This window comes from Lissotriton vulgaris, chromosome 4_1, assembly GCF_964263255.1.
Source record: "Lissotriton vulgaris chromosome 4_1, aLisVul1.2, whole genome shotgun sequence".
NCBI classification, from domain to species: Eukaryota; Metazoa; Chordata; class Amphibia; order Caudata; family Salamandridae; genus Lissotriton; species Lissotriton vulgaris.
Window position 1 is genome coordinate 1124535097 of NC_141691.1, and position 72089 is coordinate 1124607185.

Genomic DNA, 72089 nt, shown 5'->3' on the forward strand with positions numbered 1-72089 from the left:
TGACCCGTTCCAAGTTCCGCTGATACGACAGGTGTCGGCTAGAGGTGACAAACACTCCGAGATATTGAAATCCCTCTACAGTCGTCAACAGTCACCCTGGGAGTACCGGCCATTTTCCCTGCCCCTTGGGGTCATATAGAACGGATTTGTGCCAGTTGATCTGGTAACCCGCGTATCTTCCATATTGCTCCAATTCGAGGAACACTTCCGGTATCATTGTTTCTGGGTATGTGATATATATTAGGATGTCATCTGCATATAACGAAATTTTCTCTTCCGCAGAGTCCAGCTCGCTCCTACCAAACCCTCTAATGGCTACATTTTGACGAATTCTAGCCGCCAGAACCTCAATAGTTAGCGCAAAAAGGAGGGGAGACAATGGGCAGCCTTGTCGGGTCCCCCTTTGGACCCAGAACTCCCTTGACAGGACCCCATTCACTCTTACCCTGGCCCTGGGTTCAGTGTATAGTAGTTGGACCCATTTCCGGTATTTGGGGCCAAAGCCGAACTTCTGCAGGACCCCCTCTAGGAACGGCCAGTGAACAGCGTTGAAGGCCTTCTCTGCATCAAGGGAGAGAAACCAATGTGGACCCTCCCTATCTCGTACCTCCTGTAGCCAATTGTGGGTACGTCAGAGATTCAATATGGTGGCCCTGTCCGGTAGGAACCCCGTTTGATCCAAGTGTACCAGGTCCGGTATCACAGCTCGGAGCCGCAGCGCGGGGATTGTTGCCAACAGCTTCGCCTCAGTATTCAGCAGAGAGATGGGGCGATAGGACCCACAGTCCTCTTGCGGTTTACCCTCCTTATATAGAGGAATTATTGTTGCCATGGCCAGATCTGGGGGAAGTCTCCCTTCCTGCAGCGCCCCTTCGAAGAGTCCTTTCAGGTGTCGTGTTAGGAGGTCCGCGGTACGCTTAAAAAATTCTGCCGGGAAGCCGTTAGGACCTGGAGTTTTACCTGGTCTTAGTCTGGCCAGTGCCCCGGAGATTGTAGTGTGGTTCCTATTTTCCCAATAGGCTCTACGCATTGGAATAACATAAACAATAGTTTAGACGTAGGACTGAGGTCGACTAGGTCTCTATTGAATATGTTAGACTTAATTTATGTTTGCCAGGTAGCTCAGAGGTCACTAGAAACTTTCTCGAATGAACAGGGAGGAGTGAACTTCCCTGATTAGACAAGAAGGGATTCAGCTTCTGACAACCGCATTAACATGACAACTTTGCTCCCCCAGAATAAGGAGTATATCTCCAGAGTCGTGTGAAAACAATAGATAGCTATTTCACTCAGTCAGTTGTGCATACTTAGTTTCACCAGAGTGCAGAGAAATAGAGAGACAGGCGTTTTCAATAAAAAAGTGTTATTTATTGAACAGTCTTCTTTCTCATGCAAGAGAAATGAATTGCTATGATTGCAATACTTGTTATAAAGTAAAGTGCATACAGTAAAAGTAGTATTACGAAATAATACTGTAAAAGCATTGATATGGTTTCTGAGCCATATGATACTTAAAAGGTATAAAATAGATACAGTTACATACAAAGATAAAAGCTTGACTAAACGTACTCAACTGGTGCTTCTAAATACGCCTACCCAGATGTACCTAACCTAGGCCTAGTACGTGGGAAGGAGTAGATGGGCTGCAGTTTAATTTAAGTTAGTTTTTGCCAAGTATCGGACCCAAAAATTCTCTAAGGATCTAATCAGCTCCGTATCTTGGTTTTTAGAATGGAGGAGGTCTTGTATCTCGCTCTCAGGACTCGATCTCCCAGTATCCCGCGAGGGTGACTGGAAACACCGGAGCTGGATTTTCTCGGCAGGAGAAAAAGACAGAGTCTTTCTCAGTGCGTCAAATGGAAGGGACGGCTTCCTTCGGCACTCGCATCAGCTGGGCTTTGGATAAGTAGATAGCCGCTCTGCTCCACACCATTGTGTGTTGCTTAAGGCAAACACTGGTATATTTATACCTGGAAGGTGCCGTGTTTGACGTAAGGTTGGACATAAGACGTCAATTAAAGATGTCACTAAGAACTGACCGTTCTTTCAGTGCTTGCAGGAGTTCTAAGACAAATCAAAACAAAAGCACGGGGCATTCCCAGGTTGCTGGAGGTTTGGTATGTTGTAAGAACTCGTTGTGCTTTCTAGGAGTCTAAGGAAGTAGCCTTGCCGCATTTGGTTTGCATTGGCTATTACTAAATATGAAATATTTAATTAGGGTCCTAGATAAAACACAACAAGATGTCATCTAAGGTGATATCAGACTCTAGGGTCCCAAGGGCCTCAGGTGACAGGGACGGTAGTTCCGTTTGGTCCATGTATTGTAGGGCCTCCCCACATGATCCCAGCTTCCTAGCCCTGTAGAAGAGTTCATAGTGGGTAGCAAATGTCTCTGCTATTTTAATGTCTGATTCGATGAGCGACCCCTGAGAGTCCCTAAGATGTTCCACCCATCTATCTGCGCGCTCCTTTTTACTGAGCCACGCCAGGAGTTTGCCTGACTTATCCCCACATCGTAGAGGCGGTGTAGGGTAGCCAGCGCTTGGGTTTTGGCCTCTCCTGTCACTTGTTCCCGATAGTGTTTCTGTCGGTCCGTCAGCCTCCTGAGAGTCTCAGTTGCCTTCGAGGACTGGAATTCCCTTTCCAGGTCTAGGATATCCCCTTCTAGCGCTGTCGATATACACATTCTTTACATCAACATGGTTTTTTTTGTACAGTCCCCCATATCTAAAACCACTCACTCCATTTCAAGTATCATACAGACACGTTCACACTACAGTCTCACATTCGTACCCCAGCCTGATGTCACATACACCTTAGATTATGTTAGGGAAAGGACTCCAATTTATTTTATTGTTGGGAGCTCGGGTTTTCCAAACATACGTTTCGGTGGTAGCAGATTTTTTTTACAAAACCACCTTCATTAGGACCACACGAAATGCCCCATATCCTAAGGCGAAACAATATGGGGTAATCTGTTAAATAACATGAACAATAACTGCTGTGGTCAAGATTTATCACAATACAACTTTTCTTTTGAATTAACCTGCAAGATTATATGGGTTTACCATTGTCAAATTTACTTTACACACCCGCAGCAACATGGGGTGTGTTTGCTCATATTTAAATTAGCGTCAAGAAATAGACCCTCATTCAAGTGTACACCTTATAACCCATATTCCTATTTCACTGGTCCCCAATGAGTGCAAAGTACCTCAGGGTTGCAACAAGGTCAAATCATATGTGCAGTGGTGAGCGAAGGCAGAAGGTACAAACATCAAAGAGGTAGCCCTAGCCCAATGGCATGCAACGGTCCATTGGCTAGATGTAGGTAAATTGGATTTACCGATTCTAAAACACCGAATTTTACTGATTCGGTATTTTAGAATCGGTAAATCCTATGTAGGTAAAAAATCGGTAAAAAATACTGAATCGGTAAGATTCGGTATTTACAGAATCGGTATTTACCGATTCGGTATTTGCTATTGATTTCTATGGGCCTGGAGGCCCATAGGAATGAATGTCAATTACCGAATCGGTAATTACCATTTCGGTAAAACTGGGAAAAAGTCAAGGGTGGCAGGGTGTCACTTTGACACCCTATTGCACCCCGGATTAGTGTTGGTGTGCACATGTGGCATACATACATGCCCTAAGGGCATGTATGTCTGTCACATGGCACAGGTGTAAGTGCACATTGATGCATTTGCATAGGGATTCCTTATTTACCACCAACTAATAATTGGTGGTAAATAACAAATTCTTAAAGCACAGAAGCACTCTTTTAAGTGTTTCCTACATCTCATTTACCGATTCGGTAAATTCCGAATCGGTAAATGTTGATTCGGTAAAATACCAATTATGTAAATACCGAATCAACATTTACCGATTCGGAATTTACTGAATCGGTAAAAAAGCCTCCTACATAGGAAAATGCTTTTACCGGTCGGTAACGGACGATTTTGGTCGTTACCGACCGGTAAAAGCCTACCTACATTAGGCATGGGCGGAAAATCCGTTCCGCTCGCGGATTTTGCGGATTTTCGGGAAATCCGCAATCCGCGAGATTTGCGAATCTCCCGCAAAATCCGCAAATCCGCGAGCAGCGGATTTTGCTCGCACTGCTCGCACTGTTCGCGTGAGTTCGCGTGAGTTCGCGCCCCGCGAATAAGTGCAAAATTGCAGAAATACGATCTTAGCAAAACTGAAAGTAACTACTTACCAGGTTCAAAAGTTCAGGCTCATCATTAGTAGCCATTTCCTGTAGTGCTTCCTGAGGGGCCCCTCCAGAGTTCAGTTGCCAGTTGAAACTATTATGTGACCCTGCTCTGAACCTCAGAATAGTTACACATATGCCACAAAGGTCCTGAATTACAGCTAAGGGAGACAAGCAGGAGCCAGGCTGGAAGTTAAAATCCATTAATCAGCCCCTAATTCATTATTGTCAGTTGGGGCAGGGCAGGTGTTGTAACTAATTTTGCAACAATGAAAGCACTTAGCAAGTGCAAAAGATCACTAATCAGGGCGCACTAAGGAAGCAGGTGCCAGCTAAAAAAAATATTCTGTGACACATTAATCAGCCCCAAATTAATTCAGGTCACTTGAGGCAGGGAAGGTGTGCTTTGCTTTGCCGAAAATAATGTACACTGGACAACCAGAGGGTGTGGTGATGAAACAGAGGGTGGCATGGGTGGGCCAGAGGGTGGCATGAGTAGTCAGAGAGTGGCAGTGGTGACAGAGAGTGGCAGTGATGAAGAAGAGTGTCCCAAACAGGCTGGACACGTAGAAACAACAAGTTCGCGAAACTTGCGACCCGACAGGTAAGTTCGCAATTTGCGAAAGTGTACAAAACCCTCGCGAACTGGCAGAAACACGGGCGAACACAAAAAAAAAAAATCCGCAAATTCGCGGGAATTCGCGGATTTTGCGGATTGCGAATCCGCAAATCCGCAAAATTCGCGAACGCGAGATCCGCAAAATTCGCCCATGCTTAACCTACATCTGGCCCTAAATTCTTATACCGATTTCTGTAGATGAAACATACCAGACTTTCTAATCTAGTGTTGTCTGGTGCTGGGTGGGTTTCCTCCTTATCTCCTTCGACCAAATGGCTACCAGAACAATTATTTCCTTATACCCACTGTTATACCAATCCTGGGTTAGATCGTATTTTAAAGAAATATGGGCCATATGTATCAAGCCTTTTTTGATTCGCAAAGGCCGAAATTCGCCGAATTTCGGCTTTTGCGAATCGCAAAAGGCTAATTAGCATGAATTGAAATGTATCAAACATCGCATCTTAAGGAATCGCAAATACTTGCGATTCCTTAATTTGTCATAGCATTTAAGGAATCACAATTTTGCAATTCCTTAAATGCTATGTATGAAGCATTTTACTGTTGCAAATTCAGCTTAAGGAATCGCAATTTACCACCAACTTCCAGTTGGTGGTTAATTGCGATTTCTGTTCAAAATACACTAATTTGTATTTTTGATTGTGGCATGTGGCGCACATAGATGCCCATAGGGCATGTATGTGCGCCATATGCACACACATGTAATTTACAGGGGTGCAGCAGGGTGTCCTTGAGACACCCCTGCACCCTTGCAATAATTCTCAAATTGCGATTAGCAAATTGCGAATTCGAAATTTGAGAATTATTTGGAAATCATTCCTATGGGCCTCCTGGCCTATAGGAATGCATTGGAAATTATTCCTTAATTGCGAATTCGCAAAATGCGAATTCGAAATTAAGGAAGATTAAGGAATCGCTAATTAAAAGCGATTTTCTTCATACATACCATTTTGCGATTCCTAAATAGCGATTCCTTAAAAATTGCTATTTCGGAATCGCAAAACGGAACTATGATACATATGGCCCAATGTGAGAAGGAGAATCGCAAACTCCCAAATTTCGGATTATGCTATGTGCGGCATGGAGGCATTACCTGTAATAAATGTATTGCATCATGCACAGTTACAAAGAATCTGTCACATGTCTAGTGTGGTAATTCATGGGTTTTGAAAAACTGAGTATGTCACCAAATGTCCACCTGTATGAAAATCAATGAAGAAACAATAATCATCCCTTCTTAGTTTGGGAAATAGCTATCCTCAACACATTCTTCATGTGCTACCATATTGGTAATTTTAGAATATTCGTGCATATTTAGCTTCTGCAGTAACATGTTATGTATTTGGGTATGGCTGTCTTTGGAAACTACGAAGAGAGTTTTTTTATCTAGCACCTCTTGTGGCTTTTATATACTTTCTACCATTTTTTCATTATGCATTTTGGCGTGAAAACTATGAGGATAAAGATTGTAGGGGCCCTACAGGTAAATTCGGCTCTGGGGTGTTTAGCTCTTGTGTTACATGCATTTCTCCTTTGTGGCATGGCCGAATTCAACCTTCAGCCGGGAGCGGGGGTGGGTCCCGGGTCACAATTATCCTTTAATTCCGTTCGTGCCAACCCCCTGCTGACCATGACAATTACACTGAAAGGAGAACGGGGTCTGTGGGTGCTTGCATAATAGTTCCCGAAGCCACATGAGGTCTCAGAGATAACTGCCCGGGATAATGGTCGTCACAACGAGGCGCGTGCAGGCTTAAAGCAAACAGCCCCAGTCAGCTCTCGTTTATGCTAGTCTTGCCCAAACAATACATCACGCTTTCTAGCTTGTGCCTGTCTCGTGCGTGAAAACGCAAGAACATCTGGGGATGGGCTGTCTTAGCTCATGAGTTTAAGCAAATTGCATTTATTTTATTTCGTAAAAAGAAAAAAAAACAAGCGTACAGGCGGCCCAAAATTGTTCTTAGAAGCCCGCCTCCCGGGCTGACGGACGCCGGAATCACGAATGCCAAGGCTGCCTAGTCCTAATTATACACATTTCTTTCACCCCATGTAGTTTCCATTTCATTGTCGTATTCTTTATTGTGACTGAGTTCTTTATCATCCTTGCCTTCACTTTTTATTATCACTGTTTTCCTAGCGATCTCTTGTTCACCTCCCACCCCCTTTAACTTTTCCCTCAATTGCACTGGGTTTAAACTCAGATATTGAAAAACAAATGTGTAACCAACGAGTGCCGGTGGCTGCCATCTGCACCCACCCCCTACAAATTAAGCACTGATATAATGCTGTCGACACGCTCGCTGCCTTCATCTCAAGCGGGCATACTTGCTTGGAAGAGGTAATAATCACTCGACGGCGCTCCTAAAAAGTATTGCAAAGTGGATACTTCATTTTTTAAAACGCGCTAACGAGAAGAATTGCCCTGTGATTGTTGCTCTCTACCACCCGTAGCTCCGTACATATGCAAATATCGCTCATTCCCCGATGCTCGTGGGACGTGCTCGATCTCTGATCTCCAACCGTTGACCTGTCATTCGCACCTTAGCAGCAGCTCCTGAGGGGAGAGGCTGTGAAATATCAAGGGAGACACTTCCACGCTGGCCACAAAAGCTGCTGGTGAGTTGAAAGGAAATGCAAAACAGAAACAAGGAGGTGGTAAAGGCAGGTTTTTCTAAAGATGAATGGGCATCATATAGGCAGAGGGTACATTTTTAGGCACTTCCGTTTAAAACCGGCTCGTTCCTTAAGCAAATGTCAAGCTCTTTCATAAATGTACGTTTAAATCAAAAGTCACTCCTTTTAGCAGGTAAACGCTGGTGTCGAAACAGTACAGTGGGTGTACACCAAGGTATAAGGCTGAGCCGAGCGCCGGTTTTGTATTTGCGTGTGTGGTGTCTAAAAGTCGAAACATGAATATGAACTTTAGACATAACGCGTCGGGATAGGAGCGAGGCAATCCTCGTTCCCGGTTTCCAACTTGTTCTGTTTAAAATTCTTGCATTAACTCGAGGAAATTCCGAGCTACTATGGTACAGCTTTAGACATCTTGCATACAAAAAACACGTGCCTAGGCCACCGTGGTGCACTCCCAAAAAGGTGAGAGCATGTACGCCTGCTTGAATCATGATGATGATTCCCCAGGGCCGTAATCTATCAATAGTGCAGCAGGTGCAGTGGCACCGGGGACCCAGGGTTGTGAGGTGCCGTTGTCATCAATATTATGGATATTAGCGCCAAACTGCGGCCAAAGGGCCCGTTTCCTAGGGTGACCACCTTACTCCAGGCCATTACGGACATTTTCCACTCCTGAAGTTTGTATGATAGATACCCTAATGCATTCTGGGTGATAACGTTGTGTTTCCTGCATAGAACTAATCAAATGGCAAGCCTGAAAGAAAATAATTGTAGGTAAAACGTTCAGTACTAGAGATAGTATCCACAATAACCTGGAGTGAGTGTAAAACCTTGCCATCCTACTTGCCTTCATTAGCTCAGAAATAGACATCTCAATGCTCCCATGACCGTACGTTATTAGCTTTTCCCAATCGGGCTTTGGCTTTGCATTCTGGAGTTTGTAGTCCTGATTCCAGAACGGGCAAATAAAATCCTACAAGTCCCAGAATGCAAATCAGAAACTCGGACTGAGTGCAGTAGTTTCACAAGAACCAGCGAATTTGGGAGCCCTGCATACCAGTACACACCACCCACTTCTTCCCAACCAAACCCAATTAAGTTTTGTATAAATTTCAGACACTTCTCGTACCTTCTAACGCCATTCCACATTTAGAGGCAGCTTCACATGATGCAGGAGAATCACTCCTAGTCTGGACATCATTCCCACCTAATACCAAAACACATCCCATATGGGCATACCATCATTGCCCTAATTTTGCATGTGCTGCTATTTGTTATCCAGCTCAACCCATAATAAAATCTGCACTACAAATCTCGGAATTCATAGAAAAATTGAGCACTGACTGGGCAGGGCTACGCACATTTGGAATTGGGACACTGGAGAGCTGTGCGCACAGCATCCTTGCTACGCCACTGTATCATCACATATTGCAATTCTTAAGACCTCTTCTTGAGAGCACACTGACACTGAGCAGTGAGCAGCGTCTATGAGTTCATTTGCATTTGCTGAATGGTCTAAATGTACATATATCCTAAATCAGACGAAGATAAAAAGGGCGGTATGGGGAGGAGGGTGGAGACTGAGACCTCCACATAGCACAATAAAGCACTCATGTCCGCTTATGCTGTCTCTGTTTTAAGAGAAATTATAGTGGGTATTTTCCAGTGTTTTCTAAAATTGTAAAAATGAGCGTTTATTGACTTTTCATGCAAAAAAATAGTACATAGGCCATGTTTTCAAGTGTTTACCGAAAAGCTGTATTGGATTACCATTTTATCATACCACTCTTGGATGTATACAGTCTCGTATTAGCAGAGCGCCGCAGCTTAGAGGAGTGGGCCATTTGATCCCGGGACCCAGAGGACCACTCCCCCTCCTGCCGCCTCCAAGACTGTGGGCAAGGGGGGGGGGGGGGGGGGGGGGGGCGATTCCCTCTAGGTCGAGTTGTAGGATCAGCAACAGGAACACAATGAGACTCTAGCGATTTGTGCGTCACATCCGCCCCCAAGGGCGTAGGAGACACTAACATTCTCGGGGGGACAGGGGCAACTTTGTGGACTTTCTAGTGGCCCTATACAAATCACCAGTTGTGTGAGACCGTAAACCTGTCAAACAAATACAATTGTGCAGTTTTGACGTGAAATATTGAGAAAAGCAGGCATGTAGTCACAGTTTGCAAGTATGTTTTATTGTTATAGACCAAATGTGAAAAAAATGCACATGAATGTTGCTTCTTCAAGCAAACAAAGGTCTCTGACTTCAGTTGGGGGCGGGGTGTTTGCAACTGCATTATGGTTTGAAAAGTACCTGCTTCTTTATTCCTGCTGTCCAGCAATTTTCAGGCAAAACAATAAAAATGTCAAGATAACTCCAGTGGTTAATGTTCTTCATTGAGAGAGATCGGAGGTTTGTGTAGGTGAAGTTTTGACTCATGGAAAGGTAGCACAGAGAGTAAGGTGCCTGCTGCAAAGAACGTGTACCATGCAGGTCACAAAGTACATATCATGTAAATAGGTCAGTGGGTTACTGCTTTTGTCTGAGAGATTCTTTTGTTAATAGCAGTTTATAAGTTAAAATCCTTAAAGACAAGAAAAGGTTCCCCCTAATTTGATTTCAGGTCCAAGAGGATGAGGAAAGAAACAAGCAATAACTGTAGGAAGACCTCTACCTGACCTATATTTCTTTTAAGAATAGCCAATGGCTTAAATGCACCCCACAAGAAGGAAAGGTTTACTTTTCTACAATGAAATGCATGTAGAAATAGAAATAGCTTTTGAATAACTGTAATTTATTATTTTTTGTTCATTAGTTTCCTTTTCTAAAGGAATAATTCATTTATAAACATGTAAAATTCACAAATAGCAAAGTTAGATAATGAAATTCATTCACATAACAGAATCAACAAAAATAAAGTCAAAGAAAAATTAATCATTATAACTACTATACCGCAGCACACTCATGCATAACCTCAACATACTCACTCCATGCCATACCACTCATTCCATCTAGCATACACAATGTGAAGTAAAAGTACAATTTATCAAAAAACATGGGGGTCGGGCAGTAAAAGAAAGTAAACAGATTTTTTAACCTGAAGATCATTTCATAAATGCATTTCTTAAATTACAACAATGTGTCAAAATCTCTGTATAGTTTTGTTGTCTCATGTGTTCGTCACAGTTGTCTAATTAGGTCTTCGCTGAGCGGATACCCAGAAGGAAATTGTCGGCGTACGTTTTGGTGGGACATACTTTCTTTTTGCCACCTTCATCAGGACCAATATATAAAATTGTAATGAAATGCAAAATATAGGTGCAGGGGTATCTGTAAACACAAGGGAAATAATTTTGTCATTATATATATATATAAGACCCGCTCCGATAAGCTAAGCATGCCATAACAATCGCTTAAACTCAGGAGTTCGTCTGGCCGGGTGTACTCCTTTTGAATTTGAACTGATTAATAGAAGAACGCAACGCCGGTAAAAATCGGCTAAGCGGACTGTGTTTAGAATTACCACTATAATGTGCTATGGCATCCGCTAACATTGTTTAGTGAGGAGGAAAGACTGGAAGCAGCGGACTCCGTCTTTGCAGTTGGTATTAATGAAGGAGGTAATGAAAGGAATATACAAGGCAGCAAAACGCCCCCTAATACTTTGAAAGGATTATTTCAGGCACTTGAGAGGACCAATGAGAAAGAGGTTCGGAAATGGTGGGAGTCAACGTCTCTGAAGAAATATCTCGAGGCTGATCGCATCCCCCGGGGCCTCAGGATATATATGGTACTATCTTACAAAAACCCAGACCCGAACTTCTTGGTGGCGTGGTCAGAATATACCACCAGATCGGCAAAGGGAATGGTGGAGATTTTAATCAAGTACGCCATCAGTGACAGAGCGAAACTGCTGGAGGAAATAAAAAGATTGGAAGAGCTGTTTGCTGAGGATGCGGCTAAGGAAACAGCGCAAAATCTGAGGCAGCAGATGAAACGCCGTCTGGTGAAATATGAAGAGGTGATTAGGAAACGCAAACATGAGAAGTTTGCAAGGGACCAACGGGATTACGTGTCGGTTCGTATCCTGACTTTTGCTAAAAAGTTTGATTTACCAAGGAAATCCATACAGGAAGCCAAGAAAAATAAGAATAAAAATAATGAAACTCGAGATACCTCTGAATCAGAATTTGATACGGAGCAATCAGAGACAGAAACAGCACCGGATGCAGTGGAAAGGAGTACGAAATCATTCAACAATCATTGCGCCAACTGCCTCAAAGAACGAGACCACCAGAACAAGAAAAAGGAAAACAAGACGAGGCAAAAAAGGCAAACGTGCAAAATACCCCAAGAGTAACGTGGAGCAAGAGGGGTGCCACGAAGCAGTAAACCCAAAGGATCTGACTGTAGTAAACTTGTCAAAACGTGAATTAACAAAGGTGGAACATCAAGTGCTTCGCAAAGGACTATCATTCTGACCCACGAATAAATGGGACTATGCCCAAACGCCTGTAGACCTTTATATTTTTATACGCAAGTTGAAATTTAAGAAGATGTACGAGGGCAAAACACCAAGACCCTCAGGAGATCCTGAACGGACAATTGACCCAACGGACTCCTTAACAGGAAGCGAGTTACCAGCACTCACGGCACTGCATTGCTTAAGATCTGAATTAGAGGGGGGAAATCCAACACAAGGAATGAGTGACGCGGAATTCCTTGAGCTAAGTAATATAGCACAAACAGGCATTGTGAGTCATCTGAAGCAAAAATCACGGTTTATACCAAGAACTGCATTTGATATGATTGACAGTTTTCACGAAATGGTGATTAAGGATCTGGACAATCTAAGAACAAATCCAAAGAATGAAAAGGGCCAACATCAGAATATCTCCCTAGAAGAGCGTAAGGTGATTAAAGCCCTGCAGGAAGATTTAACAATCGTGATAAAGCCTTCAGATGAAGGCGGAAATATTGTTGTTCAGGACAGTATTTCATATGAAACAGAGGCCTTAAACCAACTCAATGATAATGTTTGTTATGAAAGAATTTCCACTAAAGATCATAATCAAAGCATTATTGAATTCCACGGAAAGATTGATTTTTGGAAAAACAAGGGTATTCTGAGTAAAAATGAATATAGGTTTGTTAAAACAGATTATCTGGTGACCCCAACCTTTTACCACGCACGAAACTGCACAAAAATAACAAAAGACCAACAGGGAGACCTATAGTCTCATCGATGGGTGGCCTTTTAGAAAATATGTCAATTTTGGTTAATGAAGCATTTTGTCCTTCTGTCTTGGATCTAGTATCCTATATCAAGGATAGTACTGATTTTATCAACCAAATAGCGAATACAGTCTGGGAGAACACATACCTGCTGGTGACTCTAGATATCACCAGCCTGTACACTAGTATTAATCATGGGCAGGGTGAGGCGGCTGTCAAATCCTTCTTAAAAATAAGACCACTTAGATACACAGAGCATAATGAGATGATTTTACAATTTCTGTCATTCTGTTTGAATAATAATATGTTTTCCTTTGGTGAACAGCTGTACATCCAGAGGCAGGGTACCGCAATGGGCACGTGCTTCGCCCCAGCTACGCAAATTTGTTAGTGGGCTGGTGGGAGAAGCACGTGGCCTGGGCGGTTACCAATGAGGTGTGGTCTCAGAAAATAGGAATCTGGATCCGCTTGATTGACAATATTTTCTTCACCTGGACAGGTGAAAGAAAGGAATTAGAAGATCACATCGAAAATCTAAACAGGAATGGCATGAATCTTCACTTCACTAGCACCATAAGTGATCAAGAAGTTCCATATTTGGACTTATTGGTGTATGTAGATGGTGGAAGTTTAAAAACAAAACTGTTCCGTTAGTCAACAGCGGGGAATGCGACTTTGCATTTTTCTAGTCAGCACCCGCGTTGCTTAGTGAATAGCATTCTGTATGGAGAATGCCTTCGCTTGAAGAGGAATAGGACCATGGATAAAGATTACCAAAAAGCCAGATCAGAATCAATGTCCCGATTTAAACAAAGAGGGTACCCAGAACAGATCTTAAAGACAGCGGTAACAAAGGCAGAAGGACGGAGGAGGGAAGATCTATTAAATAAACCAGCAAAGGGAAACAGTGATGATACAACCAGGGTGATCCTAACCTTCTCTTCAGATTCAGGGGCTATACGTGATATTTTAAACAAACATTGGAAATTACTCCAAACGGATGTGACTATAGGTAAAAAAGTAAGCAAGCTACCAAGTATTACCTATAGAAAGAATGTATCACTCAAAGATTTATTGGTACATAGCCATTTTACTAAACGGGAGGTCACAAAACAAGAGGTAAAAGGCTCTTATTTGTGTTTAAAATGTAAGGCATGTAAGAATAGTGCCACTATGACAACTTATAAGACCCCTGATTACCAAGTTATTACATTGCAATTCAGACTACATGGTCTACTGATTAGTGTGCCCATGTTAATTAAAGTATGTGGGAAGCACGCTACACCAGAAGAGTGTTGGAGCATATGCGTGCCATAACAATGAAAGATAATAGTTACCCTGTGGCGAGGCACTTTGCAGAGATGCATAAGAGCAACTGCAATTTATTGAGATTCTTCTGCCTAGATCAAGTCCCACCATTGAGAAGAGGAGGGGACAGGATAAGAACCCTAAGGCAGTTAGAGTCAAGATATATAATAGAGCTCTGAACTTTGACACCCAATGGCCTGAATTGCGAGGAAGAAATGTGGGTACATGTTGGCTGAAATGAGATCTATTCCCTCATGAGTATGGATAAGGGGAGGGGTCAATAGGGTAATAGAGTGGTGAAAAGAAATCTGATCATGTGTATCTAATTGGAAATCCTTTAGAGTATGAAAATAAAGGAATACTGAGTACCTCCTGCGAAGATTAGATTAGATGTTAAGAAAGAGATTGATGGTAGAATGGGGAGGAATACCATCTATATCCTTGTAAGTAACTGAATTTAGAACTGTAAAAAATCAAGGAAGTAGATATGTAAGAAAGAATAAATGTAAAAAAGTATAAAAAAATAGGAAGAAAAGATCCATCCGCTGCATCTGGGACCAGAATATTGTAGATTGAATAGAAACGCCATGGACAGTTAGTTTTTTAAAGAATTACCTTTTATTTATGAAAGTAAGAAACATTTTTGTATATAAGAACATCATGTGAAACCTCTGTATTTGTGATTAAAACAAATGTAAAGTTGATATGTTGTGAAGTAACCCATTCAGGGCTAAATCCAAAGAGTATAGAGAAGGAGGGATCCAATACATGGCTAGAATGATAATAAGTATTAAAAATGAAATGCTTGACAATTAGTATGATTATAAATATGGTGAATTGTGGAAGTCCATCTGTATGAATTTTGAAAGATGGCCACAGTGGAAAGTAATGGGACATGTGACAAAATAGATTTAGAATAGTCCTCTTTCTATCACAATGAAAGTAGAACTGTAGTGTAGTTCCAATAGGCTCTGCGCATTGGAATAACATAAACGGTAGTTTAGACGTAGGACTGAGGTCGACTAGGTGTCTACTGAATATGTTAGACTTAATTATGAATGCCAGCTAGCTCAGAGGTCACTAGAAACTTTCTCGAGTGAACAGGAAGGAGTTAACTTTCCTGAATAGACAAGAAGGGATTAGCTTCTGACAACCGCATAAACATGACAACTTTGCTCCCTCCAGAATAAGGAGTATATCTCCAGAGTCGTGTGAAAACAATAGATCGCTATTTCACTCAGTCAATCGTGCATGCTTAGTTTCACCAGAGTGCAGAGAAATAGAGAGACAGGCGTTTTCAATAAAAGTTGTTATTTATTGAGCAGTCTTCTTTCTCATGTAAGAGAAATGAATTGCCACAATTGCAATACTTATCATAAAGTAAAGTGCGTACAGTAAAAGGAGTATTATGAAATAATACTGTAAAAGCATTTATATGGTTTCTGAGCCATATGATACTTAAAACGGATAAAATATATACAATACATACAATGATAAAAGTTGACTAAACATACTCAACTGGTGCTTCTAAAATACGCCTATCTCGGTGTACCTAGTCTAAGCCTAGTACTTGGGAAGGAGTAAGTGAGCTGCAGTTAAAGTTAAGTTAGTTTGCCAAGAATCTGAATCAAGAATTCTCTAAGGATCTAATCAGCTCAGTACCTTGGTTTTTAGAATGAAGGAGGTCTTGTATCTCTTTCTCAGGACTCGATCTCCCAGCGACCCGCAAGGGTGACTGGAAACACTGGAGCTGGATTTCTCGGCAGGAGAAAAGAAATCGTTTTCTCAGTGCGTCAAATGGGAGGGTCGGCTTCCTTCGGCACTCGCATCAGCTGGGCTTTGGGTAAGTAGATAGCCGCTCTGCTCCAAACCACTGTTTGTTTGTTTAAGGCAAATGCTGGTATATTTATACCTGGAAGGTGCTGTGTTTGACGTAAGGTTGAACATAAGACGTCACTAAGAACTGTCACTAAGAACTGGCAGTTCTTTCAGGACTCTCAGGAGTTCTAGGACAAATCAAAACAGAAGCAGGGGGAATTCCCGGGCTGCTGGAGGCTTGGTTTGTTTAAAGAACGCGTTGTACTTTCTAGGAGTCTAGGGAAGTAGCCTTGCCGTATTTGGACTGCATTGGCTATGACTAAATATGGATATGATTCTTATGCCTTTATAAGGATATGATTTGTTATAACCACATAAAGGCATGAATCGGGAATATTTAATTAGGGTCCTAGATACATTCAAACACCCACTCCACGTATAATGTCCATCATTACTAAATACTAAGCAATATATAAACATATAAGTATGCATGTGTTTTCCAGCCCACCCCAAAATACATCAAATGCATTTGAAATGGTATAGATACACGAAAGTATTATACTGTAAGTTTTTAAAGCAGTTGTATCATTCAGGTAAAATTTCTGTAGTGCATTATAATCTTCACTGAATGAATCACGAAATTTACATTTATGGAATGGCTTTTAATACAGAAGAAAAGGTCGACACCATTTCATCACATATTTATACAAGATTGTACATGTGCTAGAGGCTGATTCAAAATATTGTCTCTAGAGTCTCTAAAAATAGAAGTTCTGTTCTCTAAGAATAGTTCTACTTTAAGCAGAGTACCCTGTGCCAAAAAAAGGTAAATATTTTGGGAACTTGGGAAAAAATAATTTCGCTTTCATGGGAAAAAAAAAATAGTTCCAAATGTTTTCAGTAGTGTTGTTTATAAAAACTGAAGGACGAATTTAGAGTTTAGGGAACGCTGTGTGCTCGCTATTTCAAATATTATTCCCGTTGTTAGGAGAGAACATTACCTCAGATAGGCCGGCAAACAATTTGTCTACAACAGTAGGTGAAAGTTGGGCCTACTCCGAAAAAGTGGAAATAGTGCATACATGCGATGCATTGCCATCATCGGTGTTTAGATCAGCAATGGTCATAGAAGGTTGTACCTGTGTGGTGCCGCTTTCATCTCGTACTTCACCGTCACCTAATCGTAATGGTAAAGTCTCAACGAATGCCGTCATCAGAATAGGTAGCCGCTGGGGACAACACGTTGCATGAGTCGTTACCGGACCAAGCAAAGCATCGATATCCATTGGTACTGCTGATGGTAGTTTAAGACAGATGTCCAACACGCATTCTTCTCCGCATAGCAGACATCGAAGCACAGGTAAGATGCAATCTTTCCAGATTGGTCTGAATGAAAGAAACCAGGTAGTATTCAGATGTCTTAGCCGGGCCAATCCGAGGACTTTCGTGATCCGTTCTCGGTATCGTATTGCTAGGATCGTTTCTTCCATCGTAGCCTGAGTTTTGTCTGTGACTTGGCTTGCCATATCGGAGCAGAAGGAACAAAAATTAAATTCCTGCTACGAGTCCCAAAATAAAAGGCAGGCCACCGAAAAAAGAATGCATTAAATTCAGGAAGATGCCCAGAACTGTTTCAAAGGGGGCTAAGAGTCCCAAAAAAATTGTCTTAAATACATGTGCGATGCCACTGGTATCTGACATGTTTAAGATTTGGCTTAACATTTCTACGAAATGCACGGGGTAATTTGTCGATAATGGGGTATGTAGCTCTGCCGCTGTCCTTGCAATTTGCAGATCATACGGCTCTTTGGACGAGGTTAAAGGCACAGTTGTCTGTAAAAGAATAGACTTCATTCTGCTTAAAGTATCAATTCGAATAGAAGAGATATTCACAGAAGGCCATATTGCTGCCTCCATGTCTGGATTGTTGTTTGGATACAATACTTGCATACAACAAATGATCCTGGAAGTAATGCTCACAAGATAAACTTTTCCTGGCATCATGCCACAACAGCTGTGGTCACTTATTATAACGTAGCTACAGTTGGAAAGTTGTCCGAAAAAGGGCTCAATCTGTGTAGCAGGTGTGCCGTGCAGATGACATGAAAGGTTTTTTGATGAATCTTCGCAGGCTCCATGCAAGTTAATACCTTGACACAGAAGTGTACTGCTTAGTGATTTTTTACAATTGTTACCACTAAGAAATACCTCTTTTTTCCCTTCACTATAACATCTACGTGTATAAGGTAAATTCCAGGTTGACTTGATGTATCCTTTACCCAACCTTTCATACAGGCCTGCTGGTATATACTTTTGGCAGTATTGAAACTGGAAAGTTGTTATCGGGATTGTAATGGTGCCATGTATTATCCATTCAATGACAGGTCTTTCTGACATTGTCAATGGTAATCTTTCTAGTTTTTCAATGCTCAGCACCGTATAGTCTGCTCCTTTTTGTGCCAATGAGATTTGTCTATCAGTAAGGTTAAAGATAGAAAATAATGACATTGTGTTGATTAGACGCCATGGCACGTAGCCTGAACGAAGGTTTTGAAACGTCCAGCCTAGCTGTACAATAGAACGCAATTGGGATTGACCATGTTGTAACATTAGCATATCCTGTTCTATTATATCAATAGCAGATGATACAATGCTGTCCAGTGAATAAATTCTGGAGGACAGAGTCGTTAACCCATTGTCCACTACAGAAAGTGATTTTTCCAAATTAATACGATCAATTTCTCGTATTTTTTCTGCAGTTTCAATTTGTGTTATTTTCCAAGCTTTATTGTAAGCTGCGTATATTCCGGCGTATATGAAACGTTTTTGACGCTGTTTGCGAAGTCCCATTATGAAATCTCGCAAGTCAGCACCTTCTTTAAGTAAAGTCAAGTGTTGCTTAATTTCGGGTAGTGTGGATTTCTGTAGCCATTCTAGACATAGTTTTCCTACACTGTATGTTGTAATTATCCCCGGATGTTGTCTTTGGGAATATCTTGGGTCTGGCCTTATCTGTTTGAACCCCTGTATTTTGTTCAGGAATCGATCTTGACAGTTATTAGTGTCTGTGGGCCAGATCAACCATTTGATCCATTCAGGAATTGTTCTGTTTTGTTTTAAAATATAGGACACGTATAACCCCTCATCTGTAGTGGTGTTTCTATCAGGCATAGGCTTTGGTATAGACGGGTTGTTTAAATCTTTTATCTTGGCTAGGCCAAGACAGGTTGTTTGTTGTATGGTGTCATTCAGGAACATTATTTGTTCTGGTATCATGCAGGCTCTAAATAATGATTCTAATTTATTCTCTCAAGCAAAGTATTCTCTAATTCAGCTTTCAGTTCAGCCAGTCTTTCTTTCTCTTCAGCTGTTATTGAAGGCGAGGCCATTTTTGACTCTAAAGTTTTCATATCTTGTTCTAATCTGTTTATCTTGTCAAAATATACCTTTCGCCTATAGGAGGCTCTATTAGTAATTTGCCCTCTTAAAAAAACTTTGAATGTCTCCCAAACGACTGTTGGGGTTGCAGAGTTTCTATTTATTTCAAAGAAGGTTATAGATTCTTTTACTAGGAAGTTGACCTCTTCTTCCTCTAGCAGGAGTTTCCTCTCAAAAGACCATGTAGGGTGTTTGACAGTGGTGTCAGACTTAAGAGTAAACTCTAGCGCCGAATTGTCTGATAGATGTGATGGTAAATAATCTATTGATTCAAGAGTGTCTTTTAGACAGTAACTAAAGGCATAGTCTATTCTGGATTTATGTTTAAACCGGCTGTTCCTATAAGACACCCCCATCTTATTACCCACTCTTTCTCTCCAAAGATCTGCCAGACCCACATATGTCATTATTGCTTTAAGTGTTTCTCTAGGTTTAATAGAGCCAGTAGTTTTAGACCTTGTTGATTTATCTAATTTGGGATCAAGAACAATGTTAAAATCTCCCATCCAGATTATTGGCTCCTGCACTGTTATTAGTTGGGTCCTTATTGCGTCTAGGTGTGATGGATCGTCCGAGTTTGGGCTATAATAGCCCACCAAAATACTAATCTGACCATCAAGCAAAACTCCTACTATTAGCCATCTTCCTGTTTGGTCTTCCCTGCAATCTAGTATTTCTGCTTTTGCAGATTTTTTAAAAATGAACACTACCCCTCTTATATTAGCGTTATGATCTGTGGAACAAAATGTATCAATCCACCTATGCTTTTTTAGCATAGTGTTTGCCTCTATTCTGAGAAGGTGTGTTTCCTGCAACGCTATGACCTGCGCCCGTGAGTCTCTCAAGTATTGTAGTATGCGCTCACGTCTTCCTCTCACGCGCAGACCGTTCACGTTCCAGGACAAAAATTTAGTGCATGTCATATTATAGCTTCTATTTCTATCACCCTTCGTCTTTTGCTATTTATGTGGAAATTTCTTAGACCTGGCATGGAAAAAACCTGTTTTTGTAAAGATTGTAAAGATTGGATAGTAAAAACAACAGTATAGGAGCACAGATGAGGATTTTTTTTTTCTAATCTACCACCACCCCCCCTACCCTTACCCCGGGAAACCCCCCCTTATTTACTCTGGCTCGATCTTTAGCAAGGTTAACGCCCATCTACAGCCCATCCATGAGCCACTACTGCTACCTAGTATTGAACAAAGAATATGTTAGTCTATGAGTGAGTAAAGACAAAATGAGGCCACAAGTAGCAGACTTGTTGAGCTGTGTTAAGATAATCGTAGGCAGGAGTTGTGTGTTATTTTTTTTTTTTTTAGGAGCTGCTTCTTCTTTATTCGATTCCCCCCCCCCCTTTTTTTTTTCCTCTGTGCATGGTCTCCCAGTGCATTTCCAATATATATCTATATTTATTTATCTATATTTATTATGTCTGGTTTTTTTTTTCCCTTTTTGTGTTACCGGTTCCACCTATGTGGTCACTTCCTTTTTCTTTTGCTTATATATATCCCTTGTTTTTAGGTTCACAATCTAGTTCTGGAAGTCCTGAGGATCTATGTCTGCACTGATATCTAACTTACTTTGATTTCTAAATCTTGTGAGAGTGAGCCTGGTCCTGGGCTTGAGCTTGAGCATGATCTCGGATGGAATCTAACAGCTCATCTGCATCCTGTATAGTACGGACATTATGCATCTTATTATTATACATAATGCGAAGGAATGCAGGGAATATCATCTGCACCGTAGCCCCGTATGATCTAAATTTATCCATGCGCTGACCCAATTCCCACTGTCTGTCCAATGTGGTTTTTGAGAGTTCAGAGTGAATCTCAAAAGAAAGGTCAGGAACTTTTATTGTACCAGCTTTCAGGGCTAAATTTAGTATTTTCTCTTTAAGAGCATACGTCAGGAAATTAATTAGCACTTTCCTAGGTTTAGTCCTTGCTGGGTTCATGCGAAACGGATCTCTATGTATCCGTTGGATGTCCTTGTTGAGTTCTTCAGCTGTTTCCTCCAAATTGAGTGCCTCTTTTATTAGTTTTATTATATATCCCTTGAGATCTCCACTTTCTTTTCCTTCCGGAATCTTTAGAAGTCGGATGCTATTGCGCCTAGAAAAGTTTTCCAACACTTCTATTCGCTCTATCATATTTTCTCCATCTCTTTGGAGGTTATGTATTTTTGACCTGGCGCACTCCAAATTAGTGGTTAGAAGACCTACAGAGCTTTCTAGAGTCTCAGTCCTTACATAAAGGCCATCGACCTTATGTCCTAGTTCCTCACAAGTTGCTCTTATTTCATTTTGATTTAATTTAGAGACTACAAATTCCTGTCTGATCTCTTCTCGCATTGTTGCGATGGAGGAGACTATAGCCTCGAGCGATTTACCAAAATCTAGAGCTGTATTTTGTTCGGCCTCCCTTCCAACTGATGCATCCAGGGACGCTTCCTCTAGAGATACTGCACTGTGAGTACCCTTCTCTGTAGAGGTTTTAGAGGCCAGAGGTATGAGTAAAGTGACCGGAGCTTCAGTTCCTTCCCCCTCATGTGGTGACACAGCGACTGCAGCGCAAGTTGATAGTGAGTCAGGTTTGCTCTGCATTTGCTTGTTGCTATCCATAGCTGCAGCTGCCATATCCTGCGTAATCTGCAAAACTTGGGGTAGAACTCTGAAATAAGAGTGCAGTGATGGAGTTATGTTACCTGGGGCTTTTGAGCTCTTGCTCTTGGGTTTATTCTTGTTTCTTTGTTGTTTTTTACTCGTGTCTATCACTAGTTCAGATTTTTTTTTTGCTCCTGTGCTTTCCTGTGAACCTCCCCCCAAGTGCACCCTGGGCTCTGTAGTTCGTTTTCTAAAGTTCTAGCCTTGCTCCTTGTTATTCTCACTTGTGACTCCCCGGTTGAATCCTCGTTGCAGTCACTATTTACAGGCCCCCTTGCATCAATTAATCCCACCTTACTTGAACGAGCGTTGATGTCACCTTGATCCTCCAGCTCGGCCGGTTCTCTCTCAACTCTCACAGCTCTCTCAGCTCTCTCAGCGTCTACCGCCTTGTGGCCCGTCTTGTGTGTCCCCTTTCTTTCTATCGCTTCGCTCTGGTACTTCTTCCTGCTCCTCCCGCCACTCTCTGCCACCGTGTGCACTCTCCGCGCCGCGGCCACCCGGCCTCGTCTGATCTCCTCTGCTGCCCGCCACCAACACAAACGAGAAGCGGAGATCGGCAGAGCAATCGCTGCCGGTGGACACATCCACAAACACAAACCCAAAACGGCAAGCCAGGAAAAAATGCCGGGTCAACACACGGCTTCAAGGCTTTCAGAGCAAGCCCTACCGGCAGTCACATCCACAAACGAAAGCCGGCAAACACGAAGGGCTCCGCCCCTCTCCGTGCTCCGACCCCCGAGCCCGACCACAACGTCAGAACTGTCACAGAAAGCTGCCGAAAGCTGCGGGAAAGACGCCGGGTCAATACATGCCGACTCTTTGCTTTCTTCCACTTTCCCCCGCTCACATCACAGTCGTAGCGGTAGCAGTGTAGGTTCAGGATCGGCTGTTCTCAGGAGCGTGCGCGCCGCGTTAGCCTGCGGCCGCCATGTTTCCCCGCTTGCCTGGGCCCTTGTTTGAATTCACTGCTTTCCTAGCATCATAGAAGAAAGTACTAGGTGATACAAAGTCACTTAAAGAGATCTTGAATTGGTGTGGATATTTCAAGAGCTCAAACGGGCCATAGATTTCATAGTCAGTTTTGTCCCATGCTATACCACCAGGTATAGGGATGGCTGTGATGTTCACTGATGATAGTTCTCTTTTTTCGATGTGAGAATATATGTGTGGTGTCAGGACCAAGTTGATGTTCTGACTTGCTGTGTCCATTGTACTATATTTTCCATCAATAAATCTACCCAAACTTAAAACCAAGATGAGTCACAGAAGGAGGAAAAGTACACCTAACACAATCCATAATTCAATCCATGGTGAAATTAGATATGTTTCTCTGAGTTGATGAAAAAGCTCTGTAATTTTCTTTTTGAAAGTTTTTGTTGCTGGCGTTTCTTCATGTTCACTTGGATCATCAGAAAAGTCATCAAAGTTGATAAAGTAGCCAGATGTAGTTCTGTCAATTGGTGGAATTGCTTCCGGATTTCCATTGATCTTTGGATTCGTTTCTTCCTTTATCAAGTTAGTATAGTCCGAGGCTACATCATTGTAGACAGGTGTTTCTTGACGAACTGTTGCAATTTGAGTTTCAAGAGGCACAAGTTCCATGGCTTTGTTGCATAGTCCTTTTTTATTCACTGAAGGTTTATCAAATGTGATAAGTCTCTCAGTTTGAACCTCTTGGATTGTAGCAAGGTTTGGTCTTCTGCTACTTCTTGGGAGTCCACTGGTCCTACTACTTATTATTGGCCACATGGTTGTGCTTTCACCAGGTCGATTGATACAACTCCGTTCTCCTTTTTACCAGCAAGGGGCGGTAGTACTACTGATCTTGTTCCGCTGACAGCTAAGACAGGTACTGCTTTTCTGTAAGAAGGCCCATATTCCTTCCTCACTGCGATATTTTCTCTGACCAGATCCCCAATCTTTGGAATCCAGACAGGTCTTGCTGGGACAGGGAGTTTTTCTTCAGTGGTCGTTGGCTTTAGCTTTTCGTTACTTAGACTTTTTCTTGTTTCATTCAAGTCCTGTAAAACAGCCAAACGAGCTTTGATATCAAAGGTTTTTTGTTTCACCACTGAAGTGTGACAATCGAGATCATGAATGATCATTCTTGTACCAAACAAAAGTTCGTACGGAGTGATACCTCCTAGAGAATTTCTTGGCAGATTATTAAAACTACGTTGGACACTTATCAGATGTTTGACCCACCCATCACCCGAACCTAATACCCTCGCTGTTATAGATTGCTTTATGTCACGGTTTTTTCTCTCCACTATCGCATTTCCCTCGGGATGGAATGGACTAGAGTACCGCAATGCAATGCCCATGCTGGCCATGGCCTCCTTGTAAGCCCGAGAGCTAAACGCAGGACCCTGGTCAGAATGTAGCATGCCAATTGTGTATGTGCCGATAAAGACTCGCAAATCTTTTATAACAGTTCTGGCGTCAGCCGAGCGCTGGGGCCACATCCAAATGAATCTCGTCTTAATAGTTATGGGATCGCATTTGTCCTGTCGGACGGCTGCATGTAGACAGTCTAACGCTGTCTAATAGAGGAATCTGGGCTGGTCTTACTGTGCTAGAGTCTGATATCTGGTCCGGTTCATGACTGCGATCTCTATTGCAGTCCTGACACTCCATTGCAAAGTTATAAACTTGCACGCTCATTCCGAGCCACCAGTATCGTGATTGTAATTCTATTGGAGAATTCAGGATCTCTTGGTGCCTCAGACCCAATCCCATGTGTGCTTCTTCAATCAAGAAGACTCTCCGGTTCGTTTTTAGAATTACTCTATCCCCCACTCCAGGGATTTGAGCAAACGGAATGGAGTTCGCATCAATTATGTATGTATTTCCGAGTGGATAGTTTAGAGGTAACGCCGCATAATTGCCTTCCATTAAAGCTTTCACTGCTAGTAGCGTTTTTCCATCTATTTGTTTTTTAGAACGCTTTTTTGTGGCTACGGAAACCGGTTGAGCAGCTGCCACCGTGGCTCTGTCAGCCAATGAATTCCCTGCAACATGAACGACATCACGTTGAAGACTCTGCATATGTATCACGTGAGTCTTTCATAGTTCTTTCTGCAAAAGAACTACTTGTTCCCATAGTTTTTTATATGTTATTGTGCCACCTGTCTCATCTTTTTAACTGTTTTCTATTCAGGTCTGCATGGAATTATTGTAAGATTCGACGCAGTAATGCGAATCGCACACTATTAGTGTGGGGAATTCGCGATCGGCATTTTCAAGCGCCATCTTCAAAGTTAGTAGTTCAGCTCGCTGAGCTGTACATTTTCTGATTGATTCCGTTTTAGTGACCATCGGTCTGAATTTACCTAACAATCGCGCATGCAGCATTGTAAATTTGTTTTTCCACAATGTAGTGTTGTGCAAATCTGTCCGTGTAGATAACACAGGTGTACTGTTCGAGAGGCAGAATTTCGATTGACAGAGGACATTCTTTTTCATATTCTAGATATTCTAGTTTTTTCATTTTCAGATCAAATGTGTGTTTGGCGTCTTCTGTTGCAAGAGAATTTTCCCATTGTATCCATTTTGGATCTAGAGCTTTAGCATTTAGAATGCCTGGTCTTGTTACTGCCTCAAGGGCTGATACTGCTGTTAGTACAGATATGCTCTTCGCTTGGGCTTGGGCTCTTTCTTTTGCTACAACAGTTTGAACCGCAGTTATAATTTTTTCAGTAGAACATAATTTCATTTCAGCTTGTGTGTACAAGTGTGATTTGTATGCTATTGGTACCGTTTCTCCCTCATTAGAGGTCAGGTATGTGAATCCGCATCTTCCTGGGATGACTCGGATTACAAGGTTGCGTTCGTTTGCGCGTGTTTGTAGTTTTGTTTTAGTTAACATGTCTGTCTGTAATTATCTTAAAATTTCTGTGTGTTTTTGAGTCCAAATAATTGGTTTAAAATCAGGTTTTATTAGGTCGTAGAGAGGTTTAACCCTCTCTGCATAATTTAGAATGTATGTTCTTCCAAAATTCAGGAAACCTAGAATTGATTGTAAGTTTTTCAGAGTTTTTGGAGCTTGGAGTACTGCACACTTCTCTAAGAAGTTGTCTGCTAGGCTTTTGCCTTCACTTGATAATTCATAGCCTAAAAATAGGACAGTTAGATGGGCAATTCGTGATTTTTTAAAGTTAAATTTGTACCCTTCAGATGCGAACCCAAGTATGATGGTGTTCACTCTTTTCAAGTGAGTCTCCAGGTCATCGTCTTCAAGAAAGATGTCATCGACATAAGATAATGCCTCATCATCATATATTTGTAGTAACTCTGTTACCCTGGCTGAAAATAATCCTGGGCTGTTCTTGAATCCCTGTGGGAGACGGCAACATTGTTTTTGTGTCCCCATGCTGGTGAAAGCGGTCAAATATCTGCTTTCAGGTGCTATGTTTTGACAGAAAAAAACATTTGAAATATCTAATGTTGTTTTATATTTCTTACGAACGATATTATTCATTAGTGCTGCACTGTGTGAGTTTTGTACTGCAAAAGTTTTACAGCAGGAGTTTAGGTGTCTGTAGTCCAAAACTAGACGATATGAACCGTCTGGCTTGGAGACAGGAAACAAAGGATTGTTCATTTGTGAGGTGCATGTTTCAATCACCCCCTGATATTCAAGTTGATCTAAGATTTCTCTGACTTGTTTTTTAGCTTCTAGCTTAACAGGATACTGCCTCTGTGCAGTAGGTTGATTTTTTAACTGGATTTTATGGTGAGGAGAATCCTCATCCCACCCTACATTAATTTTATATAATGCAGGGGCTTGGGCCACTGCTCATTTTCTAGCAAATGTGTATTTTTTATGAATTGGAATGTGATTTGAGAAGGCAGGCATAATCATTTCTTCGCCATGTGGGCACTCCCTGACAAACTCTGGTACCCCGTCTTTCTCTGCTAGAAGGATATCATAGCCTTTAGATAGATTCTCCCAAAAGAGACCTTTTATTTTCCTAGTTTTGTCCCCCTCTATACGTGATGTTGTTTCATATAGTTTATGGGGCATGCTGACTCTGGTGTCTGCAGTTTCCACTTGAATATATTCATTCGTGTCCACTGTCTCCAGAAGATTCATCAGGATCTTGCGAGCTATGGTCACTTCTGCTGCGCTGTCTAGCATTGTCTGGGCCCACTCTCTGTTTTTCAGTTGTGTCCTCAGAATTCTCTGCATGTTTTACTTTAATACTGGCTACCTTCTTTCTGGGAAATTGTAATTTTTTACTTTGATGAGCAGGTTCCTTGTCTTTGGACTTGACGTGCTCTTCTTTATGTTCTGACCATCCTCTTCTTTCCGATTTCTGTGAGGAAGTCTGAAAAGATCGAGAGGGACGTGTATCAATATCTTGATATCTGTCAGGTTTTCTCAAATTGACCCTATATCTAAGGTTGTATCTTTTTTCAGAGGGCTCCCATTGTGAAGACTTGCCCCCCCCCCCGTTCTGGAGATCTATCTCTTCGTTGGGGAGACCTTCCTCTGGTCTGAAACTGTTTTTCTCTGGGAGAGGTTTGTTTATTACCCTCCCACTTCTTCTTTTGAGTAATTAAATTATTCTTAATGAAAGTTTTTTCAGGATTTTCAATTAGTATTTTTAGTCGGTAGGTTGTACCGTCAACTGTTAATTGAACTAAATATCTATACGCTTTTGTTAATTCTTTTATTTTACCTAAGAGTTCTTCGCTTGACATTTTTTCAATGTCTGGGTGTGGTGTATAGCTGGCTAGAACCGGCCATGTGGCTCCTGGTCTACCTAGTGTACCGAGCCTGGTAATGGGATTTTGATGTTTTAGGGCACCTTTAAACCAGAGCAGGTGCTCTTGGTATGTTAGTGGAATTCCAACTTCCTCGAAAGGAGAGTATTCCTCTGGAGATTCCTCTATTTTGTAGTAGTGGAACTCGCATGTCACAGCATGTGCTGCTGGAAAAGGTATCCAGGAATAGAATACCTCTGTCTGCCGATATTCATGGGCCTCTACCACAAATACGACTGTACCACCTCTTGATGATACTCCATTTTCTATAAGTTTTATAGTTATAGTTTTTCTTATATTTACCGGGATGATTATAGCATTCGGGTCTTCTTCATTAAACCCTGTAACGTCTGAAACCGGTTGATTTGCATTTACTGCGGCTCCACCTGTCTCGTTGCTGTCGCCGTTAGTTGACATTGTTTAATGAAAGTTTGCAGAGCAAGTTTCAAGGAAACAAAAATTAGGTGCTCAATATTTTGGAACACTGTATCCTTCAACGTTGACTAAACCAAAAACTAATACATAGGAATCTCTTCCTACTAGGTTTTGGCGGATATTAACCTTTTACCCACTCCAGACGACTATTGGAGTTTTTACGGGAAAAGGGGTTTGTGTGAAAAGCACGACTGAGTTACTCTAGTATCTTGCGTTAGATTATCGCCTTACCAAACGTTGGGCGCCATGTAGTGTAGTTCCTATATTCCCAATAGGCTCTGCGCAATGGAATAACATAAATGGTAGTTTAGACATAGGACTGAGGTCGACTAGGTCTCTACTGTATATGTTAGACTTAATTATGAATGCCAGCTAGCTCAGAGGTCACTAGAAACTTTCTCGAGTGAACAGGAATGAGTTAACTTTCCTGAATAGACAAGAAGGGATTAGCTTCTGACAACTGCACAAACATGACAACTTTGCTCCCTCCTGAACAAGGAGTATATCTCCAGAGTCGTGTGAAAACAATAGATAGCTATTTCACTCCGTCAATCGTGCATGCTTAGTTTCAACAGAGTGCAGAGAAATAGAGAGACGGGCATTTTCAATGAAAGTGTTTTTTTATTGAGCAGTCTTCTTTCTCATGCAAGAGAAATGAATTGCCACAATTGCAATACTTATCATAAAGTAAAGTGCGTACAGTAAAAGGAGTATTATGAAATAATACTGTAAAAGCATTTATATGGTTTCCGAGCCATATGATACTTAAAACGGATTAAATATATACAATACATACAATGATAAAAGTTGACTAAACGTACTCAACTGGTGCTTCTAAAATACGCCTACCCCGGTGTACCTAACCTAAGCCTAGTACGTGGGAAGGAGTAAGTGAGCTGCAGTTAAAGTTAAGTTAGTTTTGCCAAGAATCTGAATCAAGAATTCTCTAAGGATCTAATCAGCTCCGTACCTTGGTTTTTAGAATGAAGGAGGTCTTGTATCTCTTTCTCAGGACTCGATCTCCCAGCGACCCGCAAGGGTGACTGGAAATACTGGAGCTGGATTTCTCGGCAGGAGAAAAGACAGCGTCTTTCTCAGTGCGTCAAATGGGAGGGTCGGCTTCCTTCGGCACTTACATCAGCTGGGCTTTGGGTAAGTAGATAGCCGTTCTGCTCCAAACCACTGTGTGTTTGTTTAAGGCAAATGCTGGTATATTTATACCTGGAAGGTGCCGTGTTTGACGTAAGGTTGGACATAAGACGTCACTAAGGACTGTCACTAAGAACTGGCAGTTCTTTCAGGACTCTCAGGAGTTCTAGGACAAATCAAAACAGAAGCAGGGGGAATTCCCGGGCTGCTGGAGGCTTGGTTTGTTTAAAGAACGCGTTGTACTTTCTAGGAGTCTAGGGAAGTAGCCTTGCCGTATTTGGACTGCATTGGCTATGACTAAATATGGATATGATTCTTATGCCTTTATAAGGATATGATTTGTTATAACCACATAAGGGCATGAATCGGGAATATTTAATTAGGGTCCTAGATACATACACAACAGAACACAGAGGAATTGATGTGTATAAATTTGTGAAAAACTTTGTTAGCCCTGACATTGACGAAGGCCAGCATGGCCGAAACGCCAATGTCTGCTGAGGGAGCGGAAGAAAGCTTTTTTTAAAAAATGAATATGGAGTAATGTGCACCACGCCTTTCTTGTGAGAAAAGTGCTTCTGAAGAAATATATATATATGTTTATTTAATATTAGGCGGCTGTTGCATGCTTTAGTCATGTCAGCAAGTACATTTGTAAAGGATAATTAACAAATTAATTTCTCCCAAAACATAGATATGGCTCTGTGCAACATGTGTGTCTCCTCATGATTATTTGCTATAAGCTAGTGAGATAAAAGGAATCTCTCATAACTCTAATTAGCTAAATATCACCAACCACCAAAGTGACCAAAGATATAATATTAGCATAATGAGAGGATACCATTTCAACCAAAAAGTAAGAAGATTGAAGCTGAAACAGCTTCTCTTAGAATAGCAGCAGTTAAGCAGTTCAAAAATGTCTTTATTCGATTATTCATCATAAAAGACAGGTGCATCCAAATTTAAAATTAACATAAAAATACATCATGAATTAATTGGGAAATATTGTACAAAATTCTTATGCCAAGTATCACCATGTAAAACAACATCTTAAAATTTGATATGAATAATTTAAATAGTTTAAAAACTTTGTTCTGGCTTAATTATCAAATATGGAGTACTTAAAAGGGAATAGATGATCTACCTTCAATTACAGGGTGGGTCAAAGCTCCGAATGTCCCAAGGCAAAAAGGCATTAAAATCAGAATACAGAAACCAAATCGAGTGTAATCTATTACCAATATGTGAGGACAGTATAAGATAGTTGGATACGAAAAACCAAGTATTCGGGCATCTGAAAAGAATGTTCAAACCTAGCTGTGGCTCTTATCAACCCAGGCCTCTTAATGAGAGTTGCATAGTCCTCTTCTCATTTGTTCGAAAATTACAAAAGCGTGCTGAGCGGGCCAAACGGTTCTACAAAAAACATCCGATTCAAAATATGCTCGTTGTATCTTGGACACTAAGTTCCTCAGAGTAAGGTGGCTAATCAGAAACTGTTATCATAGTTCTTACCATCAATATGCTGATATAGGTCCATAAGTTATTGGCGTCAGCCACTCGGGATAATTGAATGTGCAGGGTTTATAATCCAAGACGTTGTGGAAATGCTTGTGCTGATATTATCTTACAAAACATAAGGGATCCAGCTTACTATCATAGTTGAAATGATACCTATGTCTTATGTAAGAGATAGGTTTGTGGGAATGAGTGCAGAACCAACCTATTTCTATAGTCTCATCTACATGTAGGTACTACTTAGTACACACGTTCAACCATAACCCGTCTGTACATGGCAACAAACCAATAAAGTTCTGCAGTCTGGTCAGCTATGGAGTGTTGCTCAGTTAGAACACTCAACTAAAACCTGTCTAAAACCTGTCTAAAGACGTGAACAAGACTTGCTGCTTGGCTATATATATACACGTTGGAATCAAATACTCCTATATTAGACAACGGGTTCCAATGTCGTCTCCGACACTGTTTGAATACCACACTGCTTCTCCGCCATTAATTTAAAAAGTTAAAATCCTAACATAGAACAATGTCATCTGGTACCTTTATTTTCATTAGTGAAGTAAGAAGGCACAGGGAAAGTGCCCTATGCAGTCTGTGATTCCTAATTTCAAGCCCCAGCTCCCACCTGAGACAACTGTGATCTGCAACTGCTGTGATTAACCCCACAGTCAGGCTACAATAATAGTTCAGTTCCTGAGGCCTCGACATTCAAAACACAATAAACAGGAAACAGTGGTCGAAGTGGGGGAAAAAAGTAGGAAAACTGTGGGCGGAGATTCAGAGGGCGAGAATACCCTGAGATTTGGGTCTGTGGGCGCAGTCAGAGGTGTGGCCAGAAAGAGCAAAACGTTCCTATCTTTAGTATTTGTGTGGCACTTCACTAACCAGTTACTACATATTACGTTATTTAATTCAACCAATACATATGTTTATTTAAGGTTTAATATGAGTTATTGACATTTAAATACATTAATAAAGTAGGATATGCTTCCACTCACAGAATATGACAAATATGCTTAAAAGTGGAATCACAAGCCATCTGTCTCCGGGCCATGCAGTTTCTGTCATCTGCATTGCACCTCCATTTTTCCACAAGAGCAGCTCAAACATCAATGGCAAAATATCCTAGTTTACAAATGTTTTCCACTTAATTATGGCTGTCCCATATTTGCCGCATAATACATCATCTGCTGCATAATATAACGATTTCAACAAAATAATTGTTTGTAACTCAAACAGATCAAAAATTACAAAAAAAAGTGTGACTTATGTTGCTGAGAAGTGGAGGGTCCTTTGCAAAGGTTGACTGGTCAGCTTTGTCACTGCTGCATTTGTATATTTCACAGGTACTAATGATGCAAAATCTTTGCGGAGGCAGTTAGTATATATTAAAATGTCAAAATAATAAAGTATCATAAAATGTATCGTATTACGCTGCAGTCTTTTTTTTTTTGCTGCATATTTTAGTCAACACTGTGACATAATTTTGTCTTACATTGATGCATAATTAAAGTGGCCCCAGAGTAGGCAGCAGATGTTTAACAGTGAAGTTTGCAAACTTAGTTTCGTGAATATGCAAATCCTGGATTGCCGATCCCCAGTGAATTGCTCTACTGCTGCTGAAAAAGACCAATGGGTATACCAGTGGGTGAGTTGGACTGGCCTCAAGCATCATGTGACTGCAGTGACAGAGTCACTATCGCTCTAGGGTGTGCTGCCTCAAATCCCTGCCCGCAAACCTGGAAGTGAACTTGTGTATTGTATTGTGGCATACTTGTATAGCGCAACCTGTCACCACCAAGGGCATCCTGGCGCTTTGACTCGTACTCAATGAAAACAGTAGCTCAGCCTATCCTGGGAAAGAGATGAGTTTTTAGAGCCTTTCTAAAAGATAAGAGATCTTCAAGGCTTCTCAAGGATATAGGCAGAGAGTTCCAGAGTTTGGCTGCCGCTACTCTGAACGAGCGGCCCCCCATCCTCACTCTCTGGAATCGTGGAACTACCAGTAGCCTGGATGACGAGGAGCGTAGAGCTCTAGATGGACAATACCAGGCAAACATTCGCCGCAAAGGAATGGGGCCCAGGCCATGAATAGCCCTGAACACAATACACGCTGCTTTGTAGCGCACCCGTAGATGGACTGGCAGCCAATGAAGTTCTTGCAGTGCTGCCGTAGAAGAACTGTGGTAGGGGCGAGAAAGGGCGAGTTTAGCAGCAATATTTTGCACCCTTTGCAACTTGCCCAGGAGTGTTACCGGGGCCTCCAGAAGTAGTGCGTTACAATAGTCAAGTCGACTTAGGATGGTACAACGCACTACTTCTGGTCTGGCTTGCACAGGGAGGAGAGGAAGGACCTTGCGCAGCATACGAATCAGCATCATACATGTAGAAGAGGTCTTATTCACATGTAGATCCAACTGCAGGTTAGGCCCAAAAGTGACGCCTAAATTGCACGCTGATTGTGCCGCAGACACCGTCTCTGAGAAGGACGGAGGCCAGAAGTCTACTGGGAGATCGCGAGGAACTCGATCAGTGGAACAGTGTAAGACCTCCGTCTTTGTTCCGTTGAACTGTAGCGAGTTCAACCGGAGCCATTCCGCTGTCGCCTGCATGCACCGGTGAAAGGTCTCCAGTGTGACTGCATCCTGTCCCTCCAGAGAAAAGACCAGCTGGGTATCATCCGCATAATTAAATGCGGAGATACCAAAGGATTTAATGAGCTGGACTAGGGGGCGGAGGTAGACATTAAAGAGTATAGGGCTGATGGCTGAGCCCTGAGGTACTCCATGTCCCACTCTCCGCTCCTCTGAACTGAAGGGGGGTAACGAAACCCGTTGCTGACGGCAGTCCAAATAGGAGATTAACCAATCCCTGGCCTTGTCACTGACCCCGCATTCCTCCAGCCTAGAGATCAGGGTGGGATGGCTGACCGTGTCGAACGCGGCCGACATGTCGAGCAGCACCAAGAATGCTGCCCGACCGCTGTCGACTCGCGCCCGCAGATTGTCTAGCACGGTCACCAACGCGGATTCCGTCCCATGCGCTGGGCGAAAGCCGAATTGCGTCTCATCCAACCAGCTGTTCCCTTCTAAGAAGCTGGACAGAGCGCGGGTGACCAGTTTTTCCATAATTTTAACCGGAAAAGGGAGCAGGGAAATTGGCCGGTAGTTAGAAAGGCAAGCAGGGTCGAGCGTAGGTTTTTTTAAAAGCGGGGATACCACTGCCTTCTTCCAGCAGCTTGGAACAGTAGCTGTCTCGAATGACTGACAGCAGATGGCGTGCAGGGGCTGGAAGAGGTCCTCTTGAAACACCTTCCATAGTCTTGGAGGGAGAGGATCCAAAGGCGAACCAGAAGAAATCGTCAGGGCTAAGTCGCCGAACTCCTTCAGGGATGGAAGGGGGAAACTACTCAGCTGGGGTCGACTGGCCTCGCTCGCCGGAGCTCCCAAACTGAGAGCCGGCTCCAAGGAAGGAGAAAAGGGACTCCTCTGCTGGGGTCGACTGGCTGCAGTCTCCGGAGCTCCCAAGCAGAGAGCCTGATCCAAGATGGAGACGGAGGGGCCACTCAGCTGGGGTCGACTGGCCTCGCTCGCCGGAGCTCCCAGACTGAGAGCTGGCTCCACAGGAGGAGGAAGAGGGCTACCCTGCTGAGGTCGACTGGCTACAATTGCCGGATCTCCCAAGCAGGGAGCCGAATCTGGGGCTGCGAGGGAGGAACTGTTCAGCTGGGGTCGACTGGCCGCAGTCGCCGGAGCTCCCAAGCTGAGGGCCTGATCCAAAAGAAGGAAAGGAGGGCTACTCAGCTGGGGTCGACTGGCTTCCGCCGCCGGAGCTCCCAAGCTGGGGGGCTGCTCATCTGGTCGGGGTCGACTGGAGGGCGTGACCGGAGCTTCCTGACAGAGATTAGTAGCCCTCTGCAGGGGTCGACTGGCCATCTCCTCCGGAGCTCCCTCCTCAGTGGTGGAATTCCGTGGGTCCTGCAGACCTGCTAGGATTTTACGGATTTTTTCCTCAAAGGCATCCGCAAGAGAGTCACAAAGAGCTTGCGACGAGGGAACTGCACTAACCACACACGTAGGGTGAGCCAGGTCCTTAACGATTTTAAAAAGGGCCTGAGCCTTGTTTGGGGCCTGATTCAGAGTGAGTTCAAGAAAGGTCGCTTTCGCTATCTTAATTTGAGCTTTATATTTATGCATAGCAGACCTAAATGCAATTTTCTCAGAGTCTAGGTACTGTTTCCTCCAGACCCTTTCCGCGCGTTTACAGTCGAGTTTGAGCTGGCGAAGTTCGCTCGTGTACCAAGGACTAGCTCGGTTCACTCTTCCTCGCGACTTCCGAAGGGGCGCTAACTTATCCAGCGAGCTAGCTATGGACTGACAGAAGAGGGTATAACTTTCTTCGACTGTATTGCCAAGTTTGAAGTCCTCATCTAAGATGTTCGGCAATGGAGCAGTGTTTAGGATACGGGACCAAGGTCTCTCTAGCTTAGCTAGAGGTAGTCCAGCCTTACGCGAAGTAGGGTCCTCCGACCAAAGGGAAAACCTAATCAGAAAGTGGTCCGTCCAATATTGGCACTTGATGTCCACGAATGATGCCCATTGAGGATCCGCAAACACCAGGTCCAAAGTGTGGCCTTTCCGATGCCTGGAGGCGTTCACCAGCTGTACTAAGTTGATATCTGTACAAGCTTGGCTGAGAGAGAAAAATGCATTGTCCAGCGAGCTGCCTGCCCACAGATTGAAATCTCCAAGAACTAATAACCTGGAGTGGGAGCTGGCAAGTTCATAGATCAGGTCAATGAGAAGAGGAATGGATGGTGCTGGTCCCGGGGGACGGTAACAAAGAACACCCGAGCAGCAGATCGACTCCTGCTGTTTGACTGAGAAACCCATCAGTTCAAATCCCGGTACCTCTCGAATCTTTAACTGGGAGAGGGTAAGCGAGTCTCTATGAATGTATCCGATTCCCCCTCCTCGGTTAAGTGGGCGCGGTGAGTGGCTAATTTTATATCCTGAAGGGCAGGCTAAGCCCAGCTCGACCTCACAGTCCTCCCGAGTCCACGTTTCTGTGAGAAAGAGGACATCGAGCTGTTCAGACTCAATGAGGAAGGCTATTTCCGTGTGGTGCTTACAGAGGGATCTGACATTAAGCAAACCACAGGTGATTGGCTTGGAGGTTGAAGGTCTGACCGGGTCCTGACCAGGTCTGAGTTCGAATAGCTCAGTCCGAGTGTAAGCTATGCGATTTGGACCGGAGGGGCCAGAGGTAGCGGCCCTATGCGCGTCCGTTGCGCGAACGGGCGCAAACGGGCTTACCTCTGGCGCACCTCCGGCGCCCCTACGGCGCCCCCGCTGCGCACCGTCGCTGCGCACTTGTCTAGCGGCCATCTTAAATGGCCGACTGGGTGTCACGTGGGTCCTGGCAGGGCGAGTGTCTCTCCCTCACCAAGATGGCGCTGAGAGTGGAAGGACTTCTCCCCACTCCAAGATGGCGCTCAAAACCGGCGCGATGATGCTGCAGAGCCCCCGAATCCCTTCTAGCCCACAAATGTGGGTATGTGGCGATTATGGTGCGGGTAAGACTCCCTTATTTCCCCCTAAGCGGTAGAAGAATGCTAATTAAAAGCGCGAAGCGCTCGGCGCAATTTACATAAAACAAGGCAAGTGAAGCTTTAAAATTCTACAGACAAGGAGCGATATGCGCGCAGCGCTAGAGCAGCGTTAGCACTAAGTCAAGGTCTGCCTGAACGAGGTAGGAGGTCCTACTGATAATACCTCCTCCTCCAATGCGTGGGTCCTGGCAGGGCGAGTGTCTCTCCCTCACCAAGATGGCGCTGAGAGTGGAAGGACTTCTCCCCACTCCAAGATGGCGCTCAAAACCGGCGCGATGATGCTGCAGAGCCCCCGAATCCCTTCTAGCCCACAAATGTGGGTATGTGGCGATTATGGTGCGGGTAAGACTCCCTTATTTCCCCCTAAGCGGTAGAAGAATGCTAATTAAAAGCGCGAAGCGCTCGGCGCAATTTACATAAAACAAGGCAAGTGAAGCTTTAAAATTCTACAGACAAGGAGCGATATGAGCGCAGCGCTAGAGCAGCGTTAGCACTAAGTCAAGTAGTATAACTTCAGTATGGATTGTGGTGGACAGACCTTCAAGGTTAACACACATTTGCCACCGCAAGGGTCCACCTACTGGTGCTACGACACCAGGGCTTCTAAGGTCTGTCGGGCCTTCTAAGGTGTAGCATGGGAATGTGTTCCCTCAGGAGAGTGGTCTGGTGGACTGGTCATGAAGGTTGAACCTGATTCTCCAGTTCCAAATTTGGCAGCTCTGGCCAGAGTGCCACATCCTCTCCCCATCAAACATCATACTGAGAGAAACTTGCACTGCCTTCAGCTACAACCCAATTGTACTGTGAGTCAATTCAAATTATGTACTAGACAAGAGTGAAATCCTGCCTGAAGAAAAAAAAGTAATAACATCTTGGAACAAGCACTGAAAATGCAATAGGTCTTGCCTTTGATTAAGTTAACGCCATTTGCTTTGCTAATAGTATTGTGTAGCAAAGCAAATGGCTTTAATGTAATAAAAGGTGAGACCTATTGCATTTTCAATGCTTGTTTCAGAATGTTAGGAGTGAACTGAAAGGTTGTATTTTTCTCAAGCAAAGTGAAGAACTGAAGGAAGTGAGCGGGGGTCAGGGGGAAAATGGAAACAAGGCAGAGGGGGAGAGTGACACACGGGGGTGTCAGGCGTTGAGCCAGAGAGCGAGGGGATACGGAAACAAGGCAGAGGAAAAGAGTGACACATGGGGGTCAGGCATCAAGGGAGGTGAGACGGAACCTAGAGGAGAGAGAAGTACACACACAAAGAAGTGGAGCGATATAGAGGGTGAAATGGAAACCAGGGCAGCGGGAGGGAGATATACACAGGGGGTCAGAGGTGGAACGACATAGAGAGGGGGAGAAGGAAACAAGGGCAGAGGGAGAAAGACACAGCTGGAGGTCAGAAGGGGGCAAGAGAGAGGGGGAGATGGATACAAGGGCAGAGAGAGACACGCAGAAGGATTAGAAGGGGAACAAGTGAGAGAGAGAAGGAAACAAGGGCAGAGAGAGAGAAATGCATGGAGGTGAGATGGGGAGAGCGAGACAGGGGAGGTGGAAACAAGGGCAGAGAGAGACACATGGGGAAGTGGAGCGAGATAGTGAGTGGTAGGGGAACAAGAGCAAAGGGAGAGACACACATGGAGGTCAGAAGGGAAGAGAGAGACAGGGGAGTTGGAAACAAGGGCAGAGAGAGACACACGAGGAAGTGGAGAGAGATAGTGAGTGGGAGCGGAGCAAGGGCAGATGGGAAGACACGCATGGAGGTCATAAGGGGCAAGAGAGAGGGCAAAGAGCGATACACAGGTGTTCAGAAGTAGGGGAAGAAAGCGAGGGGGAGACAGAAACAAGAGCAGAGAGAGTGACACGCATGGGGGTCAGGTGTGGAGCGAGATAGCGAGGGGGAGACAGACAGAACCTAGGGGAGGGAGATGTACGCACACAAACGGGTCAGAAGTGGAGCAGAATAGAGGGTATTATGGAAACCAGGACTGCGGGAGGGAGATGTGCGCACGGGGTCAGAAGTTGAACGAGATAGAGAGGGGTGAAGGAAGCAAGGGCAGAGGGGAGAGGGGAGAGAGATACACATACAGGGGTCTCTCAAGAGGAGCGAGCAAGACAGGGGAAACAAGGGCAGAGAGAGCGAGAAGCCGGCAGGAAGGGCAGATGTGGCTAGCTAGATGGGCGAGGAGGCGCAGGGGGTGCATGCTAGTGGGAGAGGGCACAGAAGGACAGGCCGCAGCATGTGACCTTCACCGCAGTGGCATCTCATGCCACCCCTCTGGCAGGGGTGCCCTTATTAACAACCTTCCCACCAGCTGCCAAGAGCGTCGACTCACGCAATATTAGCATGTAAGATTTACAACCGCAGTACACGTGAGGGCTGCATGTAATTGTACCCAAACACATGAATGTACATGTCTGCGGTGGGCATTTATGTGGACGACCACACTCGCCATGCCGTGGATGGTAGTGCTAAAAAGGAGGTTTTTCCGAGATCCTGCATGAAAAAAGATCTTTTTGCATCGGCAGGCATTGTTTACTTGCTTCCCCCAGTAGAAGAGCCTCTGCCAGTCTGTGTTTAAGTTGAAGGCCTCCTTGATCTTGAGCCTCAGACTCTCGATCTTGGTGAGACGGGACAAGTCGTCTATAGTATGCATCTCTTCGCCGTCAATGATTCGAACCTGTATCCACATCCTACAAATATTCCAGTTTTTGGCTTTTGTGAAACCAGAACCCCAAACACGCTCCTCTTTGTATGTGCGACAAACGGTGCCACTCGCTCTCAGGCTGCAGTCGGAGGAACGCCTTGCAGAGGACGGGCATGGCCGATGATCTTCCAACGAAACCTGCAAGGCGGGAAGCACAGGGATGCCAGCCCGCTTTGTCGCCGCTTACAACCGGGAAGCCATGGCTGTGCTGCAGGGAGTGTTTACTCGGAGCTGTTCTTACATGGTGGTCACGGGCGCCCGGCGCCAAGCAAGTCTCGCAAAATGTACAGCCAGCAGAGGGTTGGGTCTGGCTCGGATGCAAGGGCGCTACGCACTGCCTCCTTTCCATTCTCCCACTTAAAGCTGCACCCTGTTTTTTAGGTCTGTCCAGAAGGAATGGCACGCATAAACATTTATGAATGGCATAAATGATACAATTGTCGCGTGCTAGATCTGATCAGCATGATCGCGCAATAAACAAAATCCCCCAAACAGCGGAAGTTTACTTAGCTGAGATGAAGCCTTTTTAACCGTTACGAAAACGATACTCTTAACTTGAGAGTGAAAATTGGTTCAGTCAGCAGTACCGCAAAGGCTGCAGCATGTTTATTTTCGCCTATAATTGACACTTCACCAAAAGAGAATTAAACTCTGAGGGATTTCATGAATATTTTTCATGTGGGGCTAGCAGCATATGTTCCTAAAACTGTTTATACTAATAACCCCACAATTGGATTAATTGCCCGGCAACTGCTAGTGATAACAGGAGAGAAACATGTTATTGGACCAGAGCTTACTGGTGTTTTGGATGAAGTGAAGATTTGATTAATATAATTCAAAAGGAAGGCAATCTTCTGAATATTGGATACAAAATAAGGCAGAATTTTAGCAATGCTTGAAACGCTGCCTGGAGTGAACTCTCAGCAAGATCCATGTCTGATATGTACTGGCAAACTGCCCGGCTTCTTCCGAATCTGCAGAACTGCTGAGTTCTGGCTGTCCCCGACTCTCTCTGGAGGTATGGAGTACTTAAGTACCTCGTAAGAGAAGGAAGGGAAAAACAGGGAAGGGAAACAGAATATACAAGCACGCGAGAGATCATAGGCTGGTGAGGGTGGACTAGCGCCTGCTGGAGGGTTAGTCCACTTAGTCGCTCTGAGGTGAAGTGCTGAGCAAAGACTAAATAAGTCTGAGAAATTGGTAAAGGTTAAGGTAAGCATGCATTATTTGAACTTGTTAGCTAGAGTGAGACCTGAACCTCATCAAAGCCTGTAAGGTTACCAGAATCCGTGAAGGATGGTGCGGTCATAAGAAAAGGCGCTGACCAAGATACCGTTGTTGCTCCCCAGGATGCCCAGGCATCACGGAACAATGATCAGCAGCAGAGGATTATGTTCCAGCCACAAAGAGTTAACACAAAGGGGTAAGGCCAAAGGAGGTGATCTAACTAAAGGCTAACTGAGGGAAACTGGCAAAGGACTGAAATAAGAAAAGTGACATTTAGGATCAGGTGGAAGAACTATATCAATCAATCAGGAGTTTCTGAAAGCGCGACTACTCACCCGTGAGGTTCTCAAGGCGCTAGGGGTGGGGGGTGGGGGGGTGCAGGTTCCATTCCATCAAGGAGGGGGTCTGTTGAAGAGCCAGGTTTTGAGGTTTCTTGCGAAGATGGGGAGCGATGTTGTCTGTCTCAGGTGGAGCGGAAGGGCGTTCCATGCTTTGGCCGCGAGGAAGAAGAAGGAGCGGCCTCCCGATCTGGTCTTTCTGGTGCGAGGGACCACAGCGTAGGAAAGCTAGGCTGATCGTAGGGTCCTTTGGGGTGCGTGGAATTTGAGTCGGCTGTTCAGGTATGCTGGTCCGGTGCCGTGGAGGGCCTTGTGTGCGTGGGTGAGCATCTTAAAGGTGATTCTCGCCTCGACGGGGAGCCAGTGGAGTGTGCGCAGGTGCTGGGAGATGTGGCAGTGTTTTGGCAGGTTGAGGACCAGTCTTGCGGCGGCGTTCTGGATGTTCTGTAGCTTGCGGATGAGGTTTTTGTTTATTCCGGCGTAGAGTGCGTTCCATAGTCGAGTCTGCTGGTGACCAGGGCGTGAGTGACTGTCTTTCGGTGTTCGAGGGGGATCCATTTGAAGGTCTTATGAAGGAGGCGGAGGGTGTGGAAGCAGGAAGATGAGACAGAGTTGATCTGGAGGTCCATTTTGAGCTCGGAGTCCAGGATGATTCCCAGGTTGCGTGCGTGGTCTGTGGGGGTTGGTGGGTTTCCGAGGGCGGTGGGCCACCAGGTGTCGCTCCAGGCGTCAGGGTTTGGGCCCATGATGAGTACTTCTGTTTTGTTGGTGTTTAGTTGTAGGCAGCTGTTTTTCATCCATTTGGCGACGGCTTCCATGCCTTCTCGAAAGTTGCGTCTGGCGGTGTTGGGCTCGTTGGATAAGGAGAGGATGAGCTGGGTGTCGTCTGCGTATGACACGATGTTGAGTCCGTAGGTTCTGACGATGGGGGCAAGTGGAGCCATGTAGACGTTGAAGAGCGTCGGGCTGAGGGAGGAGCCCTGGGGGACTCCACAGGTGGTAGGTGTGGGGTCCGAGAGGAAAGGGGGGAGTCTGAACCGCTGCGTCCTGCCGGAGAGGAAGGAGCAGATCCAGTCGAGGGCCTTGTCCTGGATTCCTGCATCGTAGAGTCTGCGTATTAGGGTGCGGTGGGAGACTGTGTCGAACGCCGCTGATAGGTCGAGGAGGATGAGGGCTACTCTTTCTCCTTTGTCCAGTAAGGTGCGGATGTCGTCTGTTGCGGCGAGGAGGGCGGTTTCCGTACTGTGGTTTTTTCTGAAGCCGGATTGGGAGGAGTCGAGGATGTTGTGTTCTTCAATGAATGTGGCGAGTTGGCTGTTGATGGCTTTCTCGATTACTTTCGCTGGGAACGGGAGCATGGAGATGGGTCTGTAGTTTTTGAGGTCGGTGGGGTCCGCTGAGGGTTTCTTCAGGAGGGGGTTGACCTCGGCGTGTTTCCAGTCGTTGGGGAACGAGGCAGTCGCCAGGGAGCGGTTGATGGTGTGGCAGAGCATGGGTGCGATGGTGTTGGCGGCTCTGTTGAAGATGTGGTGGGGGCAGGGGTCCGTGGGGGCCCCTGAGTGAATTAACTTCATTGTCTTCAGTGTGTCTTCGGTGGTGAGGGCTGTCCAGTCATCAATCGCTGGTTTCCGGGTGTCGGGGGTGGTTGGTGAGGGTTCAGTGTGTTGGTTGTCTTCATCGAAGTTGTCGTAGATGCTCTTGATTTTGTGGTGGAAAAAGATGCTGAGTTTGTCGCAGAGGTCTTGTGAGGGAGGGATGTCGGTAGACTCGCTGATGGGTTGGGCGAACTCCTTGATGATGCTGAGGAGTTCCTTGCTGTTGTGTGCGTGGGTGGAGATTCTGTCTTCAATCGCTTTTTTCATTGTTTCTCTGATGAGTTGATGGTGGGCGTTGGTGGCGGCTCTGAAGTTGTTGTGGGCTTCTGGGAACTATACGAAGCGGAGAACCGATTAAACTGTGAATCATTACCAGGCAATGAGACTTGCATGCAGTATGGATAGTGTCTCTCACTATTGACCTGAAGTGTACTGCAAACTGGAAGTTCCCACTCCTGCTGTGGTTAGTGGTCTAGCTTTCTTACCCTCCATTGCACAGTGTGCAAAGCTTCCATTCTCTTTGCTGTTGGAGTCTGCTGATTCTGAAATTAACACAAGGGACAACACACTTAGCGATGAACCCCTTCCCTCTGCGCTCATCGACTGAAATCCTGACACATGTTGCTCCAGCAAAGGAAACTACGGCAGTGTAGGGGAAAAGGTTGAGCAGAAAAGCCTACTGGACCACTGAACCTCTCGGGTCAAGGAGAGCAGCCATGCAGCCAGAATACAAACTGCCAAGCAAGAAGGAAAGAGATCTGGTCCCCCAACACCACTGCCATCTTAGTCCTCTACCATTCCCCCTTTGTAGCTGAGCACCCGTGACCAATGTAAACCAGGGTGTAGGATAAGTCACTTAAGAAGCTGTATTTGGTGACTAATAAAAAAATTCAATGAAGTACAGCATTTCTCTGCTGATTGTTTAGCAACCAGCATAAACAATAGTAAGATGTCGGCTCGACCTGATAAACTCTGCATTAAAAAATGTAATCTGGCCAGTATTTTAATTTTTTTATTTGTTTATTGGCTTTTCAACAATATACATTCAATTAACGCAAATTCGGCACGTAATAATGTAGATCATGACAGAAACTGTGCAACAAGGTCACATTTTACAAAGGCGATATTACCACCACTCTTCCATTACATGTTTTCATCACATATACAGTACATTACCACTATCCCAACTTCATTAATGCTGTCAATGCACACTCCTTCCTTTACATAGCCTGTATCAAGAATACAATCCTAATTGTCTAGGGTGGAGATTCTACGTCAGAGCACTGCAATGCATCCTCTTGTGTGTCTTCTGTGTCTATGTATGAATGTGTGTCGCTCAAATCTCCATCCCCTCGTATATGTCTCTTCTCCAGGTACAGTGCCCAGTAATTCTTAGGTCAGTTACGGGGAGGGAGGAGTTCGCTGTATAGCCCCGTTTGCATACAGCAATAGAGCATATTGTTTGTCCATTTAGCCAATGTCGGAGTCGGGCCACGCATCCATGTGAGCGCGACGCAGCGCTTGGCGATTAAGAAAGCCATGTCCACCAATCTCCGCAAGGCCGATGTAATGTCCTTAGAATACCCCAATATGGCCAGTAGCGGGGAAAGGGTCAGCGACAGACCAGTGATGTCATTTACTTCGCCGTACACCGCAAGCCAAAAATCTGCCACTTTCCGGCACAACCAGGCCAAATGCAGAAAGTCCGCTGATTGTGATCTGCATCTCTCACAGCCAGGGCTCTCTCGCAAGCCGTATCTAAACAGCCGCTCAGGGGTGTAATATACCCTGTTAAGGAATGAAGTGCGACAAATGGTGGCATCCGTTGAGCGATACTCTCTTTACACTAGCGTAGCAGTACCTCCATTTGTCTTCTGGAAGATCGGTATTTATATCCGTCTGCCACGTCAAACGGGGATTCGCATACTGCGCCGTCCACTCTGCAAGCGTTATACGATAAAGCCGCAAAATTAGTTGAGTTGACGTTTTGGCTGTGACTATATATTCATACGGCAATACCGTTTGCACTTCCGTCAGTTCTTCGCCCAACAATTCCCGTAAAGCATGCCTCACCCTGTGGAATTGGAAATGAGGGAGGGTTAGGGCACCCAAATTGTCTCCCGTAGCTACGTATTCCCAGGTGCAGGCCGTACCGTTGACAAAGAGGTCACCCATAGTGGTGAGATTCAATTTAGCAAGCGCTGTTAGGACCCCTTTGTCCCTACAAGGACTAAGCCATGCGCACCAAGCCAATTTCGCCTCCGGGGCTTACAACAGTGAGCAGGCCTGAGCATCCATAAGGTGGTACCAGGCGTGTGTCACGGAGTTTAATGATTCTAATATACCCGTACGCCGGTCCCTGGTGCAAGCAAGCAGTGCAGGCAGTGGTGTCGGATCAGCAACTATTCCTTCGATCCTCAGATGAGTCACATCCGTTGGGCCATGCACCCACCCATACGCGTGTGCACCTTGGGCCGCGCGATAATATAACTCGAAATCTGGGGCGTGCAGGCCGCCCTCCTCATAGGGGCGAATCAGTATGTCCCATGCCACCCTAGGCTGTTTACCAGCCCAGACCAGTCGCAGAACCAAAGCGTGTAGTTGTCGGAAAAATACGTTTGATAGTACCATCGGAATGTTACTGAAAAGAAATAGCAGTCGGGGGAGCACTATCATCTTTAATAAATATATACGGCCTACTAGCGATAAAGGGAGTTGTATCCATTTATTGACCACTTCCTCTAGTTTGGAGATCGCGACCCCATAATTTTCCCGCAGTACCACTTCTGAATCCGTATGTAAACGGATGTCCAAGTAGCGAACCACTTCCGTGGTCCACTGTATGGGATAGTCCAAATCCACTCTCCTGGTGACAGGGGTGAGTGGAAACATAACGGTTTTGCCCCAGTTCACTTGAATTCCAGACAGCGAGCTGAACAGAACCACTTCTCTTAGTACCCACAACAAGTTTTCCTCTGGTTTACGCCGTATAATAGCGTGTCATCCGTGTATGTGGATACTAGTTATATCCAGGGAAGGGGATACCGCGGTGACCATGATATTCTCTTAGCGCACACGCCAGGGGCTCCGCGACCAAGGCGTATAGGAGAGGGGAGAGGGGACAGCCCTGTCTGGTGCCACGGCCTATCGAAAAGGGCTCAATCGTAATCGAGCCAATACGAACCCTCGCCGTTGGGAAGGCATATAGTGTGTTTATCAGTTGGCGAGACTACTCCCCAATGCCCATGCGGTTCAGTACCAGACGAAGGAAAGGCCATTCGACAGAGTCGAAGGCCTTTTTCGTATGAAGGAAGACAGCGACCGCTGGCACCTCCTGCCGCTTGTGCTGGAATGCCGCACATACAGTGCGCAAGTTATAGGTCAGATTGCGGTTGGGGACAAAGCCCGCCTGTTCGGGGGCGACCAGTGTAGGGATCAGCGGACTGAGACGGTTCGCTACAATCTTTGCGAATATCTCCGCATCCACATTTAATAACGACAGCAGCCGATAAGAAGCGCAATCATCCGGAGGTTTACCGGGTTTAAGGATAGTCACTATAATCGCTTCTCTCATCGTCGGTGACATCGTTCCCCCCTCCGCCATCTGTTCGATCAGCATCAGCAATTTGGGTATTAATAGATCCGAATGCGTTTTATAGAAAGAGGCCGGGAAGCCATCACTGCCCGGAGCGCTGCCCGCCTTCATGGACGACAGTGCCCACACTACCTCCTCTCTCTCGAAGGGGCGGGCCAGAAATTCACGGTGGGTATTTGTTAGCCAGGGCAATTTGTTGTGCGCCAAATAATCAAGAATGCGTTCCTCCGGGATCTGGCCTCTAGTAGCATAGAGATCCGCATAGTAACATCTAAAGCGTTCCGCCACCTGCTCGTTTTTCAATTCCGTATCGTCTTGTGGTGAACGCAGTACATGCTGCGTAGTGCCACGTTTTCTCTGCTTGGCAATCTTGGCCAATAGTGCCCCCGGGCGTTCACCCTCACCATATGATCTGGCTATGGTATATTTCCCCATGTGTTTCACCTCTGCATCTGCCTCCTCATGATATTCTGTTAACGTATACACAAGTTCCTATGTCAGCTGAGCACTGGGGTCTCTGTGGCGGCGCAGTTCGATATCTTTCAGCTTAGTTTCCAGCAGTGTAAGGCGACCCCGGATGGACTTAAGCACGCCCGCATGTTTTGAAATGGCAACGCCATCTATATAAGCCTTATAGGCTTCCCAGACAGTTAAAAAGGAGTCCACCAAGCCTATATTTCGTTCGAAGAATTCTTCGGTAGCTGATGCCAGCTCCTCTCTGAAAGTGTCATCCAAAAGCGCAAACGGTGGTAAGCGGCATGAAAACGGGGGGTGGGGGTTCTTCGCGTAGGGGCCGTAAGCTTGACTAGGACCCGGGAATGATCCGAGTAGGTGCGGGGCAGCGTCACACAGGCCTGTACCCTAGTGAGGAGAGGGGAGGAGAGTAGCCAATAATCGATACGAGTGTGGATATTATGTTGTGCGGAGTGGTGCGTGTATCCCCCTAGTGTTGGGTATCTAGCTCTCCATACGTCTTGTAATCCTATTCTAGTCATCTCAGCATCCAACACCCGGGCAGAGGCTGACTGGCGTCTGTCAAGGCCGTCTGAGCGATCAAGCGCCGGGCAGCGAGTAATGTTGAAGTCTCCGCCCTACAGGACGTGTCCCTCACCAAGGTCTCTGATTTTGCTGGCCAACGTTAAATAGAAGGAAGGACAGTCAAAATTGGGCCTGTAAGTGTTAACCACGTGAAAGGTCATGCCCTTGCCAGTGCATTTTGTAATAGTATATCGCCCCTCCGTATCTGTGGCAACCGGAGTAATGGTCAAAGATGCCTTAGGATTCACCCAAGTGAGTACCCCTCTGTCATTGGAAGTGAAGCCGGCGGAATGTGTATTGTTTTGTAGACCACTGTAGGACAGCGTAGAGCTGTCTGGTCTCAGGTGAGTTTCTTGAAGTAAGGCTATGTCAATCGCATGTCTCGAGAGGTATTGTAGTACCCGTCTGACCTTCCTGTGGTCATTCAAACCCCTCACATTCCATGTCAGGAGTGTAACAGTCTCACTTTCATGAATGTACTGCGTCATAGTGGTAGTCGTGGTGTATATTTGTAGTGGGGCATTATCATGCATGTTAGTGTCCAGAACGTCTGTCTACATGTGCAATCGCCTATACATTTCAGATCCATAACTACACCAACTGTACAGTGTCTCTCATTCGTAAACAACCAAGAAAAAAGAACGAAAGGCCTCATCCCAACCCCCTCCCAAGCTTGCCCAACCCCAACATGGCCGCGTCCCATCCCACCCGAACCCCGCACCCTCTCCGGCCCCCTCAATTGAACTATGTACACTCCCCCACTCCCCCCTCCCCCTCCCGCCATCCCCAATGCAAAAGGAGAAAGACAAAATGTAACATAGCAAAAACAAAACACCCAGAAATAAGAGCCAAGTGGGGAGATGTGGCACACACAAGGGAGCGTAGGTAGCTCGCACATAAGGAGTCTACGTCAGTATCTATACATTGCTTCAACCACAATGCCTCGCTCCCCCGCTCCCCCGCCACTGTAAAGAAAAAGGTGAGCAATATTTGGCGGCACACCCTGAATAACAAACATTTTCCTATGGCAGTGAGGGGCCGCAACGCTTAGCCAAATAGATCTCCACTTCACCACTCCTCTTACTATTTTTAGAGTAACAATCATAGCGATTCCACCCCAGTCTAAAGAAACAGTGTTAAGCGTCAATCTACCGCTTATTCAAATGCAATTCATATCTTGATCACTGGTCATCATACCTCTTATATATGCAGAAGGCAGCTATTTGAGCAATATTGTAGTAATGTCTTTAGTAATAGAGCGTACCCTCCCACCACATCTTAACATTTATTGGCTTTCCTGCAGGAAATCTGACAGCGTCTTAGGTGTTCCTATCTAGTACAAACTGCCAGCCACACCGGATAAGAGCTGTGTCGGGCAACAGAGAGTGTCTCAACCGAGAGCAGGTCACATATGCACAAATACCTCCCTGAGCAACAGATCACGTTCTTAGTCTTGTTCTTCCAAGGGACTGCCGGGAGCCTCCTCTGCTCTACCGTCGCTGGGCGTATTTCGAGTGTCCCTGCGCCATTCCTTCATTGCTTTCTGCAGTGCCCTCAGATCTGTGAAAATAGTAGACCGTCCCCGTCTGTTAACCCTCAATTTCACGGGGTACAGCATTGCGTAGTCGATTCCAAGATCACGAAGTTGGCGCTTCATGGGAAAAAATTGGCGTCTCGCTTCTTGCACCCTCGATGTGAAATCAGTGAACATGGATAGCGTGCTGCCCTCATAGTTTAGTGGTTGTTTCTCTCGAGCCAGTCATAAAGCAGTATCACGGTCCCTGTAATTCAGGAGCTTGGCCACAATGGGACGCAGTGGTGCCCCCGGTTTTGGTCTTGGGCCCAGGGTGCGGTGGGCTCTCGCTATAACAAACATTCTTGAGAAGACGGTGTCCCCTAGCAATTTTTTCAGCAGAGATTCCACAAACAATTCCATGTTTCCCGTTTGGATGTTTTCTAGAAGGCCCGTGATACGTATGTTGCATCTGCGCGAGCGCGCCTCCAAATCCTCAGCCTTGTTTTGCAGGAGCTGGATCACCTTTCCCAGTTGTTTATGTTCCAAATCCAGAGTCGTTTTCACCTCTTCTACCTCGCCTATTCTGCGTTCCGACATGTCTAGTCGTTCGGCGTGTTTGTCCAGACGTCCCGCCATTCTGTCCATGCGATACATGAGTGCATCCATTTTGGTACCGAGGGATGTAATACCACCCTGCAGGTTTTTTCCATGGCCAATAACATGTCACGAATGTCAGGCTCAGGCGCTTCACCTACTCCTGAATTCCTAGCTCCATCGTTCGCCTCTCTGGATGGCGGGTCCGTGGTTTTGGATTTCTTGTTGGAATCGAATGTCAATTTGGGTTGCGTGCGATCCGGGTGACCCATGACTCCGCAGCCCAATCACACCTTAATCGGCCCTCGAGTAGCACTTATGCTCCTAGCGGCTCTCAGCAGGGGCAAGTTGTATGTAAACAGCCAATGCCGGTTTCTACGTTGTGTTGAAAGCGGCGGCCCACGGGTGGGCTCACGCGTGGTCCGGCGTATTTGCGCTGTTTCACCGGTCAATCCGGAACTGTGGGTTTCGGGCCTAGTAGCGCTCACAGCTTCCACAGTACCCTCAGTCAGGGGGGAGACTCAGGGGTCGCACAGCCTTCTCAAACCCAGCAACAGAGCCCACACGCACAGCGCCCCACACAGACTATCTTAGGACAGTGGGGGAAATACCAATCCAAAATGAGCTACTCCATGTTTGGCGTAATCACTCGCTCCGAGGTCAATCTGGTGGACCACTTAAGTGCCTAGGCCCCACTCAACAGTCGAGTACCCTGGCCCTCAGCTACCTTCAGCCATGTGCATCCATCCATTCAGCACGGCAGGACAAAGGGGATATAGAGAGGACGAGTATTCCGCACTCCACAGCCCACAGTCTTGAAGTTTAGGCCACCATCCATCGATTGGGGCAAGCGCGGTAATATAGAGCCCCACACAATGGTTTCAGAACCTCTGTGTCACACCCTGAGGGCAGTCCCCAGTCCTCGCCGCTACAGGGCACAAGGCATCAAAGTGACCCAAGTCCGGAATACAGCGCTATCAATCACCCAGGCTGAGCCTGTCTCAAGGATAGCTTCGGTGCGGGCATAGTCACGGCCTTCCCGCCTTCCGGCCAACCGCCGAATCGGGCTTTCCTCCGCCTCCCCCTTCACAGGTCCGCAGCTGGCAGCCCCCAGCTCTATGGAGCAATGGCGAGATAGTAGGTAATGTCCCGCAGTCTAGGGGGAAGAAAGCCTGGTAATGGAGTTCCAAGAATCCCCCTGCTGCGCTGCCTCCAGATGCGTGAGGCCTAGAGGCCCAATCAAAGCTAGGGCCTCGGGTGATGAGTTGCCGCAGCCTCAGGCGTCCCCGTCATCGCAGCGTGTATAATTATGCACCGCAGCTCACCGTAGCCCCTCTTGGGGAGGTCCGCGACTCTCCGCACGTCTCCGATCTGTCTCACGGCCCCCTCCGAAGCTCAGAGTGAGCGGAAGCAGCAGGGATCCCCAAGGCAAGTGCCACTCGCTCCGTGGCAGTAGATAGGCCACGATTCCCCGCGTCACAGCCCTCAGCAGGCTCATCCAAATACCGGGACTTCCCTCCGGTCTTCAGAGGCAGGGATCGCCCAGTGTGTACCACTACCGCTCCGCTGCAGGTAATTGTCAATTCTGGGTACAAAAGGCGCTGCTACCCTCAGGATAATCTTCAGGATAGGTATTGAAGCGGAGGAGCCGATGGCTTAGGCGGCCATCTCCTTTGCAGGCTAGCTCCACCCCCCCCCCCCCCCCCCCCGCCCCCGCCCCCTTTGGCCAGTAGTTTTGTTTGTTTTTAATGAGTGACCATTTGTTAATGGATTATATTTCCCTATGGCCTGGCCGTCTGAATAATGAGAGGTCTTCATTACCTAATAGGTCTGTCTGAAATCGGGGTTGCCTTGTAGTAGATACCTTATTTTACTGTGTTAATGCTCAGCAATACGATTTGATGGTTTATTTGACAAAGGTTATGTCAAACATGCTAGGCCTAAGTTCTTTGGTGTGAAGAGTGTATCTGTCAGCGGATATGAAAATTGTATGTGAAAAGCCATATGGTTTTAAGGTGCTTGTTTTTGACAAGATAGGGCATGTATGCAGGTATTTTGTGTCACGGAAACGTGCAGATTACTGAAACAGACATGGTTAATGAGGTTAGTCAGCCTTCTGGCAGCTGATGGCACCCTGGTAATTCTTGTGAAGCCCTTTCGGGGAGATCCAGATTTATTTACTTAATTGAGTACATAATTCCAATGCCGTTTGTAGTTTTTAGTTGTGGGCGCATAAGACTTTAATGTAGATGTAGCGGCTGGACGTTGAATTATTGCATCTTATTGTGGGTTACTGGGTTCTGAGGTTCGAATACACAGTGCCTCCTGGATTCAACCTACAACTGGTCTGCCCCGCTGTTATGAGGTTTAGATTCTAAAAGGTACACTTCGGTCTGCAGTACAGAGGCCACAGGACAAGAGAGGTAAACACGCCCTGTGATCAGATTGAGGAGCCTTAACTTCTGATTGCTCTGGGCCTGCCCCACCTGGACTTCTCACGGGCATTAGCAGCGGTTGAAACACAAAAATTGAAGTGCAGGTACTCTGTAGCAGTGTTCCTGCTTGTTTCTGAGAAGTGTCAGTACTCTCCAAGTAAAAGTATAGCATTTCTCTTGAGAAGTGCCGGTACTCTCCCTCTTAAAATAAACAAGCACTGGCATAGCCAATAGGTCTCTCCTTTGGGACATTCAACGTGTTTGCCTGAACTATTGGCTTTGCCAATGTGTTTAAGCTATGCTGTAGAGCATTGTGGCTGCTGTGCAGCATGTTGAAAAGCTATAATAACAAGCTACATTTGTTTGGTGCACCTAGGGCCCAGCATGTGCACAGGAGTCTTTTAATTAAACAATATAAATACTTCACAGGAGAAAGCAACAACTACAATACCTTGAGATGTTCACCGTAAAGCACACATGTTCCAGCACAGTTACTACAACAGCAGTAGATTTGCCACAAAACGGCAACACAGGAAATCTTTTTAATCAGTAAGTAGCATGCAGCACAATGAATTACTACTACCCTAAAACACTTTCAAGACAGCTTCCGTTTCTTGTATGTACAGGCAGAGTAGTGATGTGCATAAGTCAGCACGCTATATTAACCCCAAAATATGGTCTACACAGTAAATGTAAATTGATACTTGTATAGCACACTACTCACCCGCAAGGGTCTCAAGGCGCTTGTACGAATACCGCTGTGGAACCCATCCTGGCTTTCCCTGTCAGGCGTCCACTCCTGGGCACCACCAAGGTGGAGGCCAGGCATCCTTAGCGTTGTGGGGGCCGTTGTGGAGATTAAGCAAGCTATTGCCCAGAGTTGCAGAGTGGGACCCATGATTGGAATAGGCACCGAGGCGAAATTATCAGGTCCGTGGAATTTTTGAGCCCAACCCTGGTCCCGGGCTAGACCTCTGCATCAGGGTCTGCCGCTCTAACCAGTGAGCCACACTTCTTAAAGTGAACTAGTATTCTAAAAAACCTGCTGAAAAGCTAGTACTTTCAAAAGGTGTCACACGTGTCACAAGTCAGTTCCCAGGCAGATAATCATTTTTAGTTATGAAGAATGCAATAGTCACTGCAAGCTATTCACTGAAGAAGTTAATATGTAAAATGTTTGCATGGAGGCAGGAGCCTGACAGAACTTTTTTTGAATCTCATTACATTATTCAAAACCCAAGATTTTAAGTCTCATCTTCAGATCTCAATTTTCTAGTTTTAATACACAACTAGCTATAACATGAGAACATTTCCGGATTCATTTAACTCTGTTAGGCAGCTGTTGTTGGTGCCCACCTCACTCCATCTCATTGCAGGAATTGTTTCCCCTCTTGGGCTGTCATGTGACAACCTACTATTGAGCTACTTATACAAAAGCAACTGATAGCAATAGTTTGTTGGTCAAAACCTGAAGACTGGAGAGAGTGCACTTGATTACCTGGATTGAATAAGAACTGATTTTCCAATTTGAGTGTCAGGGAGTATTTTTACGTTATTGCATTGGAGTACTTGTAGAGTGCAAACTCAGGCCAAGATGGCAGCTGAGTGCTATAAATTTAGCAACCGGAAATGCAGCCAGCATGTGGAATGGGCAGACCTATAGCATACCTCTATGAGCGCAGCCTTAGCTGTCACGCCTCCTGATTCCACTTCAAATGCACTCTGGTTGAAACGCTACCTCCCCATCACGCTCTGCCTATTTTGATATCAACACTATGAAGGGAGGCCATTGCTCCACCCCTCCCCGGAAGCATGTTTGCTTTACGCATTTAACGGTATTTCCTTTTACATTCAAACACTACCGTCCACAAAGATCTGCACCTATGTAATTGCAAGCTGTATTTCTCTTGTTACAATTACGAGGAAAATATGTTTTAACAGACACATTACAGTTTTGAGGAAGTAACTGAATCCCGACCTGCCTTTGTTTTTATTTGTTGACCAATGCCCCTTAAATAAAACAGCTTGCTAACCTAATAAATTTGGAATAATGGAATAACATTACAGCAATGCTGTGTAATTGACACCCGGTCAGGTAGCTTAAAGATTAAGTTATTTTGTATCAAAATTAGGTTCAATTTTTTTTCATGGTGTTGTAGATTTTCAATCAAGATAGTTTACATTAATATGGATAAACTTTTTTATCCGCTGACATTGTTCAACTGAAAATAGGAGGCCGCCACAAGCGGGGGAGAGAAGAAAAGGCACGGCAGTGGATAGTAAGTAAAGACCGATGCCTCAGTAGTTAAAATAACAATCAGTGACGGGCGGCAGAGGCTCAGGGAAATTCTTGAATTAGGTTTCATGTTTTTAATTGGAGCTGCATACTGCCCATGCCCGTTTTATGATAAATCAAGATAGTTTGCATTAACTTGAATAAACCCTTTGATCCGAAGACATCGTTCAACTAAAATAAGAGACAGGCGGAAAGAGAGGGGACGGGAGGGCACGGGATATTGCCAATGGGCGCCGAGGTAGTTACAGTAACAGGCCGTGACGGGCGGAGCAGCATAGGGACATTTCTGAAAAGAAAGATTAACAGGTGTGTTTTCTTGCTGGGGCCAGCGCTCAGGCAGCTTTGTTTTTTATTGCAATGTGACACAAAACATGAAACTCAGTGATTGCAACCTGAGACAAAACATGAAGCGGGAGTATGAGAAGGGCATGCTGTGCCGATTTACAACCCGAGTCAAATAATTACCGAGTGGTGCGCGCTGTGCGTTGTTCGTGCTGCACTAATTAACAAGCCCGCGCCTTGCACTGACAAGAAGAGGAGGGGGCAGCAGAGGGGGGATAGGAGGGGGCCTGCGCCTGTTTCCCTTGCAGGAGCGCATTTTGGAACCATCTGTTAAGAACAAACAGATCGTAAGCTCGCTCCCGCAAGGGAATCGCCAAACGTGCACGCATTGCCATTGAAAGCAATGCAATGCGTGCACGTTTTTAGCAGCAAAATGGAATCAATTGCTTAAGGTCTTTTTCTTATGCACCGCATGCACGCTGCGTAGGCAAAACCTAAAAAGGGCCGCTACTACGTCCCAGACAGTACCAACCCATTTAAAGCACTGATTATGGATCTTCTACGCACCAGCGGGGGTTGGGGGTCAGTAAACTCTAGTGCGTGGAACCAGTTAAGGCAGATATGGTAATAGCTTGAGGGTGCATAAGACTTACGGCAGGAGAATACATAGCTTAATCAAGGTCGGCGACGTGTGGATAGGGTGAGTGAAGGGTCCAAAATGGGTAGATATGTATGGGAATATTTATTTTCTGGAACATGTTGAAATTATACAAAGTTAGTTACATTGATTTCTTTTGCTTTTGATTTCGGAAACACGTGATATAATCTTGCTGCCGTTTTATTATAAGATGTGAATGTTTCTTTTCCCGCATCCCCCACACTAATGTTTTTTCTCTCCCCACCACCTCTACCCCTTCGCAAGGGGAGTGGTAAGTTTTGGACCATTTTCAGGTCACTATTTGCATTTTCTTTTTCCCAGTCCTAGTAGTTTTTGAGCCGGGTGCGGGCTATGGTTAACCAAGGAGGTGGAAATAGGAATGTGTAGCTTGTCATTTTTTAAAGTGTATTGCAATTAAGGCGTTTGATAATGAAAAAGGGAGAGTTAGATCGTGCCTTTGACTAGCTTAGAGGAGATCGCTGTCGTCTGAGAAGATTTCACGACTGCACGCCCGGATTACTCCTGCAACTGATTCTGCATTGTCTCGAAATCTTTTTTTGGCAATCACTTGACGCCTAGAATAGAACATTTTAAGGACCCGATGTTGACATTTTCCAGACACGGATATGTTGTATGCTCCAGGAAAGCCTCTGCAACTCTCTAGCTATATTTTTGTATTTACAAATTGCAAAATGCCTCAAACTGTCATATAGCAAACCAAGCTGGGTGCATTTTTCACGCGGTCACTGAACAATCTAGAATTTTTGCGAGGGTGCTGCTGCTTCATATGCATGCGTTATGAGGGTTTTGTGTTAGGAAAGCAGGTTTTTGTATGGACTATCACTGCGATTGCAGCGCGTTTGTACCTCAATTACATGTTATAACATATTACTTACATTTTACTACTGCAACCTCAAGATTTTGCATTTATTTTCTTTAAGCTTACAGTCATTTAGAGGGTATAGGCATGTGATGATAACACACATCGGGTGGATTTATGTCTATTTCTGTGCATTTCTGTATGTTTGGTGGCACTCCAGGGTGCGCATCTGGGGTGGACTGGGGGTGAAGCCACTCTTGCCAGATGCCGATAACCCTCTGTACCTGTTGTTTGTTTTATTTAGAAGATGGACAGTATTTCCTCAAGGTTCTCATCCCAAGTTATGCTGCTGGGACCATCATTGGGAAAGGAGGACAGACTATAGTGCAGCTGCAGAAGGAGATGGGCCACCATCAAGCTCTCCAAGTCCAAAGACTTCTACCCAGGTAGGTGCCAGCCTGGCTCTCCGACATCCCTAAGCCTGCATGTCCTCTGCGTGAAGTGCCCAGGAACTCTTAGAACCGGCGGCGCTCGCTGCGCACAGCAGGGCAGTTCGACTGCTCCTTTTCAGCCTGCAGAGTGGCACCAGCAAGCTTATGTCACTCTCAAAACAAAGCAACAGAAACTTGAATGCAGAGTTTGGTTAAAACGCAAGACCTAAGATTGCCAAAAAAAGCAAACCTGTGACCCCTCGTGCCGCACTCGTCACTGTGTTTTGGAAACTAAGCTGAATAAACAAGATAAACAAGCTCTCGGCATTGCGCAAAGGCAGCAGCTCGTTTATAATTGCATCGCGCTTTCACGTTAAGTGAAAGCGCAATGCAAAAATAAACACGCAACTGCCTTTTGCGGCCCGTCATGGGACGTGAACTGCTCTTTACAGGGCAGACAGAAGATGTGCACATGGGGACTGGCTTTACTGGCGGCAAAAAATAAAGTCCCCAGAGTGTCATGCCGCCAGTAAAGCATCCAATCCCCGCGTGCACATCTTTTGTCTCTTCTGTCTCCCCGCGTGCACCCTTTAGAATCTGTATCGATTCCAAAAAGACCTCACCATGGCGAGACAGCTCGTGCGCGCTGCTAACGCCACGCGAGACCTAAAAAGCAAACATTCATAGGGAATGCAAGGATAGGTAAAGCATGTGAAATCTAAGCAGGAACAACATGGTTGGTTACCTTAACACTTTTACACTCATTATTCAGAACATCAGTGAGTGCTTTTGCTTCAAAAGTTCAGGACATGACTACAGGGCCCGGAAGGGACCTGTTCCAATGTCCATTGTATATATCCTTACAAAACGTAAGGAGTTTGGTTTAAAAAGACCACATCCCTGAACACAGAGCCACCATGCACATTTTATAAGCTAAAATAATTAAAACAGTTGAAAAGGATCACATTAAACGTTTTCCACTCACCCATCAACCCAGTATTGCAGTCCCTCTAGGAATGGTGCACTTCCCCACCCTGGGAAAACAATGTTATTCAAAGAAAGAAGATAAAAAGAAAGTAGCGCTTCACTGGCAAACTATGTAAAGTGATGCTAATGTGTGTGTGTGTGTGTGAATAACACCAATCTGGCCTGTCTGCGAGCACTCTGTATTGCTTTATTTAGTTATTTATTTTTTGTCTTATGATCTCTTTTTTCTCTTGGTCTGGAGGTTGTACTTTGAAATAGAATAAGGTCAGAAAACGACAACATTTCCAGCCAAAGTGTTTCGTTCATTTTTTTGGATCCATTTCACAGTGTCTTTTTTTCCTTCTCTGCCCGTCTCAGAGCAGGCAAGACTTATCCATAGGCATTGGCTATTTCAGTGGAGGGTGCAACATAACAAAGGACAGGTGGCCTCTGTGACTGGAGAAAGTTCACAGGGCAAATGCAGGGCCATTATAGGAAGCGCTCTCGCGCGCTAATGGCCCTGCTAATCTCGGAAGGGAGAGGGGACATTATTTTGTTTCCACGCACCCCCAACCCTTGTCCCCCATGTCCGCCGCCTCCAAAATCTGGGGGGGATATATCCCCCGCGTCCCATACACTTCCTATGCCCATGGCTTTGGTTGTACCTAAGACGGAGGTTTGGAGGGAGAGACAAAACAGCAGTTATGAATTGAAATGCTCTACCTAAAGGATTCCAGGGATCCTTGTCAGAGGGTCAGCGAAGTGTTCTTTGTGTTAAGAAAGGCATAGAGGGTCCCTTTGAAGCTTTTCCACTTCTCCTTCCTGACTCACTGGGGAAGACTCCCAGCTCTCTCCTGCCACCCAGCTTGCACTAGTACCAAAGATCATGGCGGGACCAGTCTTTGTTGAAATCACAAAAGTAGAGAACTGCCCAGAATCAGTCATAGAACTAAATTACTATAACACCCCAAGACTTTTTGCAACATGAGTATGAAGATGGGTCAGAAACTAACAACCAGTGTGCCTGGGTTTCCTGACCAGAAGCACTCTTACCCACATTAGTGGCAACCAGGAGATTCCTTTGATCTCTAGGGTTGAGGATCATATTGCTAACTTCCCTTGACAGGTTTAGTACCAGTGACCTGGGGAAAATATGACTAGCCTACTAGATTGCCTACATCCTACTTCGTGAGGCTGCCTACATCCTACTTTTTAGAGAGAAAGAGTTGACTGAATCCTCAGATCCTGGGCGTAGGAGGTGCCCTTGCTTAAAGAAGACACTACTCATTAGACGTGGAGGATGAAAGGAGCTCAGGAAAGGTGAAGCAACACCACTAATGCAACACGGTGTGCAACCCAAACTGAAATATGAGAAGCGTTTCAAGTTTCAAGTTTATTTTTATTTTGCATAGTTAATTAAAACCGTTGCAATAAAATATTTCAAGATTATTAAAACATCCTTGTTTGAAACCAATAAAAAGTCAAAGCGTGAGAAATTCATTACAGTTTAAAATGATAGTTCAAGGGAGCTGATTAAAGACAAACATTTATACACTGACTGCTGGAAAGTGCTTATCACAGTTTTCAGTTGCTCTCATCCAGTTTGACCATTTGTCGTGTTTTCCACATGGACTCTGCTTATTGCACAATTTGTCTTCCTGGTGCTAAATGGACCTCTTTGATAAGTTTCCGCTAAGTCCTATTGCCCATCTGCTGGTCGGCTTGGGTCGGCGGATTTTGTAAAGCGTTTTTCACTGTTTTTGGCATTCTCCGTTCAACCGCCATCAGAAATTTTACAAATCTGCAATTTAGTTTGGTGTTTGACAGGTTTAGGCAGGCCAGCACCACTTGCCTTCTGGTGCGGATGCCTTTCTGCTTGAATTGTTCTTTAAGGAGCTGTTGCCGAGCTTGGTGCAGCTCTTGACATAGACAGATTACGTGAAGGATGTCGTCATTGTTGGAGTTACACAGCCTACAATTATCTTGTCCATTTTTCCTCAGCCATGGTGTTAGGTGCCCAGTACATGGAAGAATCCCTAGTCTGTGCTTTAAGAAATTCAATTTTATGGCTTTGGAGTAGCCTCGATTACAGTATGCTTGTGGAGTTAGTGATTTGTAGGAGTTTAGAGTCATCCATTCGTGAGATCTTTTTGAGAAAATCGCCTTATCCTCCAGTAAGGAGAGTGATTTTACATTTTTCCAAACTAGTTTTTTGAAGTTAGGGTGACCAAATTGAGCATCCCAATGATCACAGAGTTTAGTGACTTCCAAGGCTAGCCGAAGATGATTTCTCGCCTCAGAGAAATCCCTATGTTCTATGTCTCGCCACAGCAGATATTTTAGAGAAGTGAGGTTTGGACATGTCTCCATTGTAGGGTTGACAGAGATACCTGTGACTGAGGGTTTCCCAGAATTCAACAGGACATGAGTTCCAATGTGTGATCCAGCACCAAGAAATGCCAAAGCACTAGGAAAGCCATGACCACGAGATGTGGTTAGACACACAGGTAATTTAAAGATCCAAGAAAAGTCCCAGATCATCAGAGGAGGGTCACCAATGTGACAAGGGATGGGTACCTGCTCTTTTGGAAGGGGATTTTTTGATTGTCCCCGAGGAATACCAAATCAGCAAGTTCTTCATGATCGCGAGCTCTGTGACCCCAACAATAACCTGCAACTGACTTATGATGGTTTTGCCTTGACTTACCTCAGGTTGGAGGTGCCAGTGTGTAAACCTGAAGTGGAACTTGCCTCAGCTTTCCCTAGGTCGAGACTGCAACATGCCTCCTTGGTGGGCTGAAAGCACACCACCAGAGCAGTTCTGCCTCCATTGGCAGCTGGAAACCCACAAACATTTCCTGTGAAAGGATCGTCACAAACTCCACACAACCAGGGCAGCACAAGTGCAGTACTGGTCTTTGAAGGGAGGGGCAAAAGTACAATAGATTTAGGACTGAACAGGGCCAAGGACCAAAGCTCCATACCAGAAAAGACTATTTTCCAGTATTGTGTGTCATAAAATTAAAATACTTTCTTTTTTACAAATATATAAGTACTGGCGGGACACTAATTTATTGCTTTTCAGCTGATGTCCATGGAGTGCTGAGTCTCTAAGTCCACACCACCTCCCGGAGTAAGCCCTGGAATGCTCAAATGTGCTAACCTGACAGTCAAGTGCTTTAAACGGTGTACGGGTCATCAGTTTAGGTTTGGTCCCAATAAAAGGGTTAAGTCCCAGGAGACAAGTTGTAATGGCTCCTGTCCACATGTACTGAACCCAGTACCACTGCTTGCAAAAATGGTAGAACTAGCGAGAGTAAGAGGCTTCAGGGTAAGGACCGTCAATTAGCATGACTGAAGGTTGTAGTTTTGTGGCTTTGAGAAACATCACAAGCCATACTTTTTTTTTGTTCATTCTTTTTATTTAACAAAATAACAAAGAAAAGGCAGTTCTTTCACTGATCATTGTTACTTTCCTATATGTACAGAATAATAAATACAATATAAAAATAATTGGTCGTGGGGATTCATGCGCCTCTACCTCTACTGGTCTCGCCGGGGGCATACCGATCTCTCCACGGTATCTATTCCAGGCCCCCCTGACCTTCCCCCATTTCTCAGGACATCCGCAGGCCATGTAGACTGACTTTTCCCTGAACATGCACCAGTCCAAGTTTTCCACCCATTTCGAAACCCGGGGCGGCTTACTGGCTCCCCATAGCTCCCCATAGTTGAGCTATATTTCGTTTTGCTGTCATACATGCCAACGCTACCCACTGTTTACCGTAGACACTGAAATCCGTGGGTTCCCAAACATTTAGTATGCACCTGCGGGCCTCTGGTCGTATTTCCACCCCCATGACATCTCCCACCTCATCCTGAATCTTCACCCAGTAGCCCTGTATCGTCGCACAGTGCCACAAAATATGCATAAAGGTGCCAAGCTCTCCACACCCCCTCTGACACACCCCACTCTCCACTCGACCCATATGAACCAGGCGTGGCCCCGTAGTCTAAGCCTCTTCTGAATCGCTACCACTTTCAGAGAGGAAACCGCCTCTCGCCAGTCCTCATCGTCCAGCTCCATCCCATCTGCGCTCCATTGTGTTCTGATGAGTCCCAACTGGTCCTCCATATTAATTAGAAGCTTTTTGTATATTAAAGAGATAGTCTTCCCCAGAACATTAGCACAGATACGAGTCAAATTAAGTGCATTCCAAGAAGAGGCAGAGAGGGAGATGACATTTCTACATAAATACACACAAGCGAGGCGCTACGGGGAAGGGGACAGACCAAGGAAAACATTGGTGAATCTCCTGAGAACCCCAAGAAGAGCAACTCACATCATAGAACTTCACAACCCGGAGAACCCCCCTTCCAGAACACCAACGGAAGTTCTGGCCACAGTGAAAAACTTTTATTCACAACTCTACACTACACACACCGACCCAGAAGTCTCTGTGGGCCCGATTCACAGAATGAACTTAACACTAAATCCTAAACTTACTACTATTTGGTATTCACAAAATGCACTTACTACTTTCGGGATTCACAGAGTGAACTTACAACTTTTGGGATTCACAGAATGAACTTACTACCTTCGGTATTCACAGAATAGATTTAAGGCTACTAACTTTACGTCCGCACTCGGGCCGGAAATTCCGGCCCGGAGGTGGAGTTTCTGACCTGGAGGCGGAGCTTCCAGCTTGGGGCGGAGCTTGCAGTCCGGAGGCGGAGCTTCCGGACCAGAGGCGGAGCTTGCGGCCCAGAGGTGGAGATTTCAGCCATAGCTAAATCCCCACCTCCGAGCCGGAAGCTCCGCCTCCAGACCACAAGCTCCGCCTCCGGACCGCAAGCTCCGCCCCAAGCTGGAGCTGTAGTAAGTGCATTCTGTGAATACCAAGTGGTAGTAAGTTTAGGATTTAGTCTTAAGTTCATTCTGTGAATCGGGTCCTGTAATATTAGAATACCTAGACACACTAGAACTGTTGTGGCTAGGAAGAGCACACCGTGAGTATCTTGACAAACTGTTTACAAGAGAAGAGGTGAGACAAGTGATTCAGAACCTACCGGCGGGCAAGGCTCCAGACGCTGATGGCCTTACAGCCAAATTTGACAAGGAATATGCGGAGATCCTACCGCCACGCCTCCTGGAGGTGTATCAGGAAGCCTTACTAGATGAGATTCTTCCATAAACCATGAGGGAAGTCGTTATAACAACATTAATAAAACCGGGTAAAGATCCCACAAACTGTGATTCATACAGGCCACTCTCCCTAATTAACCTTGCTGAAAATATTTTTGCTAATCTATTGGTCAACAGTCTACAACCATTGCTACCAATGATAGTAAGACCGGACAAACCTGGATTTGTGCCGGGACGTTCTACCTCACATAATATCTGCACACTATTTGCACTGCTGCAATACTTAGCCCCCCACGTACCTGTAATAGCTGCGTTGTTAGATGCTACGATTCTTTAGAATGGAAGTTCCTCTTTACTCTGCTAACCCGACTGGGTCTGAGACCCCTCTTCATACAGCAAATAAAGCTACAGTACACTATACCCACTGCCAGAATCAAAGTGAATGGGTTAATCTCAGAGCCTATAAACATTATGTGTGGCACACGTCAGGGGAGCCCATTATCGCCTTTATTATTTGCTATAGCAACTGAGCCGTTAGCATCTAGGCTCAGACAACATCATGCCAATTGTGGTATTGGTTTCGCTACTAGGGGCCTGATCGTGTCCATGTATGCGGACGACATCACCTTCTACCTAACAGATCAGGCTGTAAATTTTGCACCCGTCACCAGGAACTAGTGCGGTATGGAGGCCCAATGGCCCAATTCTATATTTGGGATGTGGATCAGTGGCAATCTTCAAGAAATATGGTCTGCAAACTATGGCAGAACGATAGATTGGATTGAGGACAAGATAAAAAGGTGGAACAACCTGCTGATATCCCTGGTGTGTCGCATTGCCATCACCAAAATGATCAACCTCCCCAAGTTGCTGTATTTATTTGCCAACATACCAATGCTGTTGCCCGCACACTTCTTTAGACGTCTTAGGTCAAATATGATTGAGCTAGTATGGGATGATAAACAGCTATGGATATCCTGGGAACTATATACAGTCCGTGACACTTAACGTAAGTGCCAACTCCCTGAGCACAACCTTTGCGAAAATGATTCTCGTTTTATTTCAAAATTAGACTCCAATAAAATGTAAAACCAAAACTGTGTTGGATTCTTTCCTCATTTATTTCATGTTGTGTTCACATGAGTGTTGATTATTTTTTCAAATGGTTGTAATCCATAAATTCCACGTTTCATTGTTGGTACAACACATAAAAGTACATCATCACCCAATGCATTTCGGACGGTCTGTCCTTCATCAGGGGTGTTCTGTAAACAAAATAAATGCAGTATGTATGTGATCCTCCGAAAAATGTCTAATAACATTGACACAAATCGTGCGTATAGTGAAATCGATAGGTGAACAAAAGTCAGTATTTCAATCCCTTAGATGTAGGAATCATAGAAAAGATAGAGCCCCGTGTGTTTTCGTATCGTGCACGGTTGTTGAAAAAAACGTGAATGAAAAACAAACCGAAAAGTAAATCCCAACCACCTATAGAAGGGTGAAGGGTTCCAGTGACTGAAACGCTGAGTTAAACAGATAAACGTATTTAGGCACCATTATTACAAAGAAACCCACGAGTGCAGCTAAAAGGTGACAGAGATAATAAGAACGCTCACATGCAACATTGTTTAAACTTACTGGTAAGGAGATGTAGACTCGCGTGTCTACCTCGTACGCCCTTCGCTATCTCGCTGTCATCACCCGTGCCGTGTATACGGAAGTGAAATAGCCTTGAAACGGTAAACATAGAAAGAGTGGTAAATACACCAACTTCTCATAAGGGGGGGGGGGTCCAAGGGATATAGAGTTTAAAGACCCACACCTGGTTTTATCCCCAGCTCCAAATAGATATACACCATAAGAAACACAGGGGATCTATTAGCTAACTATTAGAGCTATGCTATCACTACGGAGTCACCTAGATCTCAACGTGTGTGCAAAAGAATAAGGACAAAGTAAGAAAACAAGTGGATACAAAGGTGAAAAAAGAGATCGATACATTATAGACTATTCATCAGTGGCTGACCAGTCCAAAAGAGTGATGTAGGGTTTCCATCAAAAAAGACTTTTGAGATCAATCATATCATCTGGCCAAACCCTGGAGTGTGAACGGCTAGTCCCCTGATCAATGGGACTGAACCACACAGTGTTGATATCTTAGGATTTGGTCCACCGGTACTGATGAAACATCCGCAATGACTGATCTATTGATGGTTTTGAAAAAGGTGCAACAAAACAGAAAATGTGACTTAAAATAGGATGGAATGTCCTCCTTTACGCAACTTTTATTCTATGGACAAGACATGCCTCCTAATTAAAAACAGAACAGTGCAAGATGACAGTAACAAATATCTGTCTGTAAAGGGGCCAACATGTTTCTGCCTATTGGGTGTCTAATCCCACGGCATTCATCAGGGCCTCTGTTCTTATACTCCTGCACTCTTACAAGTGAAAAAAGTTCACCTCCACCATAAGAAGAAATGGGAAAACTGAAAAGAGATGGTTCACTACGGTACAACCTGTAATAACCATATGTTGTCACCCTCCGACTCACTCGTACTCTAGTGAATCCTGCGAAGGAAAACACATCAAACAATAACTATATATCTGATTGTATCGGTTCTCAATACACCCTATCCACCCAACATTAATGTGTGAAAAAAGTAGTAAATTCAATGCTCACCCCGACTGATGGGTGAAGCTACCTCACCTCGCCTGGACACTGCTCAGGTATAGGAGGCACCGCACTGGTATAGGGAAGAAAGGAGGAAATGTCGCATAATAAAGCTAAAAACATATAAGCCTATCACTATGTGTCAAACTCCTTCCTGTATTGCCCTATTTCCCAGAGTTTAAAACTGAAGTAGGTCCATAGCAGCTCCAGTGGACCCAGCAAACTAGTGTCCTAACACTATTAACTCTGACAACTACTGGTCTAAATCCCAGCAAGATTCTAATCACAAGATGTTATTCATTTTGATACCAACTCTGTAGTATCTTGGCAGCAAATAGTCTCTCTTACCTAACCGTCGGTACCTCAAGCTGTCATCTGAGGCTTGGGGGAGGCACCGACCTCAGTGTGGATTGAGTATAAATAGGCTATGGGGGATGGTTTGTATGGTAACCTTCCGCCTAACTTGGATACTACATCTCAACCCAGTAATCAATGTGACATGTCCTGTACTATATTGTTTGCCCCAAAACATAGAGGACAGTACCTTTTCCAGTGTTCAATACCCATTAATGATCAAATATTAAGTATATTCAACTGCGCACTACTTTGCGTTCGAAACCACGCTCCAAATCACGCGTGATCTCATGTAAAAACTACAAAACTGCATCATCGCGGCCATCTTAGTAGTCTTACCGCGATCACTAGGAAATAACGCGTGATCGCGCGCGAAGGACTACCAGATATCGTCACGGCAGCCATAATTGTAGTCCCGGCATCGGCGTCTTTCAAGATAGACACAATTACGCCGATATTAGGACAACAACAAAAGGGAAACGGTCTCCCTAGGTGTAAAATAAGTGTTAACCCCTCAGCTCTCCCTTAGTGGCAATAAATAGGGAAATAGAAGGACTAATGGGTATGGCATGATATCGCGAGATCTCGCGAGGTCTCCATGGTGGGAACTACTCAGTGACATCACTTCAGGGCAAACTGGTAGTCCAGCAATGTCGCGCATAGGCAAACTATATAGGATTACAAATGCAAAGTAGATGACTAATGGGCTAAACAGAATTGCACAGCCAATCTGTGTATTTTGACCTTGCAGAGACCAATATTACTGTATATAGAGAATGATTTTCAAAAAACACTATGCCAATTTAATTCCAAGGTAGTAGTATTTTGAGGCACATCTAACTCTACTTAGAGAGGTAAGAAGCAGGGAAGTGGGTGTTGAACCGCTAGCGGTACATATAGCTACAGTGCCCTTAATAATTGAGGTTCCCGTTTTCTTGTCATTTACAGCTTTCGGTCCTGACGAGAACTCCAAATTTGAGGAGTTTGAAACGCGTAGACCCTTGTATATAACGTTTCTTACGTGGAAACCATAAGAGAATTGAACTATTTGTTTGATCAAATTCATTCTGATTTATCAAAAAACGTATATCTATGGTTTCTTCCCCATGAAATGTATATATTTGTATAAAAATGTACTCCTTCTCAGATTGTTAGCAGTGTGATTGCGTGTATAGTGTGATTGCAATGTCTTTTGGTATGAATGGTGTATAAAAGTAAGTAGTGACATGTTTATTATTTGTATTGTGTAATTTCTTGTGTGCTTCAAAATTTTGACAAAACAGAAAAATGTTTTGAAAAAATACAAAAAGAAGAATATTGTAAATAAAATGCAAATTGAAATGGATTAAGTTTGTGATTAGATTCCTTGATGCATATAGTTTGGATCATGTGCAGAGTATAGGACTGTGAATTTATGTGGCAGTATTGGCATTGTCTTTGGTAATAATTGTAGTCCCGGCATCGGCGTCTTTCAAGATAGACACAATTACGCCGATATTAGGACAACAACAAAAGGGAAACGGTCTCCCTAGGTGTAAAATAAGTGTTAACCCCTCAGCTCTCCCTTAGTGGCAATAAATAGGGAAATAGAAGGACTAATGGGTATGGCATGATATCGCGAGATCTCGCGAGGTCTCCATGGTGGGAACTACTCAGTGACATCACTTCAGGGCAAACTGGTAGTCCAGCAATGTCGCGCATAGGCAAACTATATAGGATTACAAATGCAAAGTAGATGACTAAGGGGCTAAACAAAATTGCACAGCCAATCTGTGTATTTTGACCTTGCAGAGACCAATATTACTGTATATAGAGAATGATTTTCAAAAAACACTATGCCAATTTAATTCCAAGGTGGTAGTATTTTATGGCCAGTGGTCTTCGTGTTTAGTAGTTACAGTAGAGTCCACGGAATATCATCGTTTAATCCCCTTTTGTCTGACTCCAGCTTATAAATCCATTGTTGTTCTTTTCTGAATAGGTATTGAGACACATCACTTATATGACTAGGTATATGCGGTTTCTCTAACACTGTCCATTGAAAATCAGTTTCGTGATGTGCCTGTTCTACAAAATGTCTGGTGAGTCTAGTATGACTTTTTTTACATCGGAATGAACTCTTGTGTTCCAGTATTCTCGTGCGAACACGCCTAGTGGTCATTCCTACATATCGTGTAGAACACGAACAGGTCAGCATATAAATCAGGTTAGTGCTGTTGCAATTACTGAAGTTGTTCAGTTGCCAAGGTCTATTCGTACCTATGTCAATTTCCTTGGTGTGTCTCGTCTGGGGACATACCGAGCATGTGCCGCATGGATGATGCCCTACCACCGGAGGGAGATCCCAAAGGGTTTCGCCAAGTTTTTTCAGAGTCTCTCTTGGTCGTGTATGAACCAGGCGATCACGAATACTAGTGGCCCTTTTGAATGCAAACAGAGGTTGTGCTATTTTGTCTTTACCATGATTCAAAAGACGCCAGTGTCTTTTAACTATCTTTTGTATTGCATTGCTCCTGGTATTGAAGGTACTCACAAACGTGAGTCTTTCTAATGGTGGTTTGACACATGGGGCTTCGAGGAGTGCCTCTCTGTTGTTGTTCAAAGCTCTTTTTGTCGATTGCTTGATGAGCCGTTTGGGATAATGTCTATCTCTCAATTGTTGACCCAGGTTATCAGCATGTATCTCAAAGTCCTCTCTACTAGAACAATTCCTACGGACACGTAGGAATTGGCCATAAGGTAAATTTTGGCGCAGGGACTTAGGGTGATAACTCTCATACAGGAGAAGTGAGTTTCGCGCCATTGGTTTCCTATAGAGTTCACTCTGCAGGCCTGCAGGAGTGGCATAGATAGATAAGTCCAGGAAAGCTATTCTATCTCTGTTGGCTTCCATGGTGAATTTCAGGAACTGATTTTGGCTATTCAACCATTGATGGAATTGGTTGGCAGAGTCCAGTGATCCCCTCCACACCACCAAAACGTCATCAATATAACGCTTCCACCACCTGATAGAGGTGTGGAAGGGGTTGGTGGGGGTTAACACATATTGTTGTTCAAACTGGTGTACATAAAGAATCGCCAGACTCGGCGCGAAAACGCTGCCCATACTGGTTCCAGAGATCTGGAGAAACAGCTTGTCTTCGTGTCTGAAAAAGTTCCTTTTCATGGCCAAAGTGGCTAAGGCCATTATGAAGGGTACAGGTGTAATTGTGTCCCCTATACTATCCCTCAGGATGGATGTTACAACTTCTAAAGTCTCATCCTGAGGGATAGAGGTGTACAGAGATTCTACGTCTAGAGATACCAACAGGTCTCTCTCTATGTCAAAGTCTATTAGTGGTAGGACTCTAAGCACATCTTTAGTATCCTGCAAGTATGTTGGCATCTGTTGTACAATTGGCCGCAGGAAATGGTCAACAAAAGTCGACAAAGGCTCCAATACTGACCCAATGCCAGATATAATAGGCCTTCCAGGAGGTGGCCTCTGTGGTTTGTGTACCTTTGGCAATAGGTAAAAGTAAGGTGTTATCGGATGTTTTGAGTCCAGAAAAATTGCTTCATTTTGAGTAATCCACCCCTCAGAGAGTGCCTCTTCAACTAGATGCTTTATCTCCCTAGTGATATCCTCCGTGGGGTCAACAGTCAAAGGGGAATATGCTTGTGTGTTGTCTAGTTGTCTGTAACACTCCTTCTTGTAATCCGTAGTGTTCAATATAACTATAGAGCCACCCTTATCTACGGGCTTTATAGTTATTGACTGATCCTCAGACAAAGTTTTCAGTATCAATTGTTCGGACTTACTCAGGTTATTGTATGACCTGATCTTCTGATTCCATAGTCCCGTGACATCGTCAGCTACAGCTTGTTCAAACGCTAGGACCTGCGGCGGAACAGTGTGTAAAGGTGGCTGAAATCTGGATTTATTTTTTAATCCAGTGTTAGTGACTGTCGTCTGACTTTCCTCAGTGTTCTTATCTTTAAAAAGATAATGGAGTCTCAATTTTCTGAAGAACTGGCTGAGTTCGCATTGGAAGGTAAAAGGCTCCCCCTGGTTCGTCATGACAAACCCTAAACCTTTGTTTAATACCTCTTCCTCAGGTGTAGTTATTATCTTGAAGGATAGGTTGACTACGAGGGAGGGTTCCCTGATGGACCTGCTTTCTGGCTCTTGGCAGTCTGGCTCCGTGTGCCCATGTGTGGGCCTGTCTGGTCTTGCCATTGTACCCCCGTGTTTTGTGCCGGTCTCCTTTTGCCTCTGGGTCGGCGGGGACCAAACCCTAAAAAATGTTCAGGATTATAGGCATTGGGAAACCCTTGAAAGTTGGGAGGCGGTGGTGGTATTCCGGGATAGGGTTGTTGATTAGGCGGAAAGCCCCAAGGATTAGGTGGCCACCACTGCTGGTATTGTTGGTTGCCATACGAATAAGGTCTACCCCCCTGGCCCTCCCACGTTGTGGGAAACTTGGTGTGCTTGTGTAGGTGTTATCTGGATCACTACTATCAGATCCTGAGCTAGAGTAATTGGAACCAAAGCGTCTGCCATTGTTCCTGAACACAGGAGGTGAATAAGTGTCACTTGTGTAGGGATACACACGTTCATGTTTCCATTTTGCTAGATCTTTTTTGAATTTGTCCAATTTGGCTTGCAAAATAGTTTCATGGAACTCACCCGAAGATTTATTTGATTTGTCTTGTTTTTTTAACACAATTGGAGTTATCGTTGTTCTTATTGCTGCTTCTAAAACCTGTATCTCTACAAGAATAGTGTCAGCTATTCTTTTGGCTGTGCTGATAATCAGTATGAGCCAGTCTCTAGTGCATCTCCATGCTATTAACGACCAGTTCTTCAGAAAGGCTTTATCTTGTAGGAAAAGTCGGGGGACATTGGAGACCACTAGCCCAGTGGAGCACAGCTTACTCTCAGATATTCCGCCAAGGCTATACCATGGACCAGAGTCCGGGCTTGTGATTTTTTTTAAACCTGAACTTGAGCCCAATCATCTCCTGTACTTGTGGTGACTGTAGAGGATGTGTCTAAGACACTTGGCATACTATCCAAAACAGATTTGTACATGGCATCATCATACGCGAGGCCACTAATTTCTGCCATGATTGTGTTAAGAATTAATGTCAGAGGAATGTGTCAGGAACGCCGAAGCCTAGTCAACACTGAAAACTGCGGTCAACCCACTCTCAGTATCAGGTTAGCAGTCCCAATGTATAGTAACTAGCTGCACCATCAATAGTATGGTGGTATAATGCGGACCCGCAGCCAAAAAGCTGCTCATTACTGGTAAATACACCAACTTCTCAAAAGGGGGGGGGGTCCAAGGGATATAGAGTTTAAAGACCCACACCTGGTTTTATCCCCAGCTCCAAATAGATATACACCATAAGAAACACAGGGGGTCTATTAGCTAACTATTAGAGCTATGCTATCACTACGGAGTCACCTAGATCTCAACGTGTGTGCAAAAGAATAAGGACAAAGTAAGAAAACAAGTGGATACAAAGGTGAAAAAAGAGATCGATACATTATAGACTATTCATCAGTGGCTGACCAGTCCAAAAGAGTGATGTAGGGTTTCCATCAAAAAAGACTTTTGTGATCAGTCATATCATCTGGCCAAACCCTGGAGTGTGAACGGCTAGTCCCCTGATCAATGGGACTGAACCACACAGTCTTGATATCTTAGGATTTGGTCCACCAGTACTGATGAAACATCCGCAATGACTGCTCTATTGATGGTTTTGAAAAAGGTGCAACAAAACAGAAAATGTGACTTAAAATAGGATGGAATGTCCTCCTATACACAACTTTTATTCTATGGACAAGACATGCCTCCTAATTAAAAACAGAACAGTGCAAGATGACAGTAACAAATATCTGTCTGTAAAGGGGCCAACATGTTTCTGCCTATTGGGTGTCTAATCCCACGGCATTCATCAGGGCCTCTGTTCTTATACTCGTTGCACTCTTACAAGTGAAAAAAGTTCACCTCCACCATAAGAAGAAATGGGAAAACTGAAAAGAGATGGTTCACTACGGTACAACCTGTAATAACCATATGTTGTCACCCTCCGACTCACTCGTACTCTAGTGAATCCTGCGAAGGAAAACACATCAAACAATAACTATATATCTGATTGTATCGGTTCTCAATAAACCCTATCCACCCAACATTAATGTGTGAAAAAAGTAGTAAATTCAATGCTCACCCCGACTGATGGGTGAAGCTACCTCACCTCGCCTGGACACTGCTCAGGTATAGGAGGCACCGCACTGGTATAGGGAAGAAAGGAGGAAATGTCGCATAATAAAGCTAAAAACATATATGCCTATCACTATGTGTCAAACTCCTTCCTGTATTGCCCTATTTCCCAGAGTTTAAAACTGAAGTATGTCCATAGCAGCTCCAGTGGACCCAGCAAACTAGTGTCCTAACACTATTAACTCTGACAACTACTGGTCTAAATCCCAGCAAGATTCTAATCACAATATGTTATTCATTTTGATACCAACTCTGTAGTATCTTGGCAGCAAATAGTCTCACTTACCTAACCGTTGGTACCTCAAGCTGTCATCTGAGGCTTGGGGGAGGCACCGACCTCAGTGTGGATTGAGTTTGAATAGGCTATGGGGGATGGTTTGTATGGTAACCTTCCGCCTAACTTGGATACTACATCTCAACCCAGTAATCAATGTGACATGTCCTGTACTATATTGTTTGCCCCAAAACATAGAGGACAGTACCTTTTCCAGTGTTCAATACCCATTAATGATCAAATATTAAGTATATTCAACTGCGCACTACTTTGCGTTCGAAACCACGCTCCAAATCACGCGTGATCTCATGTAAAAACTACAAAACTGCATCATCGCGGCCATCTTAGTAGTCTTACCGTGATCACTAGGAAATAACGCGTGATCGCGCGCGAAGGACTACCAGATATCGTCACGGCAGCCATAATTGTAGTCCCGGC